General features: G+C 41.6%; 2 protein-coding genes across 3 annotated transcripts in view; one reads left to right on the plus strand and one right to left on the minus strand.

The window, feature by feature from the left end:
• The window catches only part of LOC134087076 (MAP kinase-activated protein kinase 2-like), a 19,563-nt gene extending 19,387 nt beyond the window's left edge, over positions 1–176 (minus strand). Inside the window, exon 1 of the mRNA XM_062540290.1 lies at positions 1–176. This exon is cut by the window's left edge and continues 467 nt beyond it. The gene's annotated coding sequence lies outside the window, so the exon portion shown is untranslated.
• A 3,913-nt stretch (positions 177–4,089) lies between these two features.
• Positions 4,090–45,185, plus strand: eif2d (eukaryotic translation initiation factor 2D). 2 transcript variants are annotated; one of them, XM_062540292.1, is made up of 15 exons: positions 4,090–4,160; positions 4,843–5,033; positions 5,267–5,350; positions 5,979–6,069; positions 7,285–7,392; positions 16,401–16,684; positions 17,480–17,597; positions 18,072–18,117; positions 23,148–23,254; positions 25,410–25,565; positions 25,751–25,840; positions 25,995–26,090; positions 26,218–26,338; positions 35,503–35,677; positions 44,901–45,185. In XM_062540292.1, the coding sequence occupies exons 3-15, from the start codon at positions 5,293–5,295 to the stop codon at positions 44,969–44,971; spliced, it is 1,521 nt and encodes a 506-aa protein (XP_062396276.1). In that variant the 5' UTR covers positions 4,090–4,160; positions 4,843–5,033; positions 5,267–5,292; the 3' UTR covers positions 44,972–45,185. The 2 variants fall into 2 exon arrangements, with proteins under 2 accessions (XP_062396276.1, XP_062396275.1); XM_062540291.1 differs by having other exon boundaries at positions 4,095–4,301.
• Positions 45,186–72,089: the final 26,904 nt, after the last annotated feature.

Below are 72,089 nucleotides of genomic sequence, written 5' to 3' on the forward strand. Positions count from 1 at the left end.
AAAACGTTAAAATCGTGGAAAACAGTTCCTGGTACCACTCAGTGGTATCCATCCAATATTCCTGCACTACATTTTTCGTCTCCCTAAACTGAAGAGGATTTACCAACAATCGATTCTAAGCCCTTGTCAAGATACCGATGACAGACAGCCAGAGATGTTTCCTGCCTATGACCTCACACTCCATGTCGGGTAGTGACAGTGGTGCGGTCCTTAAAGGCATAGTTCTGCAACTCTATGCGTCTCAGTACAAAAGTGGCACGACTTTTTACAGTGTAGGCTATCACAAGCATGTCTTTTGGCGTCTTTTACACCAAGATGGATGCATTATTTTGTGGAATTAGGACTGAAATACGAATTGACCCATGAGAGGGCAGTAAAGTGAAATTGCCATAATAGGCTAACTGTACATAGGCCTACACACAAGTAGGCTACGCACACACTCACACACATGCACGTACACACACACACACACACACACACACACACACACAGGCATAAACACACACAATACATACATGCACACACAGTAGACAGGCAGGCAAACATGCACCTGCACAAACACACACATAAACCAACCCATAAACACACGCACACATGCACGAACACCCACATGCACACACATAAACACACACACGCGCACACACGCGCACACACACACACACACACACACACACACTGACTCTCGCCAGACCCTTGTAGTTCCGCCATGCTCCACCAGAGGCGTTTCGCTGAGCTCCACACAAGGGTCTGGGCTCGAGGGCAATCTAAACTCCTTCCAGGGAGCAAAACATTATTAACCAATCAGGAGCGCCGAAGCGAGTGTTTGATTCAAACAACAATGGCGGCACGCAGTGAGGAGTCTTGTGCTGACATTGATTCTGCTATTTCAACCGTTTTGTCGAATCTATCGAGTATTCATTCTTTAAAAGATGAACAGAGAATGGTTTTGAAGACATTTATTAGTGGCAAGGATGTTTTCACTCTTCTTCCGACTGGGTTTAGCAAGAGCTTGAAGTAGCCTAGCACGTCATTCAAGATAACGGACAAGTGGCTTATCAAATCACATGCAAGGATGTTTTACAAGGCCCCGCCTTCAGAAATATATCTCCTATCAAGAAGTCCCAGATCCTTGTCTGAAGCTCAGCGAACTACAAGGATCTGGCGAGAGTCAGGTTAAGAATGTGCAGGACTGAGCGGCGGTCATATTTTTTTTATTGCTTTGCGGTACATCTAGTTATTTATCAATCTGCACCTCACAGGCAGAGACTGAACCTCTCCTGGAACATGCCCTGGACAGCTCAGGGACTCCGCATCTCACAGGCAGAGACTGAATAGAGTTTTTAGATGGGACTAGGACACACATTCTACCAATGAGGTGACCTTGAGCAACCCCAAGTGTCAGTTCAAGGATAGCTCCAGGTACAGTGTTTGTGTGTGTGTGTGTGTGTGTGTGTGTGTGTGTGTGTGTGTGTGTGTGTGTGTGTGTGTGTGTGTGTATGTGTGTGTGTGCTCCTGATGAGCTCCAAGTATGTGTGTACACTACCCCTGGATGGATAAAATGAAAGGCATATTTCCTACAGTTTCCAACAAATCAAGTAGCTTAAGTTTTGAGTGAGCCTCTTCTGCATTTCCAGATTAGTGTGTATCATTCATTGCAACATTTAACCTGGTTGTCACGCATTACATGACAGATAATGTGCTACTGCCAACTGATCCAGGGGTGGAGCCCCTTGCAAATTCAGGTTTTGGACCAAAACTGATACTGCACAGCCATGGAGTCCATGGAATGGACCCTGGACAAAAACACAAGGTTGTCTCCCTGAATATATAACCCATGCCCTGCATACCACGCTGTAGCAATGAGGGAGAGACTGCAGGGGAGTATCAGTCCAACCTGGGTCTGCAGGTCTCAGCTTTTACTGTAGGCTATGCATGATTTAGTGCTGTTAGTCCAGACAATCTTGCCACTGGGCTGCACTGCACATGTTCTCAATTTAGTCTCCATCTGTTCATTTCACCCCTATAACTTGAAGAGAGATTCTTTCAACACACAAAACCCAGATTTCATGCCAAAGTGAGAACTCAGTCTTAGCCTTTCACCCATCTAAATTTGTTTACTGGTTAGGAGGTACAGCCATTCCAAAGGTACTGCAAACCTCAACTACTGCTGCACATGAAATGTAGACATTTTACCAATCGTTCATTGTCAGTTCCCATTTCTGTGGATTCAAGTACAGTGTATCTTGTAAGGCAAGACAAAAACAGATGTTGTGTTATTGGGTCTCTCCACTCAGAGCTGAAGGTAACTACTTTAGTTAAAAGTTAGTTAGTAGCAAGTTAGGCTAGTGACCTTTGGACACACGTTGCATGATTAGTGGGCAGCCGTCGTGTACTGGTTAGGGCTTCGAGCTTGTAACCGGAGGGTTACCGACCAGTCCGCCACGGCTGAAGTGCCCTTGAGCATGGCACCTAATCCCTCACTGCTCCCCGAGCGCCGCTGGTTGGGCAGGCTGCTCACTGCTCTGGGTTAGTGTGTGATTCACCTCACTGTGTGTGTGCTGTGTGTCCACTAATTCGGTTAAATTGGGTTAAATGCAGAGAAACGAATTTCCCTCACGGGATCAAAAAAGTATATTCTATTCTATTCTATTCTATTAAAAGATGCTACATAGGTAAGCATCAAGTGTATTACAAATAGTTATATGTGTAGGCCTCTTTTATAATAATTCCCAATTGGCCTGATTAGATACTTTGTGGCACTGGAATAGGGTGACCAGACATCCCCGGTTTCAGGGGACAGTCCCAGTTTTTGGTTGCCTGTCCCCAGAAAAATGCAGAAAAACGACCTATGTCCCAGTTTTTTTTTAGCTAAAACTTGTATGTATTTCAATCAGACTGAACAGATCAAACTAGAAATGTCCTCGTTTTTTTTCATATTGGGATTATGGTCTCTGACATCTGGGACTGCGCATTGACTCTGTCCAGAAAAAGGCCCAGCAACAGCAAAGGAAGTGAAATCTGCCTAAGGTGCTGCTGACCACTCAGCCATCATCTAGTCTGTCATCTGCACCTCACTGTTATGTTTGGGTCAGCCACCAAACGGGAAAGGGCCAGACTGCAACGGACAATAGATATCTGAAGTTCGCCTACAAAAAGGATCCAAAGCTGCCATCTTTGCCCATATAAGGAGATCCGTGTGTTAATTGAAGCTAACTGCCTATGGCAAGTTGCATTGTAGGCCTAAGTTATAGCTCTAGGGTAGCAAATATCAAATTGTGCCGTCTTAACCCACCGAAGATCACAGTATCCACTTAAAGGCAGAGGACAAAACTTTGTAGGGGAAAATGTCTGCATTTCCAATTTCTTCGTCCCCACGAGAGTTTAACAGGTGCGATAATTCGAAATCCCCATGTTACTTTCCCATAGACAAAAAATACGATACCGAATCTCTATTTAGGCAAACTTCAGAGGTCTATTAGGGCTGCAGAGAGGATCATTGGAGCTGACCTCCCCTTCATCCAGGACCTGTACCGGTCCTGGATGACATCCTGGTCACAAAATGTTCAACCTCCTTCCCTGATACAGCGCACATGGACGACACAGCACACTGTTTGCCAAAACCAGCCGACACAAAGACAGCTTTTTTACCCAAGCAGCCACTCCGTTGAACACTCGGAAATAGCCCCAACCCTTACACTGAACAAATGTATAATCACCACTGTTCTGCTCATCCACAGTACCTCATGTAGGCTATAATTAACCTTACAATTAATATCCTATTGTTATTAATATATTACCATTACACTGTACTGCCTTGCACTGTATTTAGCCTATATTTAAATTGGTTATTGTATATTTTATATTTTATTGTGTTATATTAATATATATATTTGTATACCAGTGTTTAGTATGTTTCCCTGTCATTTCTGTTTTCATTCTTCATATGTAAAGTGATTGTTGGGTACTTTAAGAAGCAAAGATGAGACGGAGTTGCAATTTTGGCCAATAAAACTGATTCTGATTTGTCCTCTAATAGGAATGCAAATATTAGAATAACTTGTTTCCTACCCGGACGTATTTTGTGTTACGCGTAGCTCCCCACACAGAAGCAGGAGGTCTGCTGCAAATAGCAATAGTGTTTAGTTCGCTAACAATGGTCGGTAAGATATTTAATAATTTTTAGACAGTACATCTTCATCATTCTGTAAGAAGATACCTCGATACTTGTTTTCATCCAGTGTCAAGATGTTCGAGAAAGCATTTCGTGTGAAGTCCAATACAGTAATTAAAGGATCTGACAGGTGTGAATTCTTGCTTACTAGATGTATAGCCCAAATAAAACTACTCAATGCAGAAATATATGTCACCATACAATGAAATAATTGATACATTTTGTGTTTTGACCCAATTTTACGTAGTAGCCTAGCGTAGTAGCCTACATATCATCCAGATTTGTCAGCTGTGTGCCCCATATGCGAATCTTGTAGCAGCAGCAATAACTTCTGTACAGGGACATCAACGTTAAACATTGTCGTTAATAACTAATCGGAAACATTGACTGTTTGTGTATTTCACGGCAATTCTCTTATCATTAGAGCCTCTACCGATGATGTGATTTAACACTGGTTGTGTAGCTGCTACAGGCTTAGGAGAAAAGAAAACGCAGAAGTATTAGTGGCCTGTAGCCCAATACCAATGAAATGGAGCAACGTTGTCGATTGTGTAATGATTACCAACACCGTGCGCCGGATAGTTTAAACTACAATTGTGTCCACATTGTATCCGTTAACATTCTTTAATGAACCTTTGTTAACTGTTACTAATTGGCATCTCTGGTTGTAGGAGAAAGCTAAGAGCTGATATCTCTACGGCGTTTCCATCCCTCTCGGTGGATGAGCTGTCGGAACTCGTTCCCAACAAAGATGAGTTGAATGTGGTGAAAGTTTATGCTCATAAAGGAGATGGCATTACATTTTATGTACTCCACAAGAATCCTATCTTCTTCCAACTCGAGAAACAAATTTACCCCACAGGTAGGCCTACAAAATGTCTGTTGCCAAACCCCGTTAGTCTTGGCCTATAAGGTGGCATTATGTTGAAATGCTGCTCTGCACACATTGATTCAAGCCTTGCATTGCTTTAAATCAGGAAGTAGCCTAGGCCTACATGTAATCGTATGAACTTCATGTGTACTACTTACATGTGTACGTTTTAGACAGGTGTTGTCGTCTATTGGTCAAGCTCTTTAAAAAAAATTTTTTTTCAGTGTACACCCTCTGGAGGTATCCTGATATGCTCCCAGCGCTCAGGACCTGGCCAGCAGTTATACAGAAATTAGTTGGCGGTGCAGGTACTGTATGTGTCAGTTGATGGAAGAAAAGGGTCATCTTTATAATCACTAACTTGACAGAACACCACTGACAATAGGCGCGTTCAAGTTGACCTCTTGCAGCAGCGAGATCTGCCGGCGGCAGCAGGGGCAGGGATACAAACGCTGCTGTGAAGTTGTACACTCTCTACTTCCCGTGGTCTAGACTTGACCATGTGACGAATCACGAGGCACGGACCAGCACGGACTCTTGTGGATATGAGGAGGCATCTAAACACCTGCACACACGTCAGGGATGTAAAAGCCAATTAGGGCAAAGACCTGACGTCATGAAGGCAGGGTCTAGGCTCCGCTGCGCTCCGCAGTACCTCAGACGCGGCTGCTCTGCTGCTCCGCAGCTGCCTGGCCACGCCTTGCTCCCGCGATAAGTTGAGGCCATGTGATACCGACTGCCGAGTCGAAAACACACCCATCTAGACCATCGTGGACAGATTTTTAACCACGTGCATCTTGTGCTGCGCAGTTTTTGTGCTGTGCAGCCATCTTGAACGCGCCTATTGTGAGCTTGGCAAAATAATTTAACTGTATGTGTTATGCTGCAGAGGGATTCCTCAGTGCATTTACACGTGTGCCCATCTCTTTCCATCAGATCTCATGCTGCCTGGGGTTGTTACGCCTCCGTCCGGTCTCCCTGAAGTTGCTCGTGGAGATGTCTGTGCCATTACTGTGGTTGGAAATAGGTATGCAAGACTGCGCTTTCCAACGTTGTTAAAGCAATAGTTCGGAATTTTGGACATAGGACCTCATTTCCAATTCAGTCTGGGTGATATAGGTCGGTGAAGACCATTTTCAGTGAATTTCTGCCCTTCCTATGAGTTGCAGCATTCATCTCGTGCTAATCAGGTGCCAATTAACGCAAGTCAACGGTAACATCCAGCCTGCCACTGAAAACACTCCACAGAACACCCGAAACAAATACATTTTAACGTCAGACTATCGATGCACATGCCTAGTGTTGATAGAACCATGTTAGAAATAAAACGAACCTTGCATCGCATTGCAATAGCCTAGTTTGTTCCCTGTATGGCAGTGGCGGATTGATATTGAGAAACTAGTCCCTCAAAATGTAATAAATCATTGAGTTGCAAGGTTAGTTTTATTTCTAAAATTATTCTATCAACACGGACATGTATATCGATAGTCCGACGATTTAATTGACTTGTCTCGTGTGCGGTGGAGTGAGTAAGACTGTTGTTGATGTCAGACTGATGTTACCGTAGAAATGTGTTAGCTCAAAACCAGCGTTAGCAAAGGGGGACGTTGCAACTGAAGGAAGGGGCTAAACGCGATAAAAACGGTCTCCACCGACCTATATCACCTCGGTAAAGTTGGAAATGAGGTCCTATGTCCAAAATTCCGAACTATTCCTTTAAGTGGCTAATAACCTTACACATCAACACATTCTTTCCTATTACAGTATGCCCATAATATAGTAAGAAAGTGTTTTTGGTGGTAGTAGATATGTATAGGATACATGTATGGAGGGCTGTTCAGGTACCTATTTGTTTCCAGTGGAGCGTTAATTGTTTTGTAACTGCATCTTCTGTTGTATTTTGCTCCTTACAGTACATGTTCACTCCAACACTGAAGATATGGTTTGCCCAATAATAGCAACTTTTAACACATGCATAAATCCTTTTACATCGTAATGTGCTGATTCACTTGATTCAACAATGCGAGTCTGGGTAGATTCTAAATTACATTAACAATAGCGGCAGGTTCAAACATACTGTATCTGGCTCCGCTGGACCTGGTACCTGAACAGTCTGTGCATATGCCTATTGAACAGAGCCTCTGTGATTGAAGGTTTTCAGATCACTAGACTAAATGGCTGAAAATTAGCAAGAAGCTTGAAAGCTCCCTCCTAAAACTTGAAAACTATTGTTTGTTCCAAGAGCGCCTGTTGCTGTGGGAACTGTTACCATGTCCAACTCTGAGATGGCAAGCAGTGGCATGAAGGGCAAGGGAGTGAATGTCCTCCACACCTACATGGACCAGCTATGGTGAGGACCACAGTGCTACTGTGTACTGAACTGCCCTGCCAGACCTATATCACTCTTACAGCAGTATTAATGTTTTTTGATAGGTAATTAACACTAGAAGCGCCAAGCGCCGGTCATTTGACCGCTGAGACGTATTACTTAAAGCGCCATGCTGGTTTGACCTAGATATACCTAGAACTTCCGGTCTGCGGTCCTGGGAAATATATATATATTTTCACTCGATTAAATTCCAGGACCCCTACATTCACGACTTTTCCTAACTACGCGTGTTTTATCACCCAGTATTTTTACATGATCAAAAGCACACTGGTACTAGCTAGTTTAGAGCTATTTTGCTCTTACTTATGTGACAACACTGCCAGTCTCACGTTTGGCCTTGTTTTTTCAGGCTGCGGTTCTCTTTCATAGCAGATGTCGCAAGGGCTCCCTCCTATAAGTTTCCTGTCAGTCGGGCATGAGAATAATATTTTACCATAAAACATTTATACAGTGGGGAGCACATGTATTTGATACCATGCTTAAACAGGAATATAAAATCATCATTTGACAATTGATCTTAATGCCTTAATTAAAAAAATCAAACCGCCAAGGACACCAATTTTTTTTGATACATTGAAGAATGTATCGTACATAAATATAGTAGCCAGAATTAAATTTAAATCTCTCACTCTGGCCTATAGGACACTGACTGGATCTGCTCCTAGCTACTTCAGTTCTTTGATCAAGATGTACATTCCCAACCGCCCATTGCGATCTTCTGAGGAGCGTCTGTTATGTCGACAAACCATTCATGCTAGGTCAAACTGTAGATCCTATAGACCCCTTCACAACGGATAAACATTCGGAGTGGCGTGACGTCAGTGGCGGCAGAAAAGTTAGACGGCTATTGAAAAGCACTAGTAATGCGGCTAAAATTAGTCCGTAACCTTTGATGAAATGGCTAACGATATAAAACAGTATGTACATACACTCAGTGTATGGGATTGGGAGGATTATTTGAAAAAACTTTGAAAAAACGTAGGCTACGTTATCAGGTGGGATCATTCTGACAGATCCCCATTCTAAGTGAATGGAAAGAAGACGTCGCAAGATTGCCCTCCGTTGAATGGCCAGATATTTATAATTACGTTATTGAAAAACCGAGCGTATACAGTAAGGAGAAGTGGCGGGTGTATAGATCATTGGATATATAACTATGTCCCAAATGGTCATGTCTAAGATTTACAATACAATGACATATCGGATGAGTTTAGCGTTGTCGCTGATGGCAGTTGATGGTTGTTTTGCCGCCAGCGAACGTAGTGACGTAGGCTCAGCAGGGGTCTATTCTTCAGTGGTTCCGTGTTGGTGGAATGAGTTGCCCAGTGCTCTCCGTTCCAGCAACAGTTTTGGATCTTTCAAGAGGGGTCTTAAGGCATATTTGTTTAATATGCACTTAGTCTTTTGAGCGTTTGTTATGTGTTATGGTTTGTATAATAGTATTGTTTTGTTATAATTTGTCCATTGTTAGAATTTGACATTTATTTTGCTATTGTCCTTAAATTTAGCCATACCCTATAGTTATTGTTATTATATAATTAACTGAGTGACTTATTTGATTGCTATTCTCATTTCATTGTTTTATTTCTCATTAGGTTAGTGCTTAATTGATTGTTTTATTGATAATATTGCTATTCTCCTTTTTTGTAATTGTTCACTGTTATTTAATTTGTATTGTTATTTATTTGTATGTCGCTTTGGACAAAGGCGTCTGCTAAATAACCATAACCATAACCATAACCATAACCATAACCATAAATAAATGTTTTCCTTAAATGCTAGGGGAAGGAAGTATTTGACCCCCTATGTAATCCTATGGGAATTTAACACATAGGGTTAACAGGGGCATATAGGGGCAGATTTTTATTTTTAAAGGCCAGCTATTTCATGGATCCAGGATATTATGCATCCCGATAAAGTTCCCTTGGCCTTTGGAATTAAAATAGCCCTACATCATCACAGGGTTTCCGCTATATAGCTACATTTTACCGTGGCGGCCCGCCGCACCTTAATTTCTGCCGCCACACCTTCAGAATTTTCATAGCCTATGTAATTGAATATATCAACACCAAAGAACCTTTTTTATCAATCGTTTCTGTCTACACATTTCTCCGCTGTCTTTGCGTCCGGGCGGAGCGCAGTTTCACTTGCATACTTGACGGACGGTTGACTGCCCAGGCCTTGCAACGTGAATGTCTCGCAGTGTAGCCTACATTGAATGTAAAACATGTAGCCTAATGTTTAAGAATGAAATAGTCCAAATGAATTATTATTATTACGAGGACATTCTAGCTCTAATTTCTTGCGAGGCTACAGCACTGAAGCGCCAAATTCGTCTTTCTCCACCGTGTTAAAATAAACAATTTATTTTGTTATCGTTATCAGAAGCTAGATGGCCTATAGCCTACAGTACGTCTCACTGTAATGCTTGTATTTCACGCATTTGCCTTTAGCATGGGCCATCGGGATTCGTTATTTGTAAAAGTTGTTTACTTCAACTGTTATTTACTTCGACTGGACTGTGCGATCGCAGCCTTACTTTCACTTTCTGCTGTCGGCAAGCAGGTAGCTTAATAACGTGGGATGCGTAACATATCAGTGAGGGATCTGTAGACTGGGCTATTTAAGATTTTAGATGAGTGACAGCGATATAATCTTAAGTAGCTTTGCCACCAATATTTTTAGCCATTCCTCTAACTTGTTTTTCAAAAAAATCAGGAAAATAAAATGCCATCCTGCAAGCTTTGCCACTAATATGTTTAGCCATTCTTCTAACTTGTTTTTAAAAAAAAAAAAAAAAAACAGGAAAATAAAATGCTCTGAGCCATCCTGCAAACTTATTTAATTTCAATAAAATGTGTTCTTGCACATACAGTATGGTGTGAGATTTATATGTTCAGGGGGTTGGGGTCAGGGGTCACTCTGGGGTTGGGGGTGTTCGTTGGTTTAGTCTCCCTCACTGTCTTGTAAACTGACTAGCTCTGCAGGTTATGCTTGTTGCAGGTATTTTAAGACTAGGTTTATCATTTATTTTGAACAGTCACCATTTTAGGGTGTTTTTTTGTAAATGTTCAACTCAAATACCCCGTACCCTCCTTTTGGGGTCGGGGTCCCTGAGCCGTGGTCCTGGCCCCCGCACCTTCAAAGACATCCTAGGGGAAACACTGCATCACATACCCTTCACCATAGCTAGAGATTGGCATGGTGCTTTTTCCAGGAGGCCTATTAGCCTGTTTGATTTGCATAGAGCTCAATGAGCATCAAACAGGGTAATAGGCCTACTGGAAAAAGCACCATGCCAATCTCTAGCTATGGTGAAGGGTATGTGATGATGTGGGGCTATTTTAATTCCAAAGGCCAAGGGAACTTTATCAGGATGCATAATATATTTATGCATATATATAATATATGCATAATACTTTATCAGGATGCATAATAATAGGAAGATAGGATTTTTCCTATCTTTGAAACTTAAAAGTTAGGACAAGCACTTAGGATATTTTTCTGTAATACGGCCCCTGGCTACTATGTTATTGAAACCAGACTAGGTTAGGATTCGTCTTTGTTCCAGGTCCGTGATCATATTCGGCTGCGCGAACATAGGCTACCTATTAGAGTGAATAGAAGTGAATTTGGGGAGTGAATTATAACTAGCCACCCATTCATTTTAGAGCTTAGATTATCTGCCCAAACCCGAACTGCGGGCCGGTGTTACGGATCTCGAGATCCAACAACACCGTTGTTGGGCTGAAATTGTTCATCTGTCCCCTCGGTTCCGTCGGGTCAGGCTCCTAATCACAGAACGCATGCCTCCATTTTAAAATAGCCTATAAATAACATTTCTAAGTAGCATACAAAATGTTTTTAAACAAAATATGAAAAATAAAATACTGTTTTTACCTCAAACAACACAAATCAACACAAATAAATGAACAGATAACTCAAACGTGCTGTATGTCATGATGAAACAACCACAGACTATCAACACGGTCTGACACGAATGACACATGGCTTAGTGCAAACTGAATTTATGACCAAACGATTTGATTCGTGCACGAAGCACCATCTAGCTATCATTATGTGTAAGTAACAGCGTCCCAGTCTGAGGACTCAGCGGTCTTTTTGCTGCCTCAGCCGCGTTTGAAGTAGTTCACACCAGCACGGTGCTTCTAGCAGGAAGTCAAAGCGGTCTAATGACCGGGGCGCGGCACTTCTAGGTATAAGTGGGTCAGAACAGCACGGCGCTTCTAGTGTTGACGCTTGGATAGCTAAACTGTTTTTGCTCATAGCACAGGTGCTACAGACGTTGAGAGTTTTGTAGCACAATCCACATAATCTCTGGCATCTACTGTATGTGCAGTTACACCTCACATGTATGCTAAAATCTAGAAAACATTTTAAAATAAAGAGTCACCGGTGCTTAGAGAGTAAGTAATTCGTAGTGTAGCACCCCTCTACTCCCCTCTAATAGAAATAAACCTGTAAAAGTAACCAGGGTTGCTGTTATCATTTAGTGATAGTTTAGGCCAGTTCTAGGTACAGTTAGGGGGGGGGGGGAATTGACAATAGACAGATGTAAAGTAGTAATTAAATAATGCAAATTTATTTTATACAGATACCTTGTTCTCTCTAAGAGGAAAGAAGAGAGACTATGAATATAAGTAAAATAGAAAACCCCACAAAATAATAAAAGAGCTCTTAAAAATGCAAATATCAAATAAATAATAAAACTCAAATGTCCAAAATAAACGTGCGCACCTCTAAACATTCTAATAATAACGTCTCCTATCTCTTACTGTGCATTCAGACCACTGATCTATAAAGACTTCAGGTTTATATCCAGGTATATTTTATCCAGGTATTCTTTATAGATCAGTGATTCAGACCAAGACCGTCAAAAGCGTCAAGAGCGCCGGAAATCATTCATTTTCTATGGAGAGTCGGCGTTACCAGCGTCAAAAGCGTTCTGGCCGTGAGCGTGGATTCATGAGCTTCACAGGCGTCAAAAAAAAGTTGAGCCTCACTGTGCGTTCAGACCAAAAGCGTCAAAAGCGTCAAAGTCACTAGTGAAGCTCATAGCCGGACGCTCAACCCAGTTCAGCGCCGAAAGCGTCAAAGCCACGACGTGAAACCTTCAAACAAACCACAATCAGCAATCCTGAGAGTTCCAAATTCTAATTGGTTGACGCCGAACCGTGTCATAGCTCATTACCATAAAGTTAACTGAGGCTCAACTTTTTTTTGATGCCCGTGACGCTCATGAAGCCACGCTCACGCCCAGAACGCTTTTGACGCCGGTAACGCCGACTCTCCATAGAAAATGAATGATTTCCGGCGCTCTTGACGCTTTTGACGGTCTTGGTCTGAACGCACAGTCAGTTAACTTTATGGTAATGAGCTATGACACGGTTCGGCGTCAACTAATCAGAATGTCAAACTCGCAGGATTGCTGCTTATGGTTTGTTCGAATGTTTCACGTCATGGCTTTGACGCTTTCGGTGCCAAACTGGGTTGAGCGTGGAGCTATGAGCTTCACCAGCGACTTTGACGCTTTTGATGGTCTTGGTCTGAATGCACAGTTAGGAGTTTGTTACCAACCAAAGGTCATATATAATCATACAATTCAATATATTCATTAATGACTTCTATGGTAATCCATAACATATATAAATATAATATCCTTACATTAACATTACTAAAAGAAAAATATAGCCGCAAGCGGCGATGCGGGCCCTCGCACCTGCGATCCGGACCCGTGACATTCCGGAATCTAACTAAGCCACACCCTAGGCCAGAGCTCTGTCCCTGACTAGCGATAGCAATACCACCCATGCCCACCAAATTAGGTTAATTTTAATGAAAGTATGTAGTGAGCCACAACAGACAACACGCTATATGCCGCTATAAAGTCCCTAAGCCACACCCTAGGCCAGAGCTTGGTCTCTGAATAGCGGCAGCAATAACACACAAGTCCACCAAATTTGGTTCATTTTTGTGAATGTATATGTCAACCACAACAGACAATGCGCTAGGTGGCGCTATAGAGTCCCTAAGCTCTGTGTTAAGGGTAGATGTGTTGAGATGGGTTGAGCAAAAGGTGGAACACTCTCAGGTGGATTAGTTGAAGATTGGTTTTTTTTTTATTTTGCCCAAAAGAAGGCCCGTAAGCTATAAAATAGTTAATAATAACAAAAACCAAAGATGAAAAAGGGAAAAAAAGGAAAGAAAAACTTTTTCAATTAAGAAAATAAATTGACATAATAGTAAAAAATATACTTATACATTTTGTCTAGACGAATGTTCACTGATCAATGTTACATCACATGAGAGCTTCAAGACTACATGTCTATTCAATGCCAGCTCTCTTGAACCACTAAAACAGGATGGCTTAAGTTAGGCCCCAGTGAGCCCCTACAATTGGGTCATACCATTGTACAAAATAATACAGGGGATGCTCAAGTGACATAACAATAAAGAAGCTAAATACAGCTATAAAGACATTCCAAAATATCTAAACACTTAACATTAAAGACAATATCTAAACACTGGCACTATAAGAAGGCATAACCTTCATTCAATTTACAGCCTATAAATATCACATTTACGAAACCGGGGTTCATTTCCGGTGAACCCAGAAGTGGCATCACTGATAAGCAGGAATTCGGGCCAGGAAATCCCTTTCAAAACAATCTGACGATGAGACGCTGAACGCTGGTAAGACGAACGTTACCCACACTTTAAACTGAATGGTTACTAACTTAAAATAAACACAGCATTGATGAGACAAAACCTGTTTGATGAGTGCTTATTTTAACTGAAAAGACAATGAACATAAGTGAGTGATAACGTGATGTTAATGTATTGATGGTGAACGTGATTCTAAAGAGTTGTAATGGTTAATAGTAAGCCAGGCTAATTCACAGTTGTGTAGAATGTTTCAGACTAGTCAAGAAATTACAGAGATTGTGTGATGAATGACATGGTAATTACATAGCAGTAAACAGTTTAACAAACATACAACAAACATAAACGGACGTTAGCGCTCAGTTTTAGCGAGCAAGCAGCATTGCTGCGGTGGCGGTCGCTATGCGCCCCGTCACACTCTGTCTCTGACTAGCGATAGCAATAACACACAAGCCACCAAATCTGGTTTATTTTTGTTAATGTGTGTGCCAACCACAACAGACAATGCCCTAGGTGGCGCTATAGAGTCCCTAAGCCACACCCTAGGCCAGAGCTCTGTCTCTGACTAGCGGTAGGGATAACACACAAAACCACCAAATTTGGTTAATTTTCGTGAATGTACGCATCAACCACAACACACAATCTGCTAGGTGGCGCTATAGAGTCCCTAAGCCACACCCTAGGCCAGAGCTCTGTCTCTGACTAGCAATAGCAATAACAGACAAGCCCACCAAATTTGGTTCATTTTGGTGAATGTTTGTGTCAACCACGACGGACAACTCGCTGCTAGGTGGTGTTATAGAGTCCCGAAGACACACCTTAAGTCAAAGCCCTGTCTCTGACTATCAATAGCAATTCCACATGTAGCTGCGAAATTACATCCAAATTATTGCCTTTTTTCTGCCTATAACACAAACGTCCTGTTTCTTTAATAAGTCGCCATAATTCAAACCTTTGCCATTTCAATATGCTTCAAAAATTAAAAAATCTGTTCGCAATTTCTCTTGAGCAACCCCTCCAGATCATTTTACTGCCCATATGACATGATTTCGATAAACCGTCTAGGAGAAGTGTTGATAATGATAATCATAACCCAAATTTGTCTAAGATTCACTATGTAGTCTAAATGTAAAAGCCACACCCTAGGCCAGAGCTCTGTCTCTGAGTAGCGACCGTAATTCCACATGTAGCTGCCAAATTACAAGAGTTTTGGAGCATGCCAAGTTGGTGAAAAAAGGCCACACGTGGCACGCGCTATGAGGATGAGAGCATAATAATAATAATAATAATAATCTGAGTAAAAACAATAGGGCCTTGCACCTACGGTGCAGCCACTGCTACAGCGGCCGCACCTCGGTGCTCGGGCCCTAATAAGAATAAGAATAATCTGAGCCAAAACAATAGGGCCTTGCTACGGTGCAGCCACTTCAGTGGCCTCACCTCGGTGCTCGGGCTCTAATAATAATCTGAGCAAAAACAATAGGGCCTTGCGCCTACGGTGTGGCTGCACCTCGGTGCTCTGGCCCTAATAATAATAATAATAATAATCTGAGCAGTAACAATAGGGCCTTGCACCTACGGTGCAGCCGCTGTTTCAGCGGCCGCACCTCGGTGCTCGGGCCCTAACAATAAAGTAAAAGTAAATCTCCGACTGGCGAGCAGCTAACGGTGCTAATCACTCGCAAGCAAAATGCTAGCGGTGTATCTCAACTCACCGGAGTTCTTGGGAAAATATAGAAAAGGTCCTCAAGAGATGTAGAAAAAGATGTAGAAGTAAAAGGTAGAAGGTAGTTGATCGAGTAGAATTTATCAAGAAAAGAGTTAGAATAGAGACAAATATTTTTTCAGAAGAGAGTAATTCAAAAAGGTGTCTAATCAAGTATGGTCATTCGTTCAAGTGAAGTCTCTAGAAGTAGGAAAATAAACCCGTCACCTAGGAGATGTTTACAGTATGTCTTTCGGAATGCATAGATAGATATAATCATGTAAACTCAGCTTTTTATCTTATATATTAAATATTTATTATATTCATATATTTATTTAATTACTGTACTCAGACCAGTATAATACTGTGTGGTCTTCATAACCAACTTTTAAAGTGGATTACAGTAGCACAGACTGTCTTTTTTTTGTAGCATGTCTTGTGTATACCAATGTAGCAATGCACAGCCCTAGATAGGGATGTTTACTCTTTCAGCTACCCATGTCAAGTTTTCTTTTTCTCCACCAAAAATCCGTTCCCTTGTTCTTTTTTAATCATCACTTTGTAAATATTACTTCCTCAGGGCATTTGGAGATAAGAGTGCTCCTCCTACCATCGCTAAAGACTATGACAAGGATGTGGTGGAAATGTTCGAGGAGAGTGGAGGTGAGGAGGAGGGGGAAGAGAGAGCGCAGGAGAACGGTGAAGGAGAACCTCACCCCACCCCTGAGGGCGGTCGACCGACAGACGTCAACTCCGCCTGTCCAGACATCCAGCAACTAAGCCTAGCCAAGGGAGAGGAGGGGCAGGCCGAGGAGGAAGACGTAGAAGAAGAGCTGGAGGACCAGGACTCCAGATCTCCTCAAGGTGGGAGAAGCTCAAGAGGAGGAAATTAAGGGATTTCAGTGAGATCGTCTTTCCCTGCCTTAGGCCTTGTTTTTTGAAGGGGTAATAAGTTAAACTGTGCTAATGAAGGCCTTTGCGAGCAGTGGAATGACAGCCCTGTCAACCTTTTCAGGCATCCCTGCAGCAAGAACAAAAGCACAGTCTTTAAGGTTTCCAGGAAGGTTCAGACTGAAGAATTAACATTAAATGGACATTTTGACACACAGTTACAGTTTTAAATAGTGTGAGGAGATGCATTGATTAGATTATGAAGTCACTTGTGTCTACTTGTGTTATTATTCTCCAATCATGTATTGTATGTCAACATGTATTACACAACTATTCATATAGTTTATGTGGACGCAGAGTTGTAGAAGTCCGGCTTCAGGAAGTACAAATCCTACCTGTTCTACCTATGCACCTAAAACAGGTGATGACACAAATTATCTGATCTACCTGGCTAAGTTTAGTTGAGTTGTGCTAATTAGAATCTGCTGGTTTAGCGAATGGTTGGAACAAATATGTGGTCGGACTTTTACTTTCTGAAGCCACATTTTAACTCTCAGTGTTGAACGAGGTGTCAGCAGGGAGACTGTATGAGGCCCTGGGGTGCGCTTGACCTCCCCGTGTACCTCTGCAGGGGACAGCATCAGGATTAGAGAGGAGACACAACTCTGGGCAGACAACCTTGCTCCAGGGGTGCTGTGGAATTGGAGCCTTTCAGTGTCCAGTGGGAATATTGACGTTTTGTCTTTTTGTTGTTGATGTTGTTTACAGAGCAGATGGATGAGTTACTCCTCCAGTGTTTCTTCCATGCACTCAAAACCAAGGTGAAGAAGTCAGAGCTCCCCCTATTGACCAGCACCTTCCTGCGGAACCACATGGTGTCCTGCTGGTACGACTATCCCACTCATCTCATCCCCCAGTGACGCACCCCTAAACACACACTAATGTGTCTAGTCACACACCAACTATGCGTAGAATCTACTCAGCTGACGCAGACAGTCCGGCCCTGGGGTTTTATTGTCTTTATGGAGTGTGGATGTACTCTGGATGTTTGCACTTCCCATGCACTTCCAAAAGTCCTGCCAAGTCTTTAGTTCAACCATTAAGTAAACCAGCTCCTAATTAGCAGCCAGTTAGACCAGATAATGTGTGATATCACCTGTGTTAATTGCACAGGTAGAAGGAATATACAGTATGGCAGGACTTTTACTTTCTGGCCTCGGGATGTCCACCTATGGTTTTGAGAGTAGTAATTCCTAGCTTCATCGCACTGTAGCTTGAATGTGATTCTCTTGCTATGTCACTTAGGATAAAAATATCTGATAAATGATTAAGAATGAATGCACTCTTTCCTTTTATCCAGCCCTAGTGGGAAGCAGCTTGACATTAAGAAATCCAGCTACAAAAAGGTATAGTGTTGTTTTTAAGCCACTCTACAACACAACAGTCAAAATACTACTCTTTCTGACAGGTTTTTAAATGATTATACCTCAAATAGTATTTCAGTGATATAGTGTTTCAGTGACATTTTCATGTCATCCAATGTAAATTGAAATGTTTAATTTTTGCTATTATCTCCTCCAAAAACAAAAGAGCAAAGGGACTCTTGTGACTCCTGTAGAGATGTGGAATAGAATGCTTCGGGTGAATAACCCGAAGATAACTGAAAAACATCAAATGGTCCAAGTAGACGCCGTGTTATTTCTAGAGATATATGACAGAAGTACTAGGCCTGCTGGAGAGTGGAAGTAGGCCAGACTCATGAAAACACAGCTGCATCAAAGAGATGACTCGCAAGACCTCATCAAAATATCTCACTGAAAACACCACATACAGATGGTACGGGTTGAGAATGCTCCTTTCTTTCCCGCACATCGGGACTCCCGAAGCATCGGGAAAACTGCAACCGCAAGGGGGCAACATAGACCGCCCTAATAATATGAAGGTTCGGCTCATGGAAAAACCCGAGGACTCCGCGCTGGTGACAAGCGGAGAAAAGAGACATGACGCTCGGCATGTTAGATTGCAGTTGCAGAGTTTTCGAATGTTTACAGCCTACCTCACAGCTCTCTCACTCGACGTAGCCTATAACTCAGTCAGTCCAGCAGAGATGCCAGAGCAACGTTTTGGTCAATGGAGGGGGAGAGAAATGCTCCGCATATCCGTCTCATTTAATCATTAAAATGAAAGTGATGACTGGCGAAATTAATCAAACGACGTTTCAATAAACCATTGTTGAAATGAATGAAAATGGTTTTAGAAAATCGCCTATAGGCCTATCAGAAGGAAATAGCCTTCAATTCAACCTGAAATACTCGAAAGGCAACCTTAGATTAATTCATGAATTCATTACGGTTAGCCTAAGACCGCATTTCCGTGTATAGGCTATTTTAAAACGGAGGCATGTTCATTTTAACCGGCGACGCTGGGTAGCCTACATGTACCCAGCACTTGTTATCACAGATTTTGTCCCCACCACTTTTGACGACTGAAAATAAAATGTATTTAACAGAAATCTCTTTAATACATGCCTATGCTTGTCACTTTACTTATAACCGTAGGCTACATGCATGGAGAATATCGCGCATTTTGTAACATTGTAACAATGGATGGTCAGATATGCGATAGGGCAGTGAGGGTGATTCATTGTAACCATCGACTAGGAGGCCTATAGCTCCGCAATATAAGTTTCTAGCAACGTATGTAGGCCTATCGTAGCCTAGGCTATGCATGTTCATGTTGATTCAGAGATAGGCATAGACTACCATAGGCTGCTGGGCGTCAAGCTATATGACAGCATTTTATCATGTGGTGAATTAATAACTAACGTCAGTTTAACATGTCAGAACTTTTGATCGGCGTTTCAAGTCCATGGGGCGAATAAAGCATAACGATGTACAATCGAGCTGTGGCGCAACTGGCTGGAGCATGTGCTAGGTACGCCAGCGATCGGGGTTCGAAACCCATTTGAAGAACCTCTCCGGTACTCATCAAGAGAAAAGTTGTCGTTTTATTAAAAAATGAAAGATTTTCTGTTTTGCGATTTTTTTTATGTTTGCGATGTCTGCCGAAAAGAAAAGTTAATCGCCTATGTGAATTCGTGGTTCAGCGCACACTCACGCACATTTTTACATTGACGAGTCGGGCTCAGGTGTCTGTCGAGAGAGAAGAGGGAGAGGCAGTCGTCCTCAGTGCCACAGACGAGTGTGGGGGAGGGGGCATGAGCGCACAAGACAATTGCTCTTCATGAAATGGATCTCACATACGGCTGTCGATTTTTAAATGTAGCCTAGGCCTACTACACCACTTGCAAAATCGGACGTGGCACAATTATTAGGCTACTGGATTTAATATAGCAAATCCATGGACTTTGTTCATCCTGTATATACAATAAGTATAAAATCCGACAATCCAAAACGATAACGAGATCTCCCAGAAACGAAAAACAAGTTTGTTGAGTAGCCTAGTCCTTCCAACAATCTCAGCTTTTGCGTTTGATAGATAAAAGGCATCCTGTCCTGCTGTATTCCAATGAGAAAAAAAACATCCAAGGTATAGGGTCACGGTAATGCAGAATGCATGAATCTCTCTCTCTCTCTCTTTCTCTCTCTCTCTCTATATATATATAGACCTGGCTTTTTACCAAATGGCGAACCTCGAAAATTATTTAGGATATAGAGCCGTATCCATTACGCACTACAGTTTTTAGGCTATTGTTTTATTTGAGTGTTTTTGTCTACCATGGCAAACATAGTTGAAACGTTCGCTCTAAACGTATGTATTGTTTTAAGAGAATATGCCAATGATAATGGCACTTTGTAAAAACAACAAATTCTTAGGATTTGTCCTCTCACCTGCAGCAGGCCCATTCAAAAGCCCATCCACCTCATTTGCATTTGAAAGAGCCAATCACTAAAGTGACACATTTAGTCTGGAAAAAGTAGCAGGCTAGCCTACTTTATGAGTTTTTTTGACCCCTCTAATAAATTGCCTATAGGCCTACTACGATATGGAGGGAAGGGCTGCCTAACATTTTATCTTATGTTTGCGATGTCTGCTGAAAAGAAAAGTTAATCGCCTATGTGAATGTTTACGCTATTTAAGTTTAGGATTTGGTAGACAAGACAACCTCGGAAAAGTTCTTCAGATAAACATTTTTTTATTGAATTAAAGGAAAGAAAATGTATCACCGGGGTTTCGGGGCTTGCAAAGGCATTCGTTGATCTTATCGATGCAGTCCTTGCGGCCACTTCTCCCCATCGTAGGAAACTTTCTGTTTAGTGTTGACAACACAAAGGCCTTCACGTTGTGTGGCAGTGCTTGCTTGCCCTTCGATCCATCCCAGTTGGTGGTTTTGCACCTGTCCCTGAGTTATAGTCTATATGGGTCTTCAACCGGGGATCAAGGCGTTCTGCGTGAATTCATTAATCCAACGTTCTCCGCGATGTCATACCATCAAAATGAAACGATAACGATAATCTTGTGTGTTTGTGTTTCCTTGTGTAAGACAAGTTATATTTACACAAGATGCAGAGGCTCTCTGTCTGTATCAGGTTGAGCAAATGAAGCTTTGCCTGAATTTAGCTGAATTTATACCACCAGAGAAGGTTAAAGCGGAGCTTCTCACACTTGAATATTAATTTGCCAATGTGAATGTAACGGTAACACAGCAACGTTGTATCTAAGACAGCGGCAATATAAACGAAAATGATAGTAGCAGTGGTGTAAACGGGATAATCAACTCCGCGCCGTGCGTTTATAGGAAAATAATGCACTGCAATAATGCCTGCGGCGTCGGGACCTTATTAACACTTAAAACGTGCATTATTTTCCTAGAAACTTCCCTTTCTATCCCTTACATATCCACCTTAGTTGACCCTTGTGACATTCATTCTATTATAGGGCGAGTTTATGCAACACTATGTAAAGAATTATCAGAAACGAGTTGTATAAAGCAGTTACCCCCCTGTTAATAATAACTTATGTTTAGAATGTGTGCGTTCGTGTGTGTGCGTGCGCGTACGTGCATGCATGTAGGCACTAATGACTGACGGTTCAAATGATAGGCATGATTTGAGGTGTGCCAGGTGTGGGGGTCCGTGCTCAGTCTCTCACAGCCAAGGGGTCCTTGGGCTGAAAAAGGTTGAAGACCCCTGGTCTATATGAGTAAGCGCTTATGCTCTAACCGCATAATAAAAGAAGCACCTGCATTCCACAGCAGTGCTTATGGCAAGGCTATTAACACCTGTCACTGAGCTATGGACAAGCAGTTATGCTCGAAAATTATCATAATAACAGACACACCTAATTGTATGGCTCTATGTTTAAACACATAAATTTAGCAAGCATTTCCTCCCGATAGCAGCAACGTTTGCTTTCTTTTTCTGTCGGTCCGCGGTTGCTTGGTCAATTGCGCAGCAAATTATCAGATCACCGGACCTAATTTCACTCCATGTCTCGCGGACCAGCAGCAGTCTCCACGTTTCGCGGCCCATAGTTTGAGAAACGCTGCATTAAAGTGTCATTTGGTTGTAGGCTGTATGTTTAGCGATTTCTTTGTGTGTTTTTCATTGTAGTGTGTGTGCATTGAGTAGTTCCTTAAAATACGGAACAAAGAGCGTCCCGTAGCCGTTCAATACGGAAAAAGACTAACTATTACCTATATATTTCTTATAACGAAACGCGAAGAAAAAATACGAGGACTGACCGTCTCGTTTCTCCGCGTTTCCCCCAATACCATGGCGACAAAGAGAAATAAATATGATTTGACATTTAAGCTGATTGCTGACAAATTTGCCACACAATTCGGGAGAAGCAGCGGACAGGAGCGCCACCACAAGCAAGCACTTCTAGCCCAAATTAACATGGCAACGTTGCCTATGACTAAAGTGTCTAAGTAGGCTAGTCCTACTAATATTACATTTGATTGGTAACATGTTTGTAGCGCGCCAGTTTACCCATCCCCTACATCAAAACAGCTTAATCAATCAAAGAATCAGCTGTGTCGGCGTTAGGCTGTAGGCGATTTTCTATAACCATTTTCATTCATTTCAACAATGGTTCATTGAAACGTCGTTTGAATAATTTCGCCAGTCATCACCTTCATTGTAATGATTAAATGAGATTAAGGAGTCGACTATTGACGGATATGCGGTCTTCATGATTTGGAAATGTGGGATGAAACTTTCTGCCACCTGGTGGTTGTTTGGGTACATTGCCTTAGCCTCGAAAAAAATCGGCTTGACGGCCTGCGGGATCTCTTCGGGAGTCCCGCGGGAGAAGGTGCATTCTCAACCCGTACCCACTGTAGAGCAGACCTATGTGGTGCCGGACCATTCTGCCTGATATGAAATGGAATTCAGTAATTTTGTCTGTTTTTTTCCCTCTCTCACTCGCCTCCTGTGTCTGTGGTCTCACCTCCACTACCGTCTTCCTCCAGCTGTCCAAGTTCCTGCAGTGCATGCAGACAGAGCACCAGCTGGTGCAGGTCAAGGAGCTGAGTAAAGGCGTGGAGAGCATTGTGGGGGTGGACTGGAAACACCGCGAGTAAGTGTCCCGCACTCCCCCCTGGTCACTCCACACCAGCACACTCACAATGTGAAGTCAGTGATGGCACAACACACACAGGAGAGGTAGCTCACCCCTCCCTTCAATATTCCCAGATAAATTCCACGCAGGGCATCATTTTTGTTTGGGGGACCCCACTTTGTTTGTTTCCAATTTTCCGAGCCTGGGCTGCCTAAAGAGACCAGGGGCCTCATGTACTAAGAATTCCTACCAAAACATTGTATACATGAAAACCTGGGAAGTAGCGCATGCACACAAAAAAATCAGATGTATGAAACTATGCGTACGGAGCAATCTGCCCAGCTTTTCTTTGTACATCCCTATTAACGTGAAATTAAGCGCACATGCACAAGCACTACACTCCACCCTCTCTCCTCCCTCCTCCCTCAATCACACTCATTTTGATATGCTAACTAGAGGGCCACTCGAGCGCAGACCTCTGCCAAGACAAAACTCATTTGTGGATCCATCTGTTCTCGAACCTGCTAAATGTAAATTAGATAAAATCATCAAATAAAAAAAAACGATTTCTGTATCCTATTCCTATATTTTGCACACAAGTGTGACAACAATAATGGGATTGCTTACTCGAAGAAAGTCAGCCTACGCAGTCAATCAGGGAAATAGCTTCAATTCACACTTATTAGTCAGGCTACAGCTATTCACTTGGATCATCTTGTCCCATTTGTATTTTGTTTTAATGAAAACTATTGGAAATATGTGAAAGCGGCCAGGAAATGTTTTAGGCATGGGGATATGCGTGAAGCCGACCCCATTCATCGCAGATTTCGAGGAAGGAAAGCTCTTCAAAATCTAAAATGTCAGTGAATAATCAATCGTGAAACTAAACATAGGCATTATCTCTATACGTTTCACATTACCAAATTCTTGATATCCTCTGATAAGAACACAGTTTTCATTGCATACAGTGAGGAGCATATGTATTTGATACCATGCTAAAACAGGAATATAAAATCATCATTTGACAATTGATCTTAATGCCTTAATTTAAAATAAAAATGGTAAAAATGGTGCTTTTTCCAGTAGGCCTATTAGCCTGTTTGTTTTGCATTGAGCTCAATGAGCATCAAACAGGCTAATAGGCCTACTGGAAAAAGCACCATGCCAATCTCTAGCTATGGTGAAAGGTATGTGATGATGTGGGGCTATTTTAATTCCAACGGCCAAGGGAACTTTAGCAGGATGCATAATATCCTGGATCCATGAAATAACTGGCCTTAAAAAATAAAAATCTGCCTGCCCCTATGTTAACCCTATGTGTTAAATTCCCATAGGGTTACATTGGGGGTCAAATATTTCCTTCCCCCTAGCATTTAGGAAGAACATTAATTTATATACTAAACATTCTTCAATCACAAAGAAAATTGGTGTACAAGATTGTTTCTGAAGCTCATTTGCTGTGCCACCTCAGCAGTAGGCCTACAGTCACCCTTTATAAGTTTCACAAATAATAATAAAGTATCATAGCGCTAATTAATTAATATTAGCAGTGTTTTGTTTAACGTAACCAAAACGAGAAGGATTTTGCGAGTCTTTTGAGTTAGTCCTGTTTGTAGACTCCAGCAGTCGTCAGCTTGAATTTTACTGATCATTCATCTGTGTGTTTGCGCATATGTGTGTTGTGAGGAGCAGATAGCAATGAAAACACGAGAATGAGATGGAGTTTCATTGTAGCATTTGTAATCAAGTGGAATGGATTTGACATGGACGTCGGAGATATTGCGAACAGTTTTAAAACAGCACGCTAAAACAGCTATCGTTACGTTTTTTTGTAGGCTACTTGTTATAATCTGTTATGAGACTGTTATCAGAGAACAAACTCACTGAGAATGACTCTCAGAGATGTATGTAATGTAACACTGAAGTGGAGAGATCGCTAATCACGCATGGCCATAGATAGCGCATGTCTGTTTACCTTGTTCAATCATCACGTCGCGGGCTAATAAAATACCGTGCGCGGGCCGGATCTGGCTCGCGGGCCGCCATTTGGGGACCACTGGTGTAGCCTACATGTTTTCCTCTCTTAGATCAGTGGCTTCATCAGACTTCTCATAGACAGTATAATTCCTTTGGTGAATTTTTGCTTTTGAGCCTGTGCTTTTGCCTCCTACAGACTGCGCTCGTTTGTTACCCCTGATGATTGTGGGCTAGTGGATGCCCCAGCGGAGGCGGGGCAGGGGAGTGAGGTGCTATACCAGCCCCCTGAGATCTCCGTAATGTATATGGTTACGGCACGGTTAGAGCCTCTCTTCCAAGATGCACACAAAAGGTGCGTGACTGCTTTAGTTGGATGAATATGCTTGTATCAGATTTTGATGTACTATGCATATAGCAAAAGAGAACGTATATACACCAGATCTTGAAAGCTGTAGTTATCTTCGTGTTGAGTAATTTAATATCGAATAGTCTGGGCTTTGTTGTGAGGTTGGCTCAGACTGCGTCTGTTATCCTCAGGAAAGGAGCAGCGTTGCAGCCTGCAGACGTCAGAACTATCATCACTGACTACGTCAAGAGGAATGAGCTGGTTGATGAGATCAACAAAAAGTGAGGATTGAAGAGAGGTTATGCCTTATGATTTAGCATTTAAAAAGTTAGGTGTTTTCTCACCAAACGTGTGTGTATAATAATCGGTCTATGTTTTGGGCCATGTAAGTCTAAATGTTAGCAGCTCTGATTGCTATCTCTGTTCCCTTTTCAGCTTTGTCACTATTAACCCAACTCTGTGTGACTGTTTGCTGGAGAAATCGGAATACAATGAAATTGAAAAGCTCAAATGGGATGATCTTTTCACAAGGTAAAGGCCTCAAAACACCTGTCACCAAACTACTAGTGACTAGAGTGAGTTAATCATTTTGAAAAGGATTTAATTAGGTTTTTTTTTTTGTCTGAGTTGACTGAATAGCGCCCCCTTGTGTTTGCAGAACGCTGGGCAAGATGCAGCAGTGCCACCAGCTGCAGTTCCCTGGACAGCCAGCAGTAGTGAAGAAGGGCGCTGTGGAGCCCATCGATATCTCAGTGGCCTCCAGGGGCTCCAACAAAAAGGTACTTAACTGGATTAGATAAGAGCATAAAGCATTGTACTCCCCTGCACTGGTATGGCCTTGATCTGCCATCAGAAGTACTGCTCTGATTCATCATCTGTGTGTTATACCTGGTATGGTGTGACTTCATTTCATGTCTGAATATGTTGTGTCATTTTTTGAGTATTTCTGTGTTGTATATGATAGTGTGTACTGTCTTGGCAAAGCATAACACTTTATTCAGTGGAAGTGTTTTCATTGTGCATATAGAGCCATATTCCCCAGCTTTTCATATTTCATAGCAATGCTCCTCATACAGTATGTGTATGTTTCTTCTATGTAATGTATGTTCCTATGTGTGCCGTAAAGTGTAAAGTGCTAAGTGCTACTACTTCTAAAGTACAGATGGTACGGGTTGAGAATGCTCCTTTCTTTCCCGCACATCGGGACTCCCGAAGCATCGGGAAAACTGCAACCGCAAGGGGGCAACATAGACCGCCCTAATAATATGAAGGTTCGGCTCATGGAAAAACCCAAGGACTCCGCGCTGGTGACAAGCGGAGAAAAGAGACATGACGCTCGGCATGTTAGATTGCAGTTGCAGAGTTTTCGAATGTTTACAGCCTACCTCACAGCTCTCTCACTCGACGTAGCCTATAACTCATCAGTCCAGCAGAGATGCCAGAGCAACGTTTTGGTCAATGGAGAGGGAGAGAAATGCTCCGCATATCCGTCTCATTTAATCATTAAAATTAAAGTGATGACTGGCGAAATTAATCAAACGACGTTTCAATAAACCATTGTTGAAATGAATGAAAATGGTTTTAGAAACATATAGGCCTATCAGAAGGAAATAGCCTTCAATTCAACCTGAAATAGTCGAAAGGCAACCTTAGATTAATTCATGAATTCATTACGGTTACAAGACCGCATTTCCGTGAATAGGCTATTATTGTCAACGTCAAGGCGAAGACGAAAGAGATGGACAAGATGGACATTTTGGCAACATTTACATGCTAGGAATACTTAGAAATGTGTAGGCTATTTTAAAACGGAGGCATGTTCATTTTAACGGCGACACTGGGTAGCCAGCACTTGTTATCACAGATTTTGTCCCCACCACTTTTGACGACTGAAAATAAAATGTATTTAACAGAAATCTCTTTAATACATGCCTATGCTTGTCACTTTACTTATAACCGTAGGCTACATGCATGGAGAAGATCGCGCATTTTGTAACATTGTAACAATGGATGGTCAGATATGCGATAGGGCAGTGAGGGTAATTCATTGTAACCATCGACTAGCAGGCCTAGCTCCGCAAAATAAGTTTCTAGCAACGTATGTATCGTATGGATGTTCATGTTGATTCAGAGATAGGCATAGACTACCATAGGCTGCTGGGCGTCAAGCTATATGACAGCATGTTATCATGTGGTGAATTAATAACTAACGTCAGTTTAACATGTCAGAACTTTTGATCGGCGTTTCAAGTACATCTGCCGAATAAAGCCTATTAAGGTTCACATCCAACTGTGGCGCAAGTGGTTGAAGCATAGGAGTCGTACGCCAGCGACCGGGGTTCGAAAGCCAGTCGAGGCACCTCCCCGGAAATCATCAAAACAAAATGCATCGATTTATTAAAAAAAATGAAAGACTTTCTGTTTTGAGATTCATTTTATGTTTGCGATGTCTGCTGAAAAGAAAAGTTAATATGTTAATTCGTGGTTCAGCGCGCACTCACACACATTTTTACATTGACATAGTGTCGGGCTCAAGTGTCGTCCTCAGTGCCGCACATAGGCTATAATGTAGTGAACTGGTTAGACGAGTGTGGGGGAGGGGGAATGATCGCACAAGACAATTGTTCTTCATGAAATGAATCTCACAGGCGGCTGTCGATTTTTAAATGTAGCCTACTACACCACTTGCGAAATCGGACGTGGCACATAGCCTAATTATTAGGTTACTGGATAGCAAATCCATAGACTTTGTTATATCCTTGGCGGAGATAATAATTAGGCCTATCAAATTAAAAGCACACTACGACAGGTATACGTGTGTGATCACGCAACACAAGAGAGCATTTAGCGATGGGACAGTTGTGAATGAGTGCTTAACACCCTGGAGTCTAAATATCCCCGGGGGATTTGAAAAACTGTTCCAAACACACATCTCAATCTCTGCTTTTATCATATTATAGAAACACCATTAGAAGCCTTTAATCAACTCGTTTTCAAATATATAACCTATGTTTTAAGAGAATATGGCAATGATAATGGCACTTTCTAAAAACAATAAATTCTTAGGATTTGTCCTCTCACCTGCAGCAGGCCCATTCAAAAGCCCATCCACCTAATTTGCATTTGAAAGAGCCAATCACTAAAGTGACACATTTAGTCTAGCCTACTTTATGAGTTTTTTTTGACCCCTCTAATAAATTGCCTATAGTCCTACTACGATAATGGAGGAAGGGCTGCCTAACTGTTCCCCCTAAGAGTTTTTTCATAAGATAAAATGTTTACTCTATTTAAGTTTAGGATTTGGTAGACAAGACAACCTCGGAAAAGTTCTTCAGATAAACAATGTTTTATTGAATTAAAGGAAAGAAAATGTATCGCCAGGGTTTCGGGGCTTGCGAAGGCATTCGTTGATCTTATCGATGCAGTCCTTGCGGCCACTTCTCCCCATCGTAGGAAACTTTCTGCTTAGTGTTGACAACACAAAGGTCTTGACGTTGTGTGGCAGTGCTTGCTTGCCCTTCGATCCATCCCAGTTGGTGGTTTTGCACCAGGCTCTGTAGTGCTCCTTTGTGGTGATGGCTCTGAAGAGCAGGCATCCGTATCTACCAACGTTGCCGCGACTCTGTTGGTGAATTCGAGCATGTTGTTCTGGGCCAACAGCAAGCAAAGTCACGTCATCGTGCTGAGAAGGAACTTGAATGCTGTTGTCGAATGTGGCAGAGAATACAGAAGAAGACTTTAACTATTACTTATATATTCTTATGACGAAACGCGAAGAAAAAATACGAGGACTGACCATCTCGCCTCTCCGCGTTTCCCCCAATAGGCCTACCATGGCGACAAAGAAATAAATATGATTTGACATTTTAATGTTTGTAGCGCGCCAGTTTACCCAGTGTGTGTGCATTGAGTAGTTCCTTAAAATACGGAACAAAGAGCGTCCCGTAGGCTATCTGTTCAATACAGAAGAAGACTTTAACTATTACTTATATATTTCTTATAACGAAACGCGAAGAAAAAATACGAGGACTGACCATCTCGCCTCTCCGCGTTTCCCCCAATATCATGGCGACAAAGAGAAATACATATGATTTGACATTTTAATGTTTGTAGCGCGCCAGTTTACCCAGTGTGTGTGCATTGAGTAGTTCCTTAAAATACGGAACAAAGAGCGTCCCGTAGGCTATCTGTTTAATACAGAAGAAGACTTTAACTATTACTTATATATTTCTTATAACGAAACGCGAAGAAAAAATACGAGGACTGACCATCTCGCCTCTCCGCGTTTCCCCCAATATCATGGCGACAAAGAGAAATAAATATGATTTGACATTTTAATGTTTGTAGCGCGCCAGTTTACCCAGTGTGTGTGCATTGAGTAGTTCCTTAAAATACGGAACAAAGAGCGTCCCGTAGGCTATCTGTTTAATACAGAAGAAGACTTTAACTATTACTTATATATTTTTTATAACGAAACGCGAAGAAAAAAAAAGAGGACTGACCATCTCGCCTCTCCGCGTTTCCCCCAATATCATGGCGACAAAGAGAAATAAATATGATTTGACATTTTAATGTTTGTAGCGCGCCAGTTTACCCAGTGTGTGTGAATTGAGTAGTTCCTTAAAATACGGAACAAAGAGCGTCCCGTAGGCTATCTGTTTAATACAGAAGAAGACTTTAACTATTACTTATATATTTCTTATAACGAAACACGAAGAACAAATACGAGGACTGACCATCTCGCCTCTCCGCGTTTCCCCCAATATCATGGCGATAAAGAGAAATAAATATGATTTGACATTTTAATGTTTGTAGCGCGCCAGTTTACCCAGTGTGTGTGCATTGAGTAGTTCCTTAAAATAGCCTACGGAACAAAGAGCGTCCCGTAGGCTATCTGTTTAATACGGAAGAAGACTTTAACTATTACTTATATATTTCTTATAACGCTGGCTGTAGGCGATTTCTATAACCATTTTCATTCATTTCAACAATGGTTCATTGAAGTGTCGTTTGAATAATTTCGCCAGTCATCACCTTCATTTTAATGATTCAATGAGATTAAGGAGTCGACTATTGACGGATATGCGGTCTTCATCATTAAATGCAGTTGAAACTTTCTGCCACCTGGTGGTTGTTTGGGCACATTGCCTTAGCCTCGAAAAAAATCAGCTTGACGCACTGCGGGATCTCTTCGGGAGTCCCGCGGGAGAAGGTGCATTCTCAACCCGTACCCACTGTAGTAGTGTTACTATTAATATTACAGTGGGTACGGGTTGAGAATGCACCTTCTCCCGCGGGACTCCCGAAGAGATCCCGCAGGCCGTCAAGCCGATTTTTTTCGAGGCTAAGGCAATGTACCCAAACAACCACCAGGTGGCAGAAAGTTTCATCCCGCATTTCAAAATGATGAAGACCGCATATCCGTCAATAGTCGACTCCTTAATCTCATTTAATCATTACAATGAAGGTGATGACTGGCGAAATTATTCAAACGACGTTTCAATGAACCATTGTTGAAATGAATGAAAATGGTTATAGAAAATCGCCTACAGCCTAACGCCGACACAGCTGATTCTTTGATTGATTCTAAGCTGTTTTGATGTGGGGGATGGGTAAACTGGCGCGCTACAAACATGCTACCAATCAAATGTAATATTAGTAGGACTAGCCTACTTAGACACTTTAGTCATAGGCAACGTTGCCATGTTAATTTGGGCTAGAAGTGCTTGCTTGTGGTGGCGCTCCTGTCCGCTGCTTCTCCCGAATTGTGTGGCAAATTTGTCAGCAATCAGCTTAAATGTCAAATCATATTTATTTCTCTTTGTCACCATGGTATTGGGGGAAACGTTTGTGCAGCGTTTCTCAAACTATGGGCCGCGAAACGTGGAGACTGCTGCTGGTCCGAGAGACATGGAGTGAAATTAGGTCCGGTGATCTGATAATTTGCTGCGCAATTGACCAAGCAACCGCGGACCGACAGAAAAAGAAAGCAAACGTTGCTGCGGAAATGCTTGCTAATTTGATGTGTTTAAACATAGAGCCATACAATTAGGTGTGTCTGTTATTATGATAATTTTCGAGCATAACTGCTTGTCCATAGCTCAGTGACAGGTGTTAATAGCCTTGCCATAAGCACTGCTGCAGGTGCTTCTTTTATTATGCGGTTAGAGCATAAGCGCTTACTCATATAGACTATAACTCAGGGACAGGTGCAAAACCACCAACTGGGATGGATCGAAGGGCAAGCAAGGACTGCCACACAACGTGAAGGCCTTTGTGTTGTCAACACTAAACAGAAAGTTTCCTATGATGGGGAGAAGTGGCCGCAAGGACTGCATCGATAAGATCAACGAATACAGTAATGTTTTACAACCCAGCTGGTATCCGCTGTTCATTCCGACATATCCCCACTCGGCGGTAGGCCTAGGCCTATTTAACTTTTTTTTTTTTCAAACAACGTGCCATTCCGACATGAGGTCATTAATAGGCTATTAATGTCATAACTATTAGGCTATCGTTAGGCTTACTATGCATGGCTGTAGGCAGCTGTGAGGCCACTGAGATCTGGACCTCATCGGTTTTGTGAAAGCCGATTGGAAATACATAAGTTTAGAGCGAACGTTTCAACTATGTTTGCCATGGTAGACAAAAACACTCAAATAAAACAATAGCCTATAAAATAACTGCATGCGTAATGGACACCACGGCTCTATATCCTAAATAATTTTCGAAGTTCGCCATTTGGTAATATGACCTATCCTTACTGACAATAATTTAGATTGAGCACAACTAAAGTTGCACGAAGGCAAAACACAGTCCTAAAAGCCTATTCTATATAGCCTGGCCAATATTGTAGATGTGCAAAAGCAGCATTTGCGTGCGTGCTTGCCGGTGAGGTGTAGCCTACAAAAATGAGCATAACATCTGATTATTAAAGTATGGCTATAGGATATAGGCTAGAGAAGAGTTGGTTTAAAATTCAAGTGTAGTAAAAAAGTTTGTGCACATCCCTGGTCAAGGTGCAGAACAAGAGTAGGCTAAATCATAAAAAAATGGAAAAAGGTTCGCACACTTGAAATCCTTCTTTTTTGATTTGATTTTATTTTAGTGTGGTCTTCTTCAGATTAAAATTCAAGTACGTGCGCTATTTAACCCCTCGAGACCGACTGCAGTCTGCTGACACAGCAAGACGACTCTCCCAACCCATTCATTCGTTTTGGCCGATATAACCCATTCATTCGTTTTGTGCGTATATAGATTCCTGCATGCTGCATTACCGTGACCCTTAGCCTACCTTGTGGATGATTTTTTCTCATTGGAATACAGCAGGACAGAATGCCTTTTATCTAACAAACGCAAAAGCTGAGATTGTTGGAAGGACTAGGCTACTCAACAAACTTGTTTTTCGTTTCTGGGAGATCTCGTTATCGTTTTGGATTGTCGGATTTTTATACTTATTGTTTGTACTTATGGACAATGAACTTTGAGGGGTGGTTGTTAGTGCTTTACAAAGCTTTGTGTTAATAAGTGTCGGTCCTCCTATCCTTCAGCTCACTGCGATGCAGTTGCCACTTCGTGGCATAGTGGCCACGAAGTCATTAACTGTTTACGACACAATACATGATATTTGTGTTTTTCGTTTCTTAGATTTAATCAAGTTTGACATGTAAACAGGCCTTCAGTCCGTTAATTTAAGGCCTTCTTTTGCATGGGGTTGCTCGCATCCGCCCGTAACCTAGACTATTATGTGCGTAGTGGCTGCACACTCTTGATTATAATAAGAGGCAAATTGTTACAGGACAACTTAAACTGACTTCCCCAATGCTTCCCCGCAGCACATTACATTTTAATATAGGCTAATATAGGATGAACAAAGTCTGTGCTATATTAAATCCAGTAGCCTAATAATTCTATGTGCCACGTCCGATTTCGCAAGTGATGTAGTAGGCTACGTTTAAACATCGACAAACGTCTGTGAGACTACCCATTTCATGAAGAGCAATTGTCTTGTGCGATCATTCCCCCTCCCCCACACTTGTCTAACCAGTTCACTAGACATTATAGCCTACCTATATGCGGCATTGAGGACGATTGCCTCCCTCCCCCCTCTCTCTCGACAGACACTTCCTGACACTAGGGCTCGGGATCATGACATCAAAACTTCGCGGGCACAGCCACATTGGCAGCTTCACTCCTTAGTTTACTATGGATTACTATGGATTTACTCCCGCCTTTTAGTGTGTTCCTGTTACTTCGTTTTTGCCTTCTTGGTAGTATGTTGCTGTGTAGTGGGGTGTAACAGTGCAACCCACGATCGCAAGAGGAAAATAATAAATCGCTACTATATTTCTGCTTCTTGTCTTGTGCATCTGAATGAATGGATATTACGTTCAGTGCGCTACCAAATGGCGGCGATATTCCTAGAATGCAAGGCGTGTGCCCGAGCCCTATTATGTAAATGTAAAAATGTGTGTGTGTGTGTGTGTGTGTGTGTGTGTGTGTGTGTGTGTGCGCTGAACCACGAATTCACATATTAACTTTTCTTTTCAGCAGACATCGCAATCATAAAAAAATCGCAAAACTTTTTAATAAAATAATGCCTCTTGTCTTAATGGGTTCCGCTGACGTATGATTAAGATGCCTCAACCAGTTACGCCACAGTTCGAGTGTCAATCTCTTCGCACTTAGCCAAGAAATATAAAGGATTCAGTCAGTCGAGTTCATTTATTCGCGGCATGCACTTGAAACGCCGATCAAAAGTTCTGACATGTTAAACTGACGTTAGTCATTCATTCACCACATGATAAAATGCTGTTATATTGACGCACAGTAGCCCACGGTAGTCTATGTCTATCTCTGAATCAACATGAACATGCATAACGAGATCCATATATTCTAAGTTGCTAGAAACTTCTTTTGCGGAGCTATAGGCCTACTAGTCGATGGTTACAATGAATCACCCTCACTGCCCTATCGCATATCTGACCATCAATTGTTACAATGTTACAAAATGCACGATCTTCTCCATGCATGTAGCCTACGGTTATAAGTAAAGTGACATGATAGGCATGTAGGCCTATTAAAGATATTTCTGTTAAATACATTTTATTTTCAGTTGTCAAAAGTGGTGGGGACAAAATCTGTGATAAAGTGCTGGGTAAGCTACCCAGCGTCGCCGGTTAAAATGAACATGCCTCCGTTTTAAAATAGCCTATAGGCCTACACATTTCTAAGTATTCCTAGCATAAATGTAGCCTAAATGTCCATCTTGTCCATCTCTTTCGTCTTCGCCTTGACAATAATAGCCTATTCACGGAAATGCGGTCTTGTAACCGTAATGAATTAATGAATTAATCTAAGGTTGCCTATATCGAGTCTTTCAGGTGGAATTGAAGGCTTCTAAAACCATTTTCATTAATTTCAACAATGGTTTATTGAAACGTCGTTTGATTATAATTTCGCCAGTCATCACCTTCATTTTAATGATTAGCCTAAATGAGACGGATTAAATGAGACGGATATGCGGAGCATTTCTCTCCCTCTCCATTGACCAAAACGTTGCTCTGGCATCTCTGCTGGACTGACTGAGTTATAGGCTACGTCGAGTGAGAGAGCCAGCTGTGAGGTACGCTGTAAAACATTCGAAAACTCTGAAACTGCAATCTGACATGCCGAGCGTGATGTCTCTTTTCTCCGCTTGTCACCAGCGCGGTGTCTTCGGGTTTTTCCGTGTTTTCCGGTATGAGCCGAACCTTCATTTTATTAAGGCGGTCTTATGTTGCCCCCTTGCGGTTGCAGTTTTAATTAAAGTCCCGATGCTTCGGGAGTCCCGATGTGCGGGAAAGAAAGGAGCATTCTCAACCCGTACCATCTGTATTACTACCAGTAGTAATTGTAGTAGTAGTAGTAGTATTATAATTCCATACCTCTCTCCTTCTCTCAGGTCACCATTGTAAAGAACCTGGAGGTGTATGGACTGGACCCGGCGCTGGTGTTGGTGGCCCTTCAGCACCGGGTTCAGGCCAGCGCGGTGCTGCACAGTGCGCCAGGCGCCAAAGACCGTGTTCTGGTCCAGGTCCAGGGGAACCAGATCACGCAAGTGGGCAAGCTGCTGCTAGGTAGGTACCACATGGCCCATGTGTCCTCATTCTGCTGCTAGGTTGGTACCACACAGTCCATGTGTCCTTATTCTGCTGCTAGGTAAGATAAGATAAGATAAAATAATCCCTTTCTCCCAAAGGAGAAATTTGCATTGTTACATCGTCCAGACAGTAAAGGAAGTAAAGAATTCGGTTGTTAAGTCCGACATCACGGACCCAGCAGCTAATTTGGGTAACACTTTATTTTAATGTCGCTGTTACAGTGTACCTACCTAATTAGGTACAGTGGTACAACCTGTGTAACAACATGTACTAGCATGTACTAGCATTGTACTTGCCTTATGTATTTGTGGGTACCTACATATAGTTACATTGTAATACCGAGTGTTTTTTCAAAACTTTGTCAATTTCGCAATATTTTTCATCAGAGGCAAAGTGCTGACCTGAGACCAGCTGGATGGGGTAAATCTGGTCATGATAGATTTAATGTACATAACTGGTACACTTCATTTTAATGGGTTTATGCCACTGTATCAAAGAGTAATAAGTGTGTATCAACACAGTTGATACATGTGCTACGTAGGGTAATGGCAGACATGTTCCAAGACATCAAAGACACAACATATATGTCATATGTGCGTGCAAGTAATTAACTGGTACACTTGACAGGTTTATTCCACTGTATCAAAAAGTAACAAAGGTGTAGCAGTGCAGCTGTTACATGTACACTAATGACAATGTGGCCTTGACTGGAGCTAAGAATGTTTTGTATCTTAAATCTATCATGATCAGTTTACCCCATCCAGCAGGTCTCAGATCAGCCCTTTGCCTCTGATGAAAAAAGTTTTGAAAAAGCACTCAGTATTACAATGTAACAAGTATATGTAGGTCCCCACAAATACATAATATAAGTACAATGCTAGTACATGCTAGTACATGTTGTTACACAGGTTGTACCACTGTACCTAATTAGGTAGGTACACTGTAACAGCGACACATTAAAATAAAGTGTTACCCTAATTTGTGAAAAGACGTTTATTAGCGCAGCCAGACGGGTTTTGCTACTTGTAAACTTTGTCATCACCACCTTCGTTTTAGCGGTTTTAAAACAAAATCGCTAAACTTTAACAAAGTAATCACTGTAGCTATGCAGCCAGATGATATATGAATGGGTAACGTCCAGGTTTCCGCGAAAAATATAGATTTGATTAGGTTGAGGCAACAAGTCCCTATAAGATGACAATTTTCTTAAAGGCTAGTCAGAATAGCGGAAAATAATAGTTTATTTTACTGTCTATGGAGAATAACATGTGAGTTTGAAAGCCGTTGGACCCGGAAAACTATTTATTATCCCATTATTACATCATCACTTAAAAACCGAATAAGACTTTCAGACAAGCCCCCCACATACAACAGTACATCTGTCAGACATGCATTATGCAACAGTACACATTCCATGGGCTTGCACTCCACTATACCTATTGGAGCACATGTGGGGAAAGCACCACACGTGGAGGGGTGCATGCCCATGGAATGTGTGCTGTTGCATGCTGCATGTATTACAGATGTACTGTAGGTAGGTAGGTACAGATGGTACGGGTTGAGAATGCTCCTTTCTTTCCCGCACATCGGGAATCCCAAAGGTTCGGGACTTTGTAATTAAAACTGCAACCGCAAGGGGGCAACATAAGACCGCCCTAATAACATGAAGGAAAACACGGAAAAACCCGAAGACACCGCGCTGGTGACAAGTTTTGAAAAGAGACATGACGCTCGGCATGTCAGATTGCAGTTGCAGAGTTTTCGAATGTTTTACAGCCTACCTCACAGCTCTCTCACGCGACATAGCCTAAAACTCAGTCAGTCCAGCAGAGATGCCAGAGCAACGTTTTGGTCAATGGAGAGGGAGAGAAATGCTCCGCATATCCGTCTCATTTAATCATTAAAATGAAGGCGATGACTGGCGAAATTAATCAAACGACGTTTCAATAAACCATTGTTGAAATTAATGAAAATTATCTTAGAAAATCGCCTATAGGCCTATCAGAAGGAAATAGCCTTCAATTCACGAAAGACTCGATAGGCAACCTTAGATTAATTCATTAATTCATTACTGTTACAAGACCGCATTTCCGTGAATAGGCTATTATTGTCAAGGCGAAGACGAAAGAGATGGACAAGATGGACATTTAGGCAACATTTACATGCTAGGAATACTTAGAAATGTGTATAGGCTATTTTAAAACGGAGGCATGTTCATTTTAACCGGCGACGTGGGTAGCCTACATGTAGCCTACCCAGCACAGATTTGTATCACAGATTTTGTCCCCACCACTTTTGACAACTGAAAATAAAATGTATTTAACAGAAATATCTTTAATACATGCCTATGCTTGTCACTTTACTTATAACCCTAGGCTACATGCATGGAGAAGATTGCGCATTTTGTAACATTGTAACAATGGATGGTCAGATATGCGATAGGGCAGTGAGGGTTATTCATTGTAACCATCGACTAGTAGGCCTAGCTCCGCAAAATAAGTTTCTAGCAACTTATGTATCGTATGCATGTTCATGTTGATTCAGAGATAGACATAGAGTACTGTAGGCTGCTGTGCGTCAAGCTATATGACAGCATTTTATCATGTGATGAATTAATAACTAACGTCAGTTTAACATGTCAGAACTTTTGATCGGAGTTAACATGCATGCCGCGAATGGCCCATGCATAGTAAGCCAGCGACAGGGGTTCAAACCTCACTTTACGAATCTCTCCGAAACCTATCAAGACAAAAGCCATCGATTTATTAAAAAATGAAAGATTTTCTCAGTTTTGCGATTTGTTTTATGTTTGCAATGTCTGCTGAAAAGAAAAGTTAATATGTGAATTCGTGGTTCAGCGCACACTCACACATTTTTACATGTAGGCCTACATAGTGTCGGTGTCTGTCGGGAGAGAAGGGGGGAGGGTAGCAGTCGTCCTCAATGCCGCATATAGGTAGGCTATAATTTAGTGAACTGGTTAGACGAGTGTGGGGGAGGGGGAATGATCGCACAAGACAGAATTGCTCTTCATGAAATGGATCTCACAGACGGCTGTCGGTTTTCTCTCTCTCTGGGTTGGGAGCGTCGCTTGGCTGTGTCAGCAGACTGCAATACAGTCGGTCTCGAGGGGTTAAATAGCGCTCGTTACTTGAATTTTAATCTGAAGAAGACCACACAGTCGAAATGTCATTCCTTTCTGCTAAAGAAAAGAAAATACAATCAAAAAAGAAGGATTTCAAGTGTGCGAACCTTTTTCCAATTTTTATGATTTACTCTTGTTCTGCTCCTTGACCGGGGATGTGCACAAACTTTTTTACTACACTTGAATTTTAAACCAGCTCTTCTCTTACCATTAGCCTATATCCTACAGTCATACTTTAATAATCAGATGTTATGCTCATTTTTGTAGGCTAGCACGCACGCAAATGCTGGTTTTGCACATCTACAATATAGGCTAATTGGCCAGGCTATATACAGTGGCTATAGTAAGTATTCATACCCATGCTAAAGTTGACTAAAAAGAGGAATATAAAATTGATTGTAATGCCTTAATTCAAAAAATGAGTAAAAATCAAACCGCTAAGGACACTCATTTTCTTTGTGATTGAAGAATGTATCGTAAATAGATAAATGTTCTTCCTTAAATACAGGGAGCATAAGTAATTGACCCCTATGTTAAATTCCCATAGGAGCAGGAGGATTTTTTATATGTTTTTATTTTTAAAGGCCAGCTATATTAAAAATCCTCCTGCTCCTATGGGAATTTAACATAGGGGTCAATTACTTATGCTCCCTGTATTTAAGGAAGAACATTGATCTATTTACGATACATTCTTCAATCACAAAGAAAATTAGTGTCCTTAGCGGTTTGATTTGTACTCATTTTTTGAATTAAGGCATTACAATCAATTCTCAAAAGATGATTTTATATTCCTCTTTTTAGTCAACTTTAGCATGGGTATGAATACTTACTATAGCCACTGTATATAATAGGCTTAGGACTGTATTTTGCCTTCGTGCAACTTTAGTTGTGCTCAATCTAAATTATTGTCAGTAAGGATAGGTCATATTACCAAATGGCGAACCTAGAAAATTATTTAGGATATAGAGCCGTGTCCATTACGCACTACAGTTATTTTTTAGGCTATTGTTTTATTTGAGTGTTTTTGTCTACCATGACATACCGATAGTTAGCAAACACATGTATTTCCAGCTCTCAAAACCGATGCGGTCCAGATCTCAGTGGTCTCATAGCTGCCTACAGCCATGCATTGTAAGCCTAATGATAACCTTGCCAAATAAGTCATCAGTCACACACCCCTAATCGCGGGGTTGACCTGTTCCTTTCACACTGAGCCCCGATGAAAACAACCTCCTTGGCGGAGATAATAATTAGGCCTATCAAATTAAAAGCACACTACGACAGGTATACTTGTGTGATCATTCAACACAAGAGAGCATTTAGCGATGGGACAGTTGTGAATGAGTGCTTAACACCCTGGAGTCTAAATACCCCCCGGGGGATTGTTCCAAACACACATCTCAATATCTGCTTTTATCATATTATAGAAACACCATTAGAAACCTTTAATCAGCTCGTTTTCAAATATATAGCCTAGGCTATGTTTTAAGAGAATATGGCAATGATAATGGCCGGGTTTCCCAAAATCGTTAAGAAGCTCTTAAGTGCTAAGAACTTCTTAGGAGCATTGCAAGAATGTTCTAAGAACGCTCCTAAGAAGTTCTTAGGACTTAAGAGCTTCTTAACGATTTTGGGAAACCCGGCCATTGGCACTTTGTAAAAACAATAAATTGTCATAATAACAGACACACCTAATTGTATGGCTCTATGTTCAAACACATCAAATTAGCAAGCATTTCCTCCAACGTTTCAAGCAACGTTTCAAGCAACGTTTGCTTTCTTTTTCTGTCGGTCCGCGGTTGGTTGGTCAATTGCGCAGCAAATTATCAGATGAAGCACCGGACCTAATTTCACTCCATGTCTCGCGGACCAGCAGCAGTCTCCACGTTTCGCGGCCCATAGTTTGAGAAACACTGCATTAAAGTGTCATTAGGTTGTAGGCTATATGTTAAGTGTTTTCTTTGTGTGTTTTTCATTTTAGTGTGTGTGCATTGAGTAGTTCCTTAAAAAACGGAACAAAGAGCGTCCCGTATCTGTTCAATACGGAAGAAGACTTTAACTATTACTTTTATATTTCTTATAACGAAACGTGAAGCAAAAATACGAGGACTGACCATCTCGTTTCCCCCAATACCATGGCGGCAAAGAGAAATAAATATGATTTGACATTTAACCCTTTCATGCGCAACGTCCACATGTGTGGACAGTAACTTTAACTCTGTTTTCTACTTATTTATCATGTTGATATACACCAATCCACTTCAGGGCAGTTTTAGTAGGTCCTTGGCAATATATTAACAATATGTATCATCTTATATTTGGAATATTGACTGCTTGATGACATCATCAATTCAACATGAGTGACAGTAATGGCCATATGCTGAATGCTCCAGGCATATCTGTAAAAAGCTAGTACTCAAGAAGGCAAAATCATGTAAAAAAAAATATTATGCTGTACAGGAGAGTGTGTTGAACAACTCTATGTTTTCAGAAATTAAATCGGATGTAAAATGGAGTTTGTAGACCCTAAAAAGCAACTGTCCACGTATGTGGACGTTGCGCAACAGAGGAGTTAAATGGCCAAAAATTAGATTTTGTAACTAGGACTTTTTTTTTTTTTTTTTTTTCAAATATGATTTTAATTGCTTTAAATTACAAAGAAACAAACATTTGGTAAACATATCTATAAATAATGACCTAATTACATGTGGTAATGCCAAGGTGGTATGGTAATATGGGGGTAATAGAGGGTTGGGTGGGTAGTAGAGGGGTGGGTATGAGAGTACTGGAGGTGTGGGTGGATTAGTAGTAGAGGGGTGGGTAGTATGGATGTAGTAGAGGGGTGGTTGGGTAGTGGTGGTAGTAGAGGTGGGTAATATGGGGGTAGTAGAGGGGTGGGTGAGGGTCGGTGAGCAATAATGGGGGTAGTAGAGGGGTTGGGCGGGTAGTATGGAGGTAGTAGAGAGGTGGGTGGGTAGTATGGGGGTAGTAGAGGGCTGGGTGGGTAGTATGGAGGAAGTAGAGGGCCATAGTTTCCACATTTTCTGTCATTACATTTTATCCTTTTTTACCCCTTTGTTGCGCACTGTCCACATACGTGGACAATAACATAACTTCTATATAAAAGCATATTTGGGTGGTTGACATGACATGGCCTTTTTTTGGTCCAGAGTGTCAAACTGAAGTAAAGAAATGTCTAATCTGCAAATAAATGTGGTTATATTGTTCAGAAAAACCTGCTTTATATGAACATATGGACCATTCATGCCAGTCATATTCCTATTTCTCAAAATTTTCAGCCAAACCAGGAAAAGCTCATATGGCGTGACTGTCCCGAGCCCATTTCATAAAGTTTGATTTTGAATAAAAAAAAATCTAATTCATATATTTTCCCATTACTTAAATACAATGAATACTAAAGATGTCTACTTGTAAGTCTGTAGTGTTAAGTCCAGGCATAATATTTTTGAACAAGCCATAAACAAAAACATTTTGTCCCAAAAATCAATATCATATGGTGTGACCCTAAATTATGTTTTTTAAATGTGCAATTGTGTGGAGACCTTTAGGGATAGGGGGTCCTTCCTCATTCAGGAAGTATAATAACTTCTCAGAAGGACATTGAAAGTTTACGTGTTGAGTTATCTCTCATATTTCTTTCAATAAATCAAGTAGTTCTAGCACTCCTATCTCAGTTCCACTTTTCGCTGTCTTTTGGTGTGACCCATTTTTCAGGAAAATTTCAAAAGTAAATAGTTTTTTGGTCAAAATTACCTTTACATCTATGTTACCATGTTAAAGTGAGCATATGATTTTGGTCCTAGCATGTAGCCTCAAGACTCATTGTTCTGCTAAGTGCATGAAACCTCATATGGAGTGACCCCATATCATATGGTGTGATGGGGTTTTGCTGTCACACCATATGATTTATTTGTCACACTATATGATATAATCTGTATTTTCCTACATAAATAATGTTTTTTTCAAAGATATTTTTAATTAATAGTTTAGTGTTATACATATTTTAACATATTTAAAATTTTGTTAACATTTATTATTTAATATGTGGCACCTATTACCCAAGTGCTATACAATATCTGGTGGAATTCTGTTTTACAAAGTTCTGAGTTTTTAACAGTGATCCTTTATGTGATATATTTGTCTTAAACTGTGATTTATTGTTTGTGAAATGCATATATTCACATTTTTGCGTTAACGGATTGTTATTTGGTGTAATTTATCATATGGTGTGACACCATATCATTTGGTGTGACATCAAGAAACACCAAGAAATTATGAAAATAAAAAGGCTTTCGGAGTCTAAATCATACAAATCTGAATGTAACAGATAGGAAATAGGGTCAGCAAACATTGTATGCATTTCATTTCTTTTGTATCAAGATATGTCCAAATTAATATGAAGTTTATTGAAAGATTAGGGACAAATGCCTTACTTTGTGTATTGATGAATAAATATACTGTAAAATATAATACATTTCCACAAGGAAATGCTAAATCTTGATGAAGTAAAGATAGAAGATTATGATACACTGACTCACATAAAAAATATATACCACATTATAGTTTTACACACAATAACTTTCATGTCACACCATATGATAATTTTAGCCACTAACACAAGACATTAGTGAATAAATATGAATTCCAATACAAATTCTAAAAGATCATACATATTTTGGGAATGGGAGAGTCAGTACAACATAACTAAGTGATTTCCATGCATAATATCTGAATTTTTTTTCAAAAACTTTTTTTCGGCCTAAAACGTCAACCACCCATTTTTAAAAAATTCCAACTGATTTTCAATATTGGGCTCATATAGAGTACTAAAATCAATACTAAAAAAATCTAGACACTTTTTTTCATAATGCGTGCATGAAAGGGTTAAGCTGATTGTTGACAAATTTGTCAAACACAATTCGGGAGAAGCAGCGGACAGGAGCGCCACCACAAGCAAGCACTTCTAGCCCAAATTAACATGGCAACGTTGCCTATGACTAAAGTGTCTAAGTAAGCTAATACTACTAATATTACATTTGATTGGTAGCATGTTTGTAGCGCGCCAGTTTACCCATCCCCTACATCAAAACAGCTTAGAATCAATCAAAGAATCAGCTGTGTCGGCGGTAGGCTGTAGGTGATTTTCTATAACCATTTTCATTAATTTCAACAATGGTTTATTGAAACGTCGTTTGATTCATTCGCCAGTCATCACCTTCATTTTAATGATTAAATGAAATTAAGGAGTCGACTATTGACGGATATGCGGTCTTCATCATTAAATGCATGTGGGTTGAAACTTTCTGCCACCTGGTGGTTGTTTGGGTACATTGCCTTAGCCTCGAAAAAAATCGGCTTGACAGCCTGCGGGATCTCTTCGGGAGTCCCGCGGGAGAAGGTGCATTCTCAACCCGTACCATCTGTAGGTCCCATGTGTCCTCATTCTACTGCTTGGTAGGTACCACATGGCCCATGTGTCCTCATTCTGCTGCTAGGTTGGTACCACACGGCCCATATGTCCTCCATTTGGCCTCCTTGGTCCTGTAATATGGACTCTTGGCTTGAGGTTTACTTTTATTGCAGCTATGTATTTATAACTTTGTAAAAATAAGAGAATTTGGCTGTATTGTGTGTGTGTGAGTGTGAGTGTGAGGACGTAAGATGTCGCCACATGTCACCTAAGGACTTTGTGGTTGTGGTTGCATGGGGTTTTCAGGGTTCAGACCAAAGATCTGACCGAGACGAGCTTCAATGTTCTAAAACCTTGCAACTGCAATTAAACATGTTGAATGCTCTGCGACGGCTTGCAACTACGTGCAACTTCTAATTCACACCGCTGCAACTCAGTCTCGTCGCGTCGGGAATCTTTGGTGTGAATTGGGCTTAAGATCTGTTTTGTGTCTTACCATAGCTACGGTCTATTTTTCTTCTGGTACACTGTTGACAAAACTTTGAATTCTTTTTTCTTTGTTGATGTAGAAAATGTACTTTATATAGTAGGTGAAATTAATCAACCCCTTTGTCTTTTTACAGATGAATACCACATCCCTCGTAAATATATCCAAGGACTAGATAAAGCCCCCAAGACTGGCAAGAAGAAGTAGAAGTGTCCACCAGCACTATACCCACTCCCTCCCTCGCTGCTGCATAGTCACCTCTACCACTCATCTGGTTCACTACTGTCGACTCTAAGAGCCGCCCCACTCCGCATTGGACCCTCACACTCACTCTACTTGTGTGTGTGTGTGTGTGTGTGTGGTGACAAAATCAGTCGCATATGACGCATCACATTCAATAAAGCACCTGTCGCTCCGGGAACAGACTGTGTGTACCAGAGTGCTTCTTGGCAGAGAATGTATGATTGGTTTCAAAGCATTTGACTCTAACATGGCCCTCACAATGAATTTTCTGTCCTGCCCTGGCAGACCAATTTAGCTAAATGATGTTATTGTAATTTAGAGGTAGCTCACTCTATTCAGATCTAATTATAGCTCCGCCGTAGAGCCATAAACTCACCCAGACTTGCATATGAAATATTTACACTGCAATGATTGCTTTACCATATGGCAGTAAGTGGAGTTTGTGTTAAAAGATTTAAACAAGCCTGATCTATGTGTTCCAGCAAGTACTTTGGTGATGGATATGCTCAGATCTATGGATCAAAAAGCACTATTATATTTGATTCTTCATGTGTATGTTAAGATTCATGGGTTAACTGGGCAGTCCCCAGTCCTTGTGAACAGTCCATGATGTGGCTCTGAAGGAAGCTTGTGATTGGCTGGAATATTTGCAGCCTGGTTCAGTTCTCAGTTTCCGCTCTTTATGTTTTTTATTCCCAGAACCCTGCTCTGGAGTTTGTTTGAGTTCATACATGGCTAAAGGAATGAAAGGCATGAAAAGTGTATTGACCTAAAATGAGATTTCAACCCCTTTACCCCCATGTTTAAAGATACCCTTAAAGATCTACCAAACTCCAAATCCATAGATAAGAGCAAGAGAACGGAAGGTTAATCCTGACCAGGTTTTGAACCCCTTACACAATTGTCACAGGAAGCGACTATGCCTAAATAGTAGACATTAGTAAGGACTGTGTTCCCCTCACATAGGTCGATGATTCCAGAAGCTTCGATAGAGCACCATACCCCATCACCCATCTACCTGCCTGGACCAGAGTCCAGCTGTACAGTGCTCTAGGGGGAACAAGCCGAAAGACTGATGGCCAGCCATATGGTAGGTGAGGAGGTCGGAGGTCACCTATAGGTCAGCCTCTACCTTTTTTCTAAGCACTACTCTCAGCTTTCAGTAACTCCTCGGTGCTGTCACCATCCACTGTCATTAGGCCTGTTCCAAGCTCCATCAGTCACTGGACGCTTCAGAGTGCAGCACTGGAGGTGAGGGCCATGACACACGTGCACAAACATACCGGAATTTAGAGGAGGGGGGAGCAAGTTCAGACATGGCCGACTCGCGTCTGTTTATGGAGTAGGTGTTGATGAAGGCCTAATATTGACCTGTCACGCAAGGATATTTTTCACCTCCTGATAGTTTTCATACCCACCCCACACCCCCTGCCCCCTTACAACAAGCTAACAGTTACATACTGTAGCGATAAGCAGGTCTTCAAAACATGTTTAATCTTTCAGTTAAGAATTTGTACAAAGCAATACTTGGCCTCCTTGCACATTGCAGAGAGAATAATTTGATATCATCTGACCATGATGATTGATCCCATGCCATGATGTCTTTCAGAGATGAAAATTGATATATATAAATTTTTACGCCTAGAGTTATATTTTCCTGGCATTCTTTTCTGAAACAAGTTTCAGCCATACATGGAATTCGTTCTCCAGTAGCCCACATGTATCACAGCAATCACATCGCAGTTTGTTATCCCCATAGGGCCTTTATAAAACGTTTGCCTAGAAGGGTTGGGCTGTAATCAAATTCTTATCAGTAGACGAGAATCAACGGAAAGTCTCAGAATCAGGACATCAGGCAAGTTGTTGCAAAAGCATGTTCTGTTTGAAGATATTAAAAATAGGACTTAGTATGTGCTATGACTGTGCAGGATGAACCCAGGATGAAAGCAACACAGTGTATTTCTTTTACTTCAAAATTCCGAGTCTGAAGTCGGAAAATTCAAACTGATTCAACTTTCAGGTCCCTTCCCCAACCTCTACCAAGCTCCAAACCGCCCTCAAACCCCTCCCCCTCTGGAGATGAGGTTGTGCACGTGAGTATGCAGCGGCTCCATAGCAGCGTGTGCACAAGCTGTGATAGACAGGTAGCGATTCCTCCCCCCTAACGTGATTGCTTAAACAAAACAGGGAGTGCTTGATGGGAGGGAGCCATTACAGGCTTTAGAGGGAGCTAGAGAATTCAGGATTTTTCCTAAACAGCCCATTTAATATTCTACTTCCAGAATCCCATGACAGTTCAAGCAAATATGACTTGATATAAAACTGCCGACGGCAGCTTTAAAATAACGGTTTCAAACTCATTCCGATGCTTCACTGACTTATAATACGGAGAAGGATGTCTCTGACCCTTTTAGTCGATTTTGATCTGACTTGATATTCTCTTAGCACTAAAAGGTGTTGAATATTGACGCCAAGGGGCATAGATATCAATTCTTCCATTGTGTTTTTTTGACTGTCTTTAAATGCAATTCACATCCTTTTATGAGATTTGACAGTATTCAGAATGGAGAGGAAATGGAACTGCACCCTTGGGCGTACAGATTTAACCTGGACAATAATGTCTGCTTGTCTCCACTCTGGTCAACTCCATTTACTGTAAGTAGGGCATGAATTTTAATAACTAGCTCTGTTTTTATGTGGCAGACAGTCTGAGATACACATCCAGTCACTTAAGTTTTATGGCCCAGCTCAAATAAGTTGGGTACACAAACACTGAAAATGAAGTCAGCTTTATGGAGCCAGTGAGAATGAGAGATCTCATAAGAAGACGCACAAGTATGTGTGCTTATGAGAGAATCACTTGTTGACCCACTGATGAAGATCTGCAACTGGAGCCACTGCATGCTTATGTTTCTACTCCCTTGTTTGAATACAAATATGTATAGATTTACAGTGTTGCCCCTTACCTACTACTATAAACACACACACACACGCACACACACAAAAAAGAGAAACATAAATGGAGAATTATACAAGCCCTCCTCTGCCCCACTGTGTCCCAGTCTGCTCGTTCGATGGATGTCTTTTGAGGAGTGAGTGGAGAGCGTCTTGGCCAGAGCTTAATGCATTTCTTGCCTGTGCACCTTGTCCTTCCATTTTAAGCTCTCAGCGGAGCAGGCTTGTTAGAAAGCTTCGGACGTTTGAAGGGGCCAGGGAGAGGTCCGTCGGGATGTTTCGACTGCAAATGGACTTAAATGAGTGTGTCTGGTTCCTCTGCTGTTCTCTGTGGGGGATAGAACAGCCCGGTCCGAAGCCGAAGGAGGCCATTAACACAGGGCTTTACAAGCCAGAAGAGCTCACAGAATCTGCTCTCTTCAGAGTGCCAGGGAAAGATTACTCTCTCTAGCCTCCAGTGCCGCGAGCTGTGAATGAATTACTGTGAGATGATGCAGTTGCTGGCTGTGGTCTGGTGTGTGTGTGTGTGTGTGTGTGTGTGGGGGGGGGGGGGGGGGGGGGGGTGCTGCAATTCATATCTGTGAATAATTAATACGACTCTGTTTCACTCAAGCTTCCATCTTCAGGTCTGTGGAGGTTTTGTCCTTTAATGGCGGATGCCTGAAAAGCTTGGCGTGGGTTCGGTCTGTCACTGTGGTTTGGCCGTTGTTACCGTGGCGCCGGCGGTGGAGGGGGTCAGGCAGCGTTTCATCACAGCGAGGCCGTGCTTGGTGCAGGTGATGACCTCCTGCCTGAACTTGGCCTGCGTGGCGGCGTACAGGTACATGTTGACCGCCGCGTTGGTCAGGCACAGCATGGTGCCCACGTCCGCCGCCACGTTGAGCACCAAGCCATAGTCCTGCCGCTCCAACTCGGGGCTGGACGTGCGGAGGATGAACTGGGTGACCGCGCGCACGGCCGACAGCAGCAGGAACGTCATGGACACGGTCACCAGCAGCACCACCGACTTCATGCGGCGCGAGCGCAGCAGTGGTGGTGGTGCGGCCAGCCGCGATGATGGAACCGTCCCGAGGCTTGCCGTGGTTGTCGTTACCACGGACACCGGCCGCTGGACGCCAGGCCTGATGCGGCTGCACTTAGCGATCTGGCGCAGCGTGAGCCCGTTGAGCGTCAGGATGACCACAAAGGGCAGGACGTAGGAGAGCAGTGTCTGGAAGCCTACCAGTGAGTGGACGAAGAGCGTGGGCGCCCGTGCGTTGTACACGCACCTCCACCTGCCCAGCTGATGGTCGTACTCGGATGCGTTGGCCCACAGGTACGGCACAGCCACCAGGTGACTCAGCACCAACGTGCTGCCGATGGCCCACAATGCACTGCGGGGCGTGCACAGGTACAGCTTCAGCCTCCAGGTGTTGATGGCCAGGAAGCGCTCGGCCGTGAAGGTGACCACAAGCCAGGTGGAGGCGTTGTAGGAGCCGTAGGTGAAGAGGTCGCGGAGGCTGCACCATGGCTCCTGTGACCAGAAAGGCTCCTTACTGTACAGCTTGACCACCAGCTCCAGCAGCACAATGGACAGCAGCACGCCGGTGTCCGCCACAGACATGGCCATCAGGTAGAAGGTGCTGGACTTGGACAGCTTGCAGTTCCTCGTCCAGAAGATCAGGAAGGTGATGATGTTGGCTAGGATAAATGTTCATCAGTTAACCACACAGCCATCTTCACACATCCTAAGGAGGATCACATTTAACTCCGGTACCTGACAAGTAACAAGCCAAATAACTCCTGAACATTCAGAATTTCTAAATCATCACATAAAAAAATCATTAAAAAAAAACATCACATAAAAGACCCAGTGAGAAACCACTCTGTTGAAGTTATCTACAGTATGTGTAGTAGTGTAGTAGTGTGTGTGTGTGTGTGTGTGTGTGTGTGTGTGTGTGTGTGTGATGGCCGTAGGGCTTTGAAAGAAAATACTCACAGGGTATTCCAATGGTGGCCAGGACTGGGTAGTAGATCCTTTGGAGGGTTATCATCCAGTGCTCCTGGGTGACCATGCTTTCGCTGGTAGACTGAACCGGACTCTTCTGGCCGAACCCAGGCCCCGTTTCATTCTGCTCACTCATCGCTTTCTCCACCTGTCTCCTCTTGTCGTCCTCTACACCTGTTTCCTCTTTTGCTTCATCGGGCCGGAGAGACCGATCTGAAGCTGCTCCTCTGAGACTCCTCCCCCTTCTGACCGTACCTGATGGTTGCCACGGCAACACGGTCTGAGTAGCAGGAGGTCTGTATTGTATTGTATTGTATTGTATTGTATTGTATCGCTTGTTCCCCTAATAAAGACAAGCCCTTTACGAGTGGTGTTTATTAGTATGGTACACACACACAGCTTGTGTACACACACACACATCCCTTCATTATCACTTATTTCATCTCTCTGTTTCTCATTCTTCCTCCCTCCCACACATACACACACACGGCCTCTCTCTCTCTCCCCCCACTCTCTCTCTTTCTCTGTCTCTTTCCCTCTCCCTCCCCCACACACACACATCAGTGGGTTAGTCTGGCACAGACATGGCTGGTGAGAGGTCCAGACAAACTGATGGTCCACCCAGTGCATACTGCCAAGTGGACAGGAAGTGGGCATGAAGTGGGCATGGGCAGAGCCAATGACACACACATTCTCTCTCTCTCTCTCACACACACACACACACACACACACACACACACACACACACACTCACACTCACACTCACACTCACACTCACACACACAAAAACCTGTACACCTGGACTTTGTTCAGTTCCTTCAGAACCTATGGCCAGTAGAGAATTAGTGTGGACAACTAGATTCTACTAGTTTTGTCCAGGGGTCTTGGACTCTGGAGACCCTGAATGGTAATCTCATGTGAAAGATGATTTCTGGTTGTACCTTCGACCTCCTTTAAGAAGCTTAGCTGTTCAGGAACCATTCATTATTTGACTGGTTAGCCATGTGATCCTCTTCAGAGGATTTTTCTTTTATTTATTATTTATTTGCACTGGCTGTACCATGAAGACTGATTAAATAATGTATCCCCCTTTGTGATGGACGGAGCAAATCCGCTGCTTCAATGCTTTTGCTTTCGTATCTGGACATTGTCCGTTGCAATAACCAGGACAGGTACAAAAGCATGTTGTCATGTAAGGATGTCCATTGATCTCAGTGGCTTACAATGCTTCAATTGCTTGAACATTGAATTCATGGTAACACTTTACATTACAGATCAGTAATAAGTGGGTAATGTTATGGTAATATGCAATTTCATGGTAATACTATTTTTAAACCACATATTACAAATAATTAATGTGTAATTTCTAGACAATTACTGTGTAATTACCATACAACAACAATGCAAATAACTTAGGTAAAATAAAATGGTAATAACTGCTATAAATATGTACTTGGGTGGTTGACATGACATGGCCTTTTTTTGGTCCAGAGTGTCAAACTGAAGTAAAGAAATGTCTAATCTGCAAATAAATGTGGTTATATTGTTCAGAAAAACCTGTTTTATATGAACATATGGACCATTCATGCCAGTCATATTCCTATTTCTCAAAATCAGCCAAACCAGGAAAAGCTCATATGGCGTGACTGTCCCGAGCCCATTTCATAAAGTTTGATTTTGAATTAAAAAAAATCTAATTAATATATTTTCCCATTACTTAAATACAATGAATACTAAATATTTCTACTTGTAAGTCTGTAGTGTTTAAAGTCCAGGCATAATATTTTTGAACAAGCCATAAACAAAAACATTTTGTCCCAAAAATCAATATCATATGGTGTGACCCTAAATTATGTTTTTTAAATGTGCAATTGTGTGGAGACCTTTAGGGATAGGGGGTCCTTCCTCATTCAGGAAGTATAATAACTTCTCAGAAGGACATTGAAAGTTTACGTGTTGAGTTATCTCTCATATTTCTTTCAATAAATCAAGTATTTCCAGCACTCCTATCTCAGTTCCACTTTTCGCTGTCTTTTGGTGTGACCCATTTTTCAGGAAAATTTGAAAAGTAAATAGTTTTTTGGTCAAAATTACCTTTACATCTATGTTACCATGTTAAAGTGAGCATATGATTTTGGTCCTAGCATGTAGCCTCAAGACTCATTGTTCTGCTAAGTGCATGAAACCTCATATGGAGTGACCCCATATCATATGGTGTGATGGGGTTTTGCTGTCACACCATATGATTTATTTGTCACACTATATGATATAATCTGTATTTTCCTACATAAATATTGTTTTTTTCAAACATATGTTTAATTAATAGTTTAGTGTTATACATATTTTAACATATTTAACATTTTGTTAACATTTATTATTTAATATGTGGTACCTATTACCCAAGTGCTATACAATATCTGGTGGAATTCTGTTTTACAAAGTTCTGAGTTTTTAAAAGTGATCCTTTATGTGATATATTTGTCTTAAACTGTGATTTATTGTTTGTGAAATGCATATATTCACATTTTTGCGTTAACAGATTGTTATTTGGTGTAATTTATCAGATGTTGTGACACCATATCATTTGGTGTGACATCAAGAAACATCAAGAAATTATGAAAATAAAAAGGCTTTCGGAGTCTAAATCATACAAATCTGAATGTAACAGATAGGAAATAGGGTCAGCAAACATTGTATGCATTTCATTTCTTTTGTATCAAGATATGTCCAAATTAATATGAAGTTTTTTGAACGATTAGGGACAAATGCCTTACTTTGAGTATTGATGAATAAATATACTGTAAAATATAATACATTTCCACAAGGAAATGCTAGATCTTGATGAAGTAAAGATAGAAGATTATGATACTGACTCACATAAAAAATATATACCCCATCATAGTTTTACACACAATAACTTTCATGTCACACCATATGATAATTTTAGTCACTAACACAAGACATTAGTGAATAAATATGAATTCCAATACAAATTCTAAAAGATCATACATATTTTGGGAATGGGAGAGTCAGTACAACATAACTAAGTGATTTCCATGCATAATATCTGAATTTTTTTTCAAAAACTTTTTTTCGGCCTAAAACGTCTTACCTAAAACGTCCACTTACCGAAGCAATACATATTTAGGATTTACTTATTGTGACATAATATTTCTGTAATTATACCAACATGATGGTGCTATGAAGGACTAAATTACTTTTAAAGTGTTATGGCACAATTACCCAATGGTCAAAGTTTTTGTAGTAGTTAGTTTGATGGTAAAATGTGACCTGTTATCTGTTATTATGATGAAATAAATAAGGTAATTTCACAATAACTATATGGTATTAGGGCTGTAAAATACTGGGTAACACTTTATAATAACTACACACAATAATAATGTATTAAGCATTTGTTACCTATTAGTTAATGGTTTGTTCATCATTAGCAATTTATTGTTCATGCATAATTTATCATCAGTAAAGCATTTGTTCACAATGTTGTTGAACCAAACTCTTCATAATGGTTTGTTCATAGTAAGTAATTTTTTTTTGTAAATACATGATTTATACCTCATAAATACTGAAACAACCAGTTACAAACTATTAGTAAATGCTTTGATAATCATTTGTAAAGTATTACTTCTGTGTTAATTCATGATTAACTCAGGAGTTACAAGTGGTTAGTTAATGATATTTGTAAGCCCATCTAAAGTGAGGACTTTTTATGCCATTACACTGAATTATAAGAAAATGTAATTTCATTACATCCACTATAGTCTCATATAATTATTGTGGAGGACTGTGCCACTTTTGCATATAGGTGTTTTTAGTTTGCTGAAAAAAAAAAAAATCTTAAGGTATAGCAGACTGCCTCAAAGTGTCTGAAAAGGCCCCGGACTTCCAAGTGTTAAACCCAAGTTATTTGCATCGTTGTTGTATGGTAATTGCACAGTAATTGTCTAGAAATTACACATTAATTATTTGTATATGTGATTTAAAAATCTTGTTACCATTACATTTCATACATATTACCATAACATTACCCACTTATTACTGATCTGTAATGTAAAGTGTTACCGAATTCATCATGGCTCAGGCCTAGATTGAGTTATGTGCCCTGCCTTGCTACTAAGACTAATTGCATGCTAAACACATGCAATGAGACACCAAGGGTGCAATACAGCATCCTGCCACAAGATGACACTGCAGAAGAGCACTTCTAGCCAACATCCCCTTAAGATGATAGATGATTTTCCTGCATATTTCCTCTGACGCCATGTTCCGTCTGTTTGAAAACTGGTCCATTGTGGTCATGGCCATCATATGCCTTTCATTGTATTGTTTTGATTATTTTTGTGTTCTCACTGCATCCTCTCAGTTGAAAATGCCACAAACTGAATGCTAAATAGCCTGTTGTCGCTAAGCCGCCCATCTGAATCTAATTACTCTCACAGTACTTTAGGCCTGCTCCATTGTGAGGATGTCTTCTCACTCTCAAGCACCACTGTCTGTGATGTTCCATTCAATTCAAGAGATGTTCTTGGCGTGCCCTTCATTTACTATAAATGTCTTGAGGGGTGGGGGGTATCTGTTGCTAGGGCAACTAAGATTCCCGATTGGTTCGTCTGAGCAACAGCTTGGATCTCTGATGTGGAGTTGTATTTATTTATTTATTTATTTATGTACCATTTTGAACACATCTGGGATCAGCTAATACTTTGCATGGCCTTGAGAGAGCTTGGAACCCTCTGTTCCATTGTTGGAACACGTCCCATTGCAGTTCCCCTCTGCGGTTCTGAGCTGTGTTTGCCGTTCCCTCGTAAAGTAAGCTCTGTGTGGAGACCCCTATTGTTTCCCTATCCGGGGGCGCAGGGGAGTTGCTGGCAGCAGATACCTCCCCCACCTCAGTTTGGCCCTGTGTGGGCAGCAGTGGTCTCTCAGTGGGCGGCTCCTACTCAGGGTTAGGCTCCTGCCTCAGGGCCCACTTGTAGTTTCCATTATAAAAATATAAACCTGCTTTCATACATAGCCCATTCACATGATGAAATTATGTAAGGAAGCCCAGGGCAACTTCTAATGGAGAGACAATATTTGTATTTATTTTTCTATGCATTTAGAAACGTCACACATCTGAAATCCAGAGAATGGATGTCAGTTAATCCTGGGCTATACAATCTGTTATCTTATAAACAACTCTTGATTAAGAGTAGATTTAGCTGTGTATTAACCAACACATTAAAGATTTCAAGCATGGAGGATGGGCATGCTTGTCTGCCATTTGTCAGCTGATTGGCATTCCAGAGGTGTCCTGATTCCTCCGTAATTACCTTGACTCCTGGCTCCTAATTAAATCAAGCATGTAAAGTACATGCGGCCGCGCGGGGCTGACTCGACTCCAGCTCCGTCTCCATGTGTGTATAGTCGCTGCTGCAGTCGCTCACGCATGGCCGGCCCTCTAACCGTAGCCTGGAGCCAGCAGGGAAGGAACGCCGGATATTTTTGTTGTTCTACAGGTTCAGAGGAGCAGTTGTTAGAGAGACGGTGAAGGAGGATGCTCCTTCCTGTTTCACTGGCAGGGCCAAGTGGTGCATCGAGAATAGATACACAGAACAGTAGCATCCAGCTGCCTGCTCTTACTCTTCAGGGGTGGCAGTGTGTTTGTTTTGGTGACACATCGCCAGGAAAATAGTGTTTTTTTTTTTTTTAAATGTTGCTGTCATTGTGAGTTGTTTTTATGGGGGAGGTGGGTGTTTGTGGACGCCATATCTGTAAGATGTCACATTTCTCACAAGATTATTATCCCCTAGTTGATGTAATGTGACTGTTTTGGGACAAGGTGTAGCTATAATGTGATGTTTGTATTCAGAGATGGGCGCTGTGTGCGTGTTTATAGTCATTAATATTAAATCCTAGTGCATGTGTTTGTTTCCTTCGGTGTGCATTAGCTTTGCTTATTTGTTTTGGCATATGTGTGTGTGTATGTGTGCGTGTGTGTGTGAGAGAGAGAGAGTGTGAAAGAGAGCTTCTGTGTGAGACTGTTTCTTTACTTCTCCAGAGCTGTCCAGCTGTCCTAGAGCACAGTACCAAGACACTGGGGCTGCATGGCGCTGGGTTCTGTTCAGATTCTAAAGATAGAAAAGATAGATAAGGATGATATGCAATGTTTTTTCTTTCTTTCTTTCTTTCTTCCTTCCTTTGTAATTTCTATCTTTTTTCATTTGTTGTTTCTTTGGGGAGGAGGGAGAAGGGAGCAGTAAATATGTAAATGTGTTAATGTGTTAATATTGAGCTGTTCTGTATTTTTTTTTTTTTTAAGTATATTTTTTGGGCTTTTATGCCTTTTTAAATGATAGGATAGTGAAGAGAGACAGGAAGTGAATGGGAGAGAGCGTTGGGGTGGGATCCGGAAAGGACCACGGGGCGGGAATCGAACCCGGGTCGCCGGCGTACGGTGCAGGTGCCCCAGCCAGTCGCGCCACTGCCGGGGCCTGAGCTGTTCTGTATTAATCAGTAATTGATCCCCATGTTGTTGTATTCAGTGTGTATGGCAGGTTGGGTGCTACCCACATAGTCCTCATCCAGCTGTGTGTCAGCTTTGTTGCGGGTGTGTGGATGTGCGTGTGTGTGAGTGGGTATGTGTGTGTGTGTGTGTGTGTGTGTGTGTGTGTGTGTGTGTGTGTGTGTGTGTGTGTGTGTGTGTGTGTGTGTGTGAGTGTGTGAGAGAGAGAGAGAGAGAGAGAGAGAGAGAGAGAGTGTGTGTGTGACGACGCCTGCTGCATGCGTCAGAGTGAGCCCCAGAGATGCCGAGAGCCTCTGATCCATGGTCCAGATTATGTTTGTCGTTCCGAGAGGATTGCGACGTTAAAATGGATTACACCGCTGGACATTTATGTTTTTTCCCCTCTCCTTTCCCTTTTTTATTTGCAAAACTGCTTAACTGCTTTGATGATGAAAAAAATGAAATAAAATGGCTTATGATGGAGGGATCAGATTTTTTGGCCCCTGTTGTACTGAGATTGAGTCACGGATGGATAATGGAGGAGAAGAAAGAGAGAGAAAGAGGAGAGAGATACAGAGGAATACATGAAAAAAATAGAGAGGGTATATGTTCAGGGGTTGTTTTCACATATTGCATAGCCGTATTCCAGTTAGCGGTCAGTTCCATCGCCGGTGTGTTAGGGTCCCTCACGTGTGCCCTATAGTCCGGTCCATCTCCATCTGGGCCGACGTGAGGGGCTTTTGTGGAATCTGGCCCGTCCCCAAAACCCATTAAATCTCCTTGTTTTCCAGCGTCTCAAATCTCTGTTGAACTCCCTGGGCATGATGCAGAGCTTTTCTGGGTAAAGTGGGCTTAAAGAGCAGATTAGCGCCGAGCGCTGCACCGCACTATGCTACCGACCCACCGCTGTCCTGAGAAGGCCCGTATGTTGCCACCGCAGGGCCAACAGGTTAGCATGGATCCCCTCCCACCCAGCACTGCTCTTCCACACACACACACACACACACACACACACACACACACACACACACAGATATGCTGCCACCAGGTTAGGGCCACTGCTCCACCACACACACTCATTTCTCAGCACCAGGTGTTTGTTCTCCTGTCATTTGGTGTTTAAGCCAATGTGTTGAAAAGCGTTTGCATTTACCATTTTCTGCTACGTACTAAGGGCCAGGTGTACTAAGAAAGTGGTAATAGTGAGTTTTTGTATGCGCAGAATGCGAACGCTACAGTATGCTTTGGTATATTGCGTAAAATTTACTAAGCTGTCACTTCATTACGTTAACAGTGTTTATCACCGCCTGTCCCTGCCCCCTCTACAACGCCAATTGCACGTGAAGAGCTGAAACACAAGCGCAGTTGAATATTCCAGCATTAAAAAGAATCAAAGTTTAGCCATCATACATGATACAAAGAGATGTCAACGAGCAGCGACAGACAGAGTAGGCCTAGTAGTTCTACTATTCCACTTAGAAAAATGCTTGAACTATTTACTGCACGTAGACTAGGGATAATTGATTTAATACCTACAGGTAGTCTAACAGATAGGGAGGTGTAGGCTATGTTGTACGATTTTAAAGAGGCAAACAAAGGTTAAGGTTGCTTTTGACATAGTACAATGAAGAAAACTGATGTTCTGAATATTGATTCAGCTTTCTCTAAAAGTTTTTCTAATCGACGCATTAAACTAGCCGGGCTAGCGACCACCTTTTCTCAAATGAGACGTGGTCTGGCAACCAAACGTTCAATTTCTCGTATTTGAAAAAATGCCCAGGGGCCGGTTTGCCGATAACGTTCACTCTTAGCGAGCTACGAAGACTCCAAAGGTAAAACTTACCAAAGTTGTTTACCTTTATAGTCGTGGTTCCCGAACTATCACTTTGGAGTCTTCTTACGAAAAGCTCTTTACGTCGGACGTACAAAGCACTGTCCACCATGAAGGTGCTGAATTAGGTGACATTGATTTTTTATTTCATGCAGAGGCATGACAGTCTTATGAAAGCGTTCTTTGCACCAAAAAAACATTGCCAAAACATTCACGCAACTTCAACGTGGATGAACTTATTAGCAGCACACAATGATAAAAAGTAGGCTAGAAAGACAGTTTTTCTCAATTGTTTACACACAATTTCTGGTACTTGAGACACAATTCCCATAATATGTAGCTCATGCACCAACCTCCTGAACCGATTCTGCTGTACTATAAGCACAATTTCGGCTTTACACTCAAATTGCAATTCTATAACACACTGTTTTCAAAACACTACACACAATTCTGTGCATTAGACACAATTGTCATGAAGAAAATCTCTTGTTTTCACAAAGAACACACTGCCATTCAAATTCTAAAGCTAACTGCCCTACCATGCACACTGACTCATCAGATGGGCAAACTCCTGTCACACAGTCTTACAATTAGCAATCAGAGCTTTAGTATTACAGTAGTACAGGCAGGGGCAGAGCCAGAGGAGTGAGAGTACTGTAAGAGGAGGAGGATGGGGAGGCCAAGGACCGTAATCTCTGATGAGATCCGAGCCACTAGAACATTGCAGTGCTACGTATCAATACAGTACAGTACTGGACAGTACAATACAGCTCAATGAGCACAGTAGTACAGTATTGCCTGTGGGCTGTTCTGTAGGACTGTAAAAATAAAGTATGTTTCAAATATTTGGGGAAAGTAATCCTACTTTGTATTCCTACACAGTTTACAGTATTTTACTATTTGTTTGGCAGCCGAAAGATTACCAACACAAGGGCTTCTGTCTCCTGAACAGGAAACTGAAATCATGAGCATTGTCCTAGAAAAAACGGCATAACATTACGGGAAATACAAAGAAAAATAATAGAAAACAATGAGATATTTCAAAATATTGATAGGGTAAGCATATCAACTTACTGTATCAGCTTATCTACTGTTTGTAGTACTGTTTGTAGTGTAACACTGAACAAAAAAGGGCCCAAGTCATTATAATGAATGGAGAAGAAGTGTTTTCAATTCATCGCAGTGTTTTACACTGAGCACATCAGTGTTCAACTGGTCCTTGTAAATGTCTTGATATATGATGGTTTGTGTGTGTCTCTTGAGAACAAAAGAGCATTTTGAGGAGAAATTATATTGTTTTGAAGATAAAGTGTCATTTTGCAGGAGAATTGTGGAGTTTTGCCCATTGTGTGTGTTGTTTTGGATTTGTGTGTAGAGTTCTGAGAATATGAGGCATGTTTTCAGAAAATGTGTGTTAACAATGGAGAAAAACTGTAAATGATCTACGTCCGCCAAGGAGGTTATGTTTTCATCGGGTTTGTTTGTTGGTTGTTTCCCGCATGGATAAAAAGATTCGAACGCTTCAGGTTTGATAGAAAGCAGAGGTCAGCGCTCTCTGAGTGCTTTTCTAGTTATGGATGCAGGAGGTTTGTGCTTTTCTAGTTGAAATAATAGTAGGCTATGTAGACTTTTTTTTTTTTTAAATCACAGCTGATTGACCAACATCCTCATTCAGTATTGTGTGCCTTTGGTTAACATTAAACATGAAAGCAAGCCCCCACAGTAGGCCTAAACATTGTAGGACGGTGTGGGGAAGCAAAAAATAAGAGGATGACGCTTTTAACTAGATGTACCGCAAAGCGATACACAATATGACCGCCGCTCAGTCCTGCACATTCTCTCCGCAAATATCAATCACACTTTTGTTTCCATCGCCTACTCCATCCCTTACTGCAACTTTTATGTATGTAAATGAATGTGTGCATGTGTGCGCTTGCTTTTGTGTATGAGTGCTCATCTGTCTATGAGTGTGTGTGTGTGTGTGTGTGTGTGTGTGTGTGTGTGTGTTTGTGTGTGTGTTTGTCTGCTTGTGTGTGTGTTTTATGTGTCTCTATGTGTATTTGTTCACTGTGTTCTCTGCCATCACTGTCACTCCAATATCAGATCACACACACACACACACACACACACACAAACACACACACACACACACACACACACACACACACACGCAGACACACACTTACACACACACACATGCGCGCGCGTGCACAAACACACACACACACACACACACACACACACACACACACACACACACATACACAGGCACACACACACACATACTGTACACAGGCACACACGCACTCATGCACAGACATACACACACACACACACACAGGCACACACAGGCACACACACAGATACACCCACAGAGAGAGAGAGAGAGAACACACTGAATACACACAGATAACACAGAACACACACAGACACAGAGAAAGAGAGAAAGAAAGAGAACACAAACAGAATACACACATAACATGCACATACACACATATACACACATGCAAACACACACATGGGCACACAGAAACGCACCCCCCCCCCCCCCCCCCCCCCACACACACACACTTCTCAGCTTCGGCATCTCAGAAAACGTACTCGAAGATGTGTGTGTGTTAGGGGTGGCACGGTTCACAAAATCTACGGTTCGGTTTGTATCACGGTTTAGGGTCACGGTTTTCGGTTCGGTACGGTTCTTGTTGTTATTTTTTATTTTACTCTTTAACACTCCAGAAACATATTTCAGCATATAGCTAATCATCCACAATTAGACTAGAGAGTATTTAGAGAATCATGTAATAATGCACAAACTGAATTTGACTTCACATAAAGCACATTATTGTCTGAGGAAACTTTAAGCTACAGTTGAGATTTTGATAAAGCAAGAGGGAAGACATTGATGATTTCAACAATCTTTTCATTTATTTTGCAGGGATGGTGCACCAGCACAACCTTTTTATCGCTCTCCTTTCATATAGTGTGAATGATTTTTTTAACAAGATGTAAAGCTTGTCTTTATTTGAAACACACACACATTATGTAATTATTTATACATTCTATATACTGACATGTCTGATATTCATAACAGCAAACTTTATGCAGATTATAGCCTACTATTCATTATAACTCCACCTCTTAAATTCAGCTGTCTGGCTGAAGCCTCAAAATATTGTAAACAATTAGCAGGCTAAGCTCATCATACTCTACTGGTTGGACTGTTCAGTTTCCCCACATGTGTTTTAGTTTCAAGGTAAGCTAATACTTTTTCTCCGTATGGGACAGGCCCTTTTAAGCCTTGGAGTTGAAAACATTGGTATTGAGATGGTCAGTCAACTTGAATGCAAGAGTTTTATGTCTGCAGCATAGCCTTCTAATGATGCTGACCGTATTTAACAGTAATTTAGCTAATCGTCTTCTGTGCGTCATTGCGTTCACGATTGTGAATGTTTTATTTGGATTAATGTGCATGTCGAGGGCGGGTGTCCATTGAGCGCGCACGAGAGCGGGCCAAGGAGAATGAGTTTACTTCTACTGTTTGGTAAAGTTGCACGCATAGTCTACAGTTGCGGAAGAACTTTATGCTTCCACCCGAGCAGCGTCAGGTGTAGGCTATCAGTTTGACCACGCTAGGGATGATCTCTCGCACTTGCCATTTCTAAAACCTCGCGCGCAGCACTCAAAACTCCATACTCCTACTCTCGCACGTAAGGGAAACACATCGTCACATATGGGAATCAATTGCGCATGCCATAACTAGCCTGAACCGTAGGACCGTACGACGAACACACACTCCGCATTTTTCAAAAACTGTGCCACCCCTAGTGTGTGTGTGTGTGTGTGCCCTGTGCATCTGTGTGTGTGTGTGTGTGTGTGTGTGTGTGTGTGTGCACTGTGCATCTGTGTGTGTGTGTGTGTGTGTGTGTGTGTGTGTGTAAGGGTGTATGTGTGCATGCATGTTGGCGTGTTTGTGCATGTGTTTGTGTAATTTTTTATGTACATGTGTGTATGTGCTGGTGCGTGTGTGTAGGTATGTGTCTGTGTGTGTATATTTATGTGTGTGTGTGTGTGTGTGTGTGTGTTCCTGCATGTTTGTATGCACCCAGAGCAACCATTCTCTTTTAAAACATACATACAGTGCCCTCCATAATTATTGGCACCCCTGGTTAAGATGTGTTCTTTAGCTTTTTTTTAAGATGTGTTCCTTAGCTTATTTTTTCCAAATAATATAGGACCACAATTTTAAAAAGCGTAAAATCCAACCTTTAATACAAGTGCATTTATTTAGAAGGAAAAAAATCCCACATTAAGAAATAATTATTTTACATCAAATCATGTGTGCCACCATTATTGGCACCCGTTCCAGACGTTTGTGCTTATGATTTTGAGTGAGAAAGGTTTTTTTCCCTGCATGCCTCCCAAACAACTTGTTGGCATGTAGATAGCGCCTGATGGTTGTTTTGGAGACTTTGTGACCCCAAGATGCAACCATTTGATGCAATTCTGTAACAGTGAGTTTTGGAGATTTTTTTTATTTCTCTTACCATCCTCCTCACTATGCGTGGTGGCAAAATAAACTTGCGGCCTCTTCCAGGCTTGTTTACCACTGCTCCAGTTGTTTTAAACTTCTTAACGATTCCTCTGACCATAGATATGGGCAGGTGTGCGAGTGGCTATTTTCTTGTAGCCATTGCCTTACTTGTGAAGGTCGACACACATCTGCCTTATTTGAACAGTGTGTTCCTTTGTCTTTCCCATGTTGAAGAGAAATGGCCTCTGTGTCACGTCATATTTATAGCCCAGGGAAACAGGATGTTAAGAATTACTAAATAAATGTTCCTACATACTCTAATTGACTTTGTAAACTACTGTAGAAATGACAGAAATTACAGAAATACTTTAATTACATTTATTTCCTAGGAATTGTTAGGGGTGCCAATAATTGTGGAACAGGCGATTTTATGAAGAATAATTATTTCTCAGTCAGGGATTTTTTTTCCCACCTTAAAATTCACTTGAGTTGAAGGTTACATTTTTCTACAATTTTCAGTGTGAGAGTATGCTTCTACAATAAAAAAATGTATTTATTTTAAGGCTTTTAACGCATCTTAACCAGGGGTGCCAATAATTGTGGAGGGCGCTGTATTTGAAAACTAGTTGATTAAAGGTTTCTAATTGTGTCACTTATATGTTTCTAGGACAAAAACTAGCAGAGATTGAGATGTGTGTTTGGAACAGTTTTTCAAATCCCCAGGATCCCCTGGATTAGACTCCAGAGGGTTAATACCACCATATACAGGCCGATGGGTATACAGTCCTGAATGTACACATAAATCCATTTTTATAGCCTCCCATGGATGAAATTCCACAAAACTTGGCATACTCCCAGAGGGTGTCATGTTAATCATACAAATGAAATTTGGTGCAGTTCATAACATCTCATTTTCAATTTTTACCATGGGGGTGCAAATCACAAATGACTGGTTATAAGCTAAGTTGATGCGAGCTCTTGAGACCAATATACCATAAACATTTAGTCATCCTCCAGCCACGGTTCAGGTAGTTATGTAGGGGGGACGAAACGAAAATTTTCCACAGAAGTCTACTGGGGCTACATGCCCACCAAGTTTCATGTGCTCCGGTGTTACGGTGTCCCGGGAATCGTTGACGAAAAATGACGGGAAAAAAGAATAAATAAAATACAAAAAAAAACAAAACTTTGACAACAACTATATGACCGCTTCACTAGCTATGCTAGCGGCGGTCATAATTATTTAAAAATGCGTGCACGTTTCATATTTGTGTGAAAACATTTCAAGAAACTATTTTCTAAATTAGCCTATTTACATAAAATCATTGGCGAACCAAAACAGTGATTTTGTATTATATGAGTTGCATGCGTAACGGAGATTGCTGTAGGGTACAGTGGCGGCGACTAGCGTCGCAAGTCGAAACATTGCTAAGGTGCAGCTAAGAGAGATCTAAGAGTGCTCCAGACCACTCTTACCAATGAACGACGTACGAAAGACATTCGTAGCAAAGAAGCTTTCGGGAAATAGGTGAGGTACTTAAGCTAGAGCTGAAGATAGAGGTTACGAACTACGTAACGTTAAGAAGGCTTCAGGAATTGGAAACCAGCCCCAGATCCACCACGGATGTCTATTAAATGCGTCTGTGCATAGCTCATCATCGTCTTGCTTTCCCCCTGTTCTGTGATTGGTCCCCTATCCCAGGCAAAAATTAGGGCGGTAGTTTCCAGACTGCCTTAGCAACGTGAATGAAATCACGCGCAAGGCAGCATGGGAACACCCAGGCTAGCATTTAACCCCAGTTTGGATTACACCTGCTTTTAGAAGGCAGAAGTTTTTCAACGCAATATAGATGTGCACTGTTTTCATACGAAATACTTAACACTAGAAGCGCCGCGCCGTTCTGACCCACTTATACCTAGAAGCGCCGCGCCCCGGTCATTTGACCGCTTTGACGACCTACTAGAAGCGCCGTGCTGGTGTGAACTACTTAAAGTGCGGCGAGGCGGTCAAAAGACCGCTGAGTCCTTAGACTAGGAGGCTGTTACTTACACAAAATGATCGCTAGATGGCGCTTCGTGCACGAATCAAATCGTTTGGTCATAAATTCAGTTTGCACTAAGCCATGTATCATTCGTGTCAGACCGTGTTGTTGATAGTCTGTGGTTGTTTCATTATGACATACAGCACGTTCGAGTTATCTGTTCATTTATTTGTGTTGATTTGTGTTGTTTGAGGTAAAAACTCTGGAAGAGTTCTTGAACAAACCTTAAGCAAACTTGACTTTCAACTAAAATGCTCTAAAAGTGAATGGGTGGCACTTCTATTCATTTAATGTTTGCGCCGCCGAAAATGAACAGTCTGCCGACAATGAACAGTCTGGTTTCAATTACACAGTAGCCAGGATTTCAGGCCGCATTTTACAGGCTACCGTGGCTACTTTCTAAAACAATTTTTATTCATTTAGGGAGAAGCATCTTATAGGGTCTAGCTACATCGGAGGGAGGGAGATAGAGAGCTATGCTGAGCAGAAAGATATTCTCCGTTTTGTGAATGTGTATGATATGTTTGCGATGTCTGCTGAATTTTGACACTTTTCACTAGCCTAGCATTCCCATTGAAATGAATGGGGGCGGGACTTGTTCACTTTCTCCAGTTCTTATAATACCTCCATGTCTGTAGTAGCCTAGCCTAGACGAGTGTATGGGGGAGGGGGAATGATCGGTTTCAAATAGGCTTGGCTAGTTTGCAATGGATAGTGTGTTATGTAGGCTATAGACCCCGAAGCCATTTGCTTTGAGAATAACGGCTGGCTGATGAAGTAGTTGGCTGGCTAGCTGACTCATCCAAAACCTAAATGAGGCTGCAGCCGCCAAAGTTTTCATGACTGATAATGGCTTTAGTTGCCACTTCATGTCTAGATCTCAACACACAATGTTATTGTATTGTTTTGGACAACGTTCTGCACGTTTCACTTCAATGTAGACTGCATGCGTTGTGAACAGCACAGCAATCTCTGGAAAGGAAACGTATCCCTATCGTGTTCAATGTTGTAAATCCGTCTGTTCCAGAATATTTGGTTCATATCATCAATCTTTGGTTTTGGTGTTTGTGCAACCGGGCCCTGAAGATTTAACAAAAGTCTGACTAGCCCTACGTAGGAATTAGGAAAGTATGTAAGGCGAGATCAAGATTAGGCTACGTTGTTTGCTTCTTTCCCCCATGTCAACTCACTGTGAGTCCTGTGTATCGTAGCAACGAGCAGTGTGTCCAGTGGGAAAATCTCATGTAGCCTAGGCCTAATTTCTAGGCTCGTTTATTTTTCGCGTGTCTCTATGATATAATTATTTTTAGATGCAAAAAGTCTAACTGGCTTAGTCAAAGTTTGTCAGATGGCGGCTCAATTTGGCTCAGAAAATTATTGGCTGGCGAAATTATTTTTCGTTAATGGTAAACAGTATTGTGATTCATCCGTTTATTTCAGATAGTTTGTTATAAAAAACCATTAACAAAAAATAATTGTTCGTCGACGTTGAAAAACAGTCAGCGAATTCAGTATATATAAGCTATATTTTTTCGCTCATGTCAAGTAGCGAACCCAGGTCTCCTGCGTAGTGGTCGAGAGAGTTAACAGTGCGCCACTGAATGAATGTACCATGACCAAGTGGAAATAGATTTCTTTGTCCAGCAAGAAAATGCTTATACATTAGTCTGAGCTTTAAAAGATAGCCTACAAATAGAAGATAAGATACAACTATGAATGTACGTAGGCATACGCGCTCTACGTACATAAATAGGCTTTGACGAATTTCACCTGAAAATATTTTTTACACACGTAAGCCTTTATATGGCTCTGGGCCTGCCTAATAGAACAACGTCGCAGAACAACGTTTTCAAAACAAACTCGCATTTTACCACTGTAAATCGCCTCCATAGACTATGCCATGTAAATGAAAAATAGTTATTAAAATAAATCACATATATAATACATATTGCACATATATAAACTATTTTATGGTAAAATATTATTCTCATGCCCGACTGACAGGAAACCCTTGCGACATCTGCTGTGAGAAAAGAGAATAGCAGCCTGGACAAACATGGCCGAACGCGAGACAACATAGTGTTGTCACATAAGTGAGCGCAAAATAGCTGGGGCAGCCGTGGTGTACTGGTTAGCGCATCGGGCTTGTAACCGGAGGGTTGCCGGTTCGATCCCCGACCAGTCCACCACGGCTGAAGTGCCCTTGAGCAAGGCACCTAACCCCTCACTGCTCCCCGAGCGCCGCTGGTTGGGCAGGCAGCTCACTGCTCTGGGTTGTGTGATTCACCTCACTGTGTGTTCACTGTGTGCTGTGTGTTCACTAATTCGGTTAAATTGGGTTAAATGCAGAGAACTAAATTTCTCTCACGGGATCAAAAAAGTATATATTCTATTCTATTAGCTCTAAACTAGCTTGTACCGATGTGCTTCTGATCATGTAAAAATTCTGAGTGACAAAACACGCGTATTTAGGAAAAGTCGTGAACGTAGGGTCCTGGAATTGAATCGGGTGAAAAGATATTTTTTTTTGTAATCACTGCGGTCAAATGACCGCAGCCCGGCCGTTCTAGGTCAAACCTACACGGCGCTTCTAGTAATACGCGTCAGCGGTCAAATGACCGGCGCTTTAATCAACACTTCTCCTCTCCTGTGCTTGCGTGATACACCCACTTCTTAACTGATCCTACCAAGAATGCATATGCATGACAGAGAAAAGCTCAAACAGCCGTTTTCAGCTCCCACAACAGGCAATCTGCGTTTTCCCTTCTGTGCGACCTGTTTGTTCATACCTCGCCATGTTTTTACATGCATGTTTCACCTGAAATGGGCGCTAAAACATTATCTGGCCCTAAGTTCCATTTTAGCATTACAGTAGGTTTCTGTCTGAATATGTCTGAATTTGTGACCTAGTGACAATAGTGAGAAATTAAGACACCATATTAGAGCTGCGTGCTGTTTACCTGTGTGTTTTTAGTCATTAATATTAAATCCTAGTGGGTGTGTTTGTTTCCTTTTTGACAGACTAGTGAGATTAAAATAATGTATTAGAAGCCTATAAAGTTTCTATTATGATCCATAACCTGTAACCAAGACCTCTTAGTTGCTTATTAAGGACTTAATAACCCATATTAAAGAATAACCATGTCCATATCTATGTGCATGCATACAGACGATTCAGTATATTTTACAACTTGGTTCATTATTTCACAGTCACCCGTAAGACGATGCTGGTAAATCCTTCTTACGCGCCGTGAGGGGGTAGGTAAACAAATAAAACAAATAAGGAAATGAAAGACTGCGTTGGTATGCGTTGCCATGATGCAGCGTCGTGGCGAGGTGTGTTTTACACACATTAGTCCTGTGTCAGTGTGGCTATGGCGGCTGCCGCAGTAAGTAATTGCCTTTTCCTGCTCAGCAACAGTTGTGTGTGATGGATGGGCTTCCTCTTTATAAAGACGCATCGCCCCTGCTGCTGCTGCCACGCTCCCTCTGGGAAACTCTGCTGCTCACAGACACACACACTCAAACTCAAACACACACACCCCATGGAGAAAGGAGGACAGATATGTTGGATTGCCTGTGTGTATGATTCTCTTCTCTCTCTCTCTCTTTCTCTCTGTGTGTTTCTGTCTTTGTGTGTCTTGTTGAGAGAGGTAGATAAAGACATTGTGAACATGTGGTGTGTATTTGCATTTGTAGAGAGTAGAGATTCCATGACAGCAACTTGCACATGTGATTGTGCAGAGAGAATGTCAGCGGTAGATGGTGTGTGAGCGAGGCAAGGACAGCTAAAGGTTTATTCGGATTGAACAACTGGCTGAGGCAACACACTATGTGCTATACATGCAAACATCTGTGTGTGAGTGTTTTTGCAAGCGCCCGCTGTACTGTACTACGCTGTGTTTGTGTTTGGTTGCACTTCAATTTCCATGCGTCTAAGCATGGTCCGGCAGGCGTGTTATGCTGCATGTTGAGTGCCTTGCCTGGGTGTTTGAGAAATGTTTTGCGCCAGATTCCGTGGCAGGGAATTGCATGATGCAATTTGAGAGTTGCATGAGGGGGGTGGGGTGGGATGATTATAATGGCGGGTGTGAATTATGCATGCTCACGCTCTGAGCGGTTTTGGCAGAGGAGATGCAGGCACAGGGCTTCCATTTCATGGGGTGAGAAACATCCCGCTGTGTGTGACACATGTGGCTGTGCTTTCAGCTCCGGTCATATTTGTTGTATTCTTTTCATCACTTGCAATCATTAGTTATTTTAACAATGAACCGCTCTGTTGACATCGCCCCTCTTTGCCATTTCTCCAGTCTTACGTTAGTGCTTCCCCACGGCAGGGCAATGTCATCTTCCAACACAACACAACACAACACAGCACAGCACAGCACAGCACAGCACAGCACAGCACAGCACAATACAGCACAGCATAACACATCCACATCTTTCATTGCTCTGGCATAATGTAGCACTCCCAGAGGATGGGGGATCATCATCGTATCCCAGCATGTCTCAGGGGTGTCTATGGTGGCATCTTTCATCTGGAACTTAAATTGAACAGTGTGTTGTCCCTACTCTGGTATCTATCTATCTATCTAGCCAGCTATCTATCTATCTATCTATCTATCTATCTATCTATCTATCAGGGGGGGGGGGGGGGGGGGGGGGGGGGTGTATGCGAGCGCCTGTATCTGTGTCCGTGTGCGTGCACATGTCTTGATAAGTTTTCGTTTCCATTCCTCGTAAAATTCTGTTCGTTTTCGGTTTTCGTTCCTTGAACCGGTTCAGAGCCCTGCTACCTACCTACCTATATTTAGCTATCTAGCTATCTAGTCTATCTATCCATCTATCTATCTATGCATGCATCTACAGTAAGCCTATAGTGTTGTGCAGGTGGGCTTTTTAAAAAACCCGCCCCAACCCGATTCTTCAATCATGACCTAAATCCGACCCGACCCGAGGAAAGAAAAAAACGCACCTAACGTCTCTTGTAGCCTAATTACAGTGCATGAAAATGCACTGTACTGTTCTTCCTAGGCTTCTTCTTCTTATTAGAGTGCATACTGTTATCCGGTTTTTAGAGTGCACTCTACTGTTATCCGACATCTTCTTATCGATATTATTCTTCTTCAGACACTTTTTGTGCGTTCAATTCAGCTTCAACCGTTCGACGTAGAAACGTCATTCAAACTGAGCTGCGTAGGTCTTACTTAGGTGACTTCAGCTATGTAATTTTCAACTTTGTAACTTTTATACTTTTTGAACTATTAAATAAAAACTATTAAAATTTCCCCATAGACTTAACATTGGATTATGACATCATAATAGGGCAATTAGAATGTTATGCCAGGTGGCCAGCCCCACCTGCAGCAGCTCTGTCTCTCTCAGGCTTTAAGCATACAATCTCATTATGGCTATGGCTATGGCTATGGCTATGGCTATGGCTATGGCTATGGTTATTTAGCAGACGCCTTTGTCCAAAGCGACATACAAATAAATAACAATACAAATTAAATTAACAGTGAACAATTACAAACTAGGGAGAATAGTAATATTATCAGTAAAACAATCATTTTAAGCACTAACCTAATGAGAAATAAAACAGTGAAATGAGAATAGCAATCAAATCATTAAGACTACAGATCCTGTTTCACTACTTCCTCTGTCCACAACTGTTTCAAAATAAAGGTCCTCACTGCAATAATACACTATTAAATCATTTAACCATTGAAACTACTCAACTATTTAACTGTTCAACCATTCCAACTGTCAGTTATCATCCACTATGCCTCCAGTCAACTACATGAAACCTCCATGTACCTAGCAACCAACATAGCAACCATTAAAATTAAGTGTTTATGACCGTTTCCATAGCAACCAACATGATTTTACTACAGTAACTTCTTTATTCCTGATAGTGGCAGCCATGGATACCCTATCAACAAATGTTTCAAAATAGAAGTCCTCAGTAGCAAGTTAGCTAGTTAGCATAGTTAGCATTTTTAGCATAGCTGCTAGAAATGATTAGCTAAGTTAGCTAATCAACCTAGTTAGCATTGTTAACATAGTTAGCATTGTTAGCATATTTAGCATAACTGTTAAAAATGATTAGCTAAGTTAGCTAATCAACGTGGTTAGCATTGTTAGCATTTTAGCATTACTGCTAGAAATCATTAGCTAATCAACCTAGTTAGCATTGTTAACATAGTTAGCATTGTTAGCATAGTTAGCATAACTGTTAAAAATGATTGGCTAAGTTAGCTAATCAACGTGGTTAGCATTGTTAGCATTTTAGCAATACTGCTAGAAATCATTAGCCAAGTAAACCAATCAACCTGGTTATCATTGTTAGCATAGTTAACATTTTAGAATACCTGTTAGAAATCAATAGTTAAGTTAGAACAGGAATGTTTAAGCTTTAAAATGTCTACCTTAACACTATCAACTTTAAACTATGCAACCACCATGTTTACCCTAGCTACACCTTAGTAACCATATCTACATTATCTATCTATATATTTTTTTGCATTTTCATGCACTGGTAATTCCTTGGAATTGCATTTCTAGTTAGTCTAATTCTCCCATGTGAGGACAGCAGTGGTTAAAATGATCGTCATTTTGACAATCTGCACTCTTCCACACCATTCATAATTGGAATCTGCAGCCTAGACATAGCCAGTGTTAAATCTCATCTTCATGGACATAACGATTTACCATTAACATTTCCGCTTGCAACTTCATAGGCTACTTTTGCGTGAAACACTGCCAAGCATAAACATAAACAAATTTTGCATGAGCAGATTATATGACAGAAGCAAGGTGTTCTCGCATTGTGCACAACCTTCCATAACCCAGATCATTAGGCTACATGTCCATAAAATAGCGTATGCGCGATTGACTTTTTTTAGTCAGTCATGCATGGCGCAATTGGATGCTGAATTTAGCTATGTTTATTCAGTAGGCTATGTTTATTTATACCTTCGAAGAAAGAGATGTGCCATATTCAGACAGTTGTGCATGAGAGAGCGCTTTTGAGTGCAAGAGAGCTCTGCGTGTGTGAAAGTGGTCATGTGGAGCTCTGCATGTGTGAAAGTGGTCATGTTAATTACCTTTAAAGGAAAACTATGCAGGATTGGCGAGTTCATCGCCGGTTTCGCTTTCGCTTTTTGTTTTCGCTCGTTTTATGCTTGTATATTTCGGTAACACTTTACTTGACGGGATCGTTCATAACACATTC

Source organism: Sardina pilchardus, chromosome 7, assembly GCF_963854185.1.
Source record: "Sardina pilchardus chromosome 7, fSarPil1.1, whole genome shotgun sequence".
Classification (NCBI taxonomy): Eukaryota; Metazoa; Chordata; class Actinopteri; order Clupeiformes; family Clupeidae; genus Sardina; species Sardina pilchardus.

Coding starts and splice junctions, on each gene's coding strand:
- eif2d (XM_062540291.1), top strand. CDS start 4,246: ATGTTCGAGAAAGCATTTCGTGTGAAGTCCAATACAGTAATTAAAGGA. Junction 5,351..5,978: donor GAAATTAGTTGGCGGTGCAG/GTACTGTATGTG, acceptor TCTTTCCATCAG/ATCTCATGCTGCCTGGGGTT. Junction 35,678..44,900: donor AGTGGGCAAGCTGCTGCTAG/GTAGGTACCACA, acceptor GTCTTTTTACAG/ATGAATACCACATCCCTCGT.